A 72,089-nucleotide genomic window follows, 5' to 3' on the forward strand; every position below is an offset into this window, starting at 1 on the left:
TTACATCCCCACAGAGCATTTACTATAGGTTATCTATTACCAAGATGCTCGTAAATTCATTGATCTTGGTGCAGGGGCGCTATGGGGCTCATCAGTCGGAGGGGGTCTGTCGACGCTCGGCAGTGGGCAGCATCCCTCCACCTGTCATCACAATTTCAGCGTTATTTGCTTCTTCAAGGAGGTGGGGCTGGTGGGGGCAAAAATACTGAGTAGGTGGCTAGTAGGGACCAAAATACTGAAAGGGGGCCGTATGACTAGATATGGGGGGACTGTGAATGCTGAGTGGAGGTCATCATATTAAGTGGGGTGCTGTGGGGGTCCTCACTCTATATGGAGGCCCCCATTCTGTGTGGGGACATCATACTGAGTGGGGAGTTATGCGGACCATTATATCGTGTAAGGGACTGTGGGAACCATTATCCTGAGTGGGAGGGTTGCTGTGGGTGCCATCCCACCGAGTAGGGGGTTGTGGCTGGCCTCCTTCTAAGTGGTGGCCTCCTTAGGAGGATTCACTGTGGGGATACCATACTCATTGAGTGTGGGTGTGGGCATTTTTGGGAGCATCATACTCTAAAATGGCCATAAAAGTTGTATTGCTGGTGAGAACACCAAGCTGCTTCAACAGGGATATAAATATAGTTCTTTTTATTTTTTAGGGTGGGGGGCAATTACAACTTTTGATATGGGGTCTTGTGATTTCTATGTGCGCCACTATCTGTGTGATCTCCCCAGGATGTTTCCGCTCACTGCTCATTATTCATCATGGTTATCTGCTCGTGGTATATCATGGTTATCTTCTGTATAAACCCCTCACCGGTCATATTTCCTTTCTTCTATAGGTGGAGACTGTGGGACCCTTCTAAGCACCAGGGGTCCTTTCTCTGTCCCCATGGCCCGCTTGTACTTTGCAGAGGCGGTACTTGCCGTGGAATACCTGCATAGTTACGGTGTGGTGCACAGAGACCTGAAGCCGGAAAAGTAAGTGCCCCCGTAGTATAATAAAGTGGGGAAAGTTGTCATTTATTATCATTCAGTCTGTGAGGCTAAAACCATCTTCTCTTTTGCAGCCTCCTGATTACATCTACTGGACATATTAAAGTTACCGATTTTGGGATTTCAAAACTTGGTCTAATGATACCGAAAACCAACACCTACAAGGAATTAGCAGTGGACATCTCCAGAGAGTTCCAGGACCGTGAGGTCAGCATCACCTACAAGAACTTAGCTTGTTATTTGCAAATCTCATCACACTATTGTCTCTTCTCTACGTTCTTCCTTTCTAGAGAACTTTTCCACTAATATTTTATCTTCTGCATTGTGTTTTAACGATGATATCTTGTCATAATAATTGTTTCATCGATTCTCATCTCTATGTTCTGTTGGTTTCCAGTTCTGTGGCACCCCATGTTACATAGCCCCAGAGATCATCCTGAAAGAAGGCTATGGAAGACCTGTTGACTGGTGGTCATTGGGGATCATCCTGTATAAATTCCTGCTGGGATGTGTACCATTTGATGCTGATTCCCTCACTGAGCTTTATAAAAGGGTTGTCATTGGTGAGTAGAATAATCCGATCATTGCGTTGATTGGTTACATTTGTTTAGTTATTTCCTTTGCTTTATGTTACAGTCCAGTAAAAAGGTTTTATTTTCTGCAATTTTCTATGTAACAGGAGAACTAATTTGGAATTGTGATCGCGCTCCACCCCTGGATGCTCAGAATCTCATCACTGAGCTGCTCAGAAGAAATCCTGTGCGTAGACTTGGGACAGGTAACAGATATACTAGTATTAATATTCCCTTATTAGACCAAGGACATATCGCTCATGTCCATGAAGATCAGCATTTCTCTATCAGCTCATCTTCTGCATTTCTAGTTCTCCACACTAAGACTTTCAGTTTATTTCCTTCATGTCGGCTCACTTTTGTCATTAGTTCAGATTAAGATAAACTGTTCAGATATGGAGCCATCCCTGACTATGTCCGCATCACTTTTGCTTTTCTTTTTCTAGGAGGAGCATTTGAGATCAAGGTTCATCCATTCCTGAGTGACTTGGACTTTGACAACATTCTGAGCCAGGAGCTGGAGTATGTTCCTCAGCTTGTTTCAGATGCAGACACCAGCTTATTTATCAGTAAGTAGAAGGAGACGTCATCTAGACTAAGCGACTGTTTGTCTCATCTTCCCTAATATGTGATCATCTGTTCCCATTAATATTAGTGATAAATAGTGACTGTGTTATACTGACAACCTCTAATAATACTTCATTATCTATTTCTTGTAGATCATTCTGATATAAACAAACATCTGGTCTCAAAGGATGAGGAAGGCACAAGTGAGAACAATGAGAGCCTTGACTTCCAAAATTTTACATCATCTTCTGAAAAGCTTTGTAAAGTAAGTATGTGATTAATAAATCCAAAATATGTAAAAAAACAAAAAAAACCTCTAAAAGTACATAAAAAAAAATATTTTATATCTTATTTTTATCCGTATTTAGCTCTGTACCATCGCTACCAGGATGGTGAACAATGAGGATCCCAATGCCCCTCCAGAGTATACACCAGAATCCAACACAAACATCTCAGAAATGTGAGTAGATTATAAAGGGTCATTACTGGGAGTTCCAGGCTGATCTATTTACACAACACCAAATATAGGACATAAATATCAGAATATCAAATGCAGCATTCACCGCTTCATTTTGGCTTCAGAAAATGCAGAAGATAACAGCCCATAATTGTGGCAGGTCATGCATTTTTAGCACTGCCTACTCTGTAGGAGAGCTGTAGTATTACTTGCCAGACATTCTTGGTAGTTGTGTTCTGATCCATGGAAGGTAGTTTGGAGCAGAAAACCTTCCCCACTATGACAGTCATATGTCCTATTAGGCCTTATAGTCAGTGTTCTTATAGTGAGACAACCCATTTTATACTGTGTTTACTTACGATTTACATGTTTTTCTTCTTCAAACAGGCAGAAAGAATCTGTTCCTGTATGTAATACAGACTATGCTGTTACCATCTTGCCACCCTCGTCCCCATTGCCAGGTATGTACATGTCTACAGCACCAACAATGTGAATGTTGACTTCAAGGCTCAAATATTTCCACATGGGTTTTCTGGTCTACTATGTTATCCATGTTTCATGGATCTCAGCTATGTTGACCATGGGTTCGTACAGTATCCCTATTTCCCTAATTTTGTACAGGAGTTTTTTTTCATGTATTCTGTATATTACGTTGCATCATCTATTAACCTAGTGAGATATAGCGACTGTGTTATACTGACACCCTCTAACAATCCTTCCTTACCTATGTCTTGTAGATCACTCTGATGAAAACAACCATCTGGTCTCAGAGGATAAGGAGGGCACAAGTGAGGACGATGAGAACTTTATCTTCCGAATATTTGCATCAACATCTTCTGAGAGGCTTTCTAAAGTAAGTATGTGATCGATAAATCCAAAATATGTACAAAAAAGGATCTATAAAATTAAAAAGTATATATATTTAATAACTTATTGTTATCCACATTTAGCACTCTACCACCACTAACGGGATGGTGAACAACGAGGATCCCAAGGCCCCTCCAGAGTGTACACCAGAATCCAACACAAACATCTCAGAAATGTGAGTAGATTATGGGGTCATTACTGGGAGCTCCAGGCTGATATATGTGCACAACACAAAATATAGGACATAAATACCATAATATCAAATGCAGCATCCACCGCCCCATGGTTATGGGTCATTGTGCTTTCAGCTTTCGGAATTGTTGGAGATAACAGCCCATAATTGTGGCCGGTCATGCACTTTTTGTGCTGCCCTCACTGTAGGAGAGATGTAGTATGAAATGCCGGCCATTCTTGGTAGTTGTTTTCCTCTCAGCTCTCTATAAAAGGTAGTCTTGAGCAGAAGACCTTCCCCACTATGACAGTCATATGTCCTACTAGGCCTTATAGTCGGTGTTCTTCTAGTGAGACAACCCCTTTTATATGGAGTTTACTTGAGATTTACATGTTTTTCTTCTTCAAACAGGCAGAAAGTATCTGTTCCTGTATGTAATACAGACGATGCTGTTACCATCTTGCCACCCTCGTCCCCATTGCCAGGTATGTACATGTCTACAGCACCAGCAATGTGAATGTTGACTTCAAGGCTCAAATATTCCCACATGGTTTTATACAATACTATAGGTCTCTTATGTTATCCATATTATGACAAAGCAGATCCTATAAGAATATATTGTTACTGAGTTTTTTTTAAATTTTTCATCAGAATTTCCATCTCATGAAGAAAGAAAATCGGCAATAAATCTGAGTATGGAGCAACAAAACTCAGAAAATGGAAAAAATGGGAAAAAGAGACGAGGTAAGTGTGAGAATCAACTCCATGTTGTGTGATGTCAGTGAGAATAATTCATGTGGAGTAGATGTCATCTGTCAGTGATGGGATTGTCACATGTATGATTGCTGACAATGACCCCTGACCTCTGTATGATAATATTCCTCTGCCGTCCGGCCACAGTGACTGCACAGCATTATCATGTAATATGGAGTCCCATCACTTACATTATATTTTATTTCTCTTCTCATAGGTTCCATCTTCCGCCGGATCTTATCATCCTGCCGGCGTGGATTATCCAGGGCTGCTCGTGCATTTGCATGCTGTCACTGTTGCCCTAAAACCATCTAAAAGACGGGACACCTAAGCATCCAGCGCCCTGAAGTCCAGCAGATCCATCATCACTGCTGGAGCTGTATAGAAGGACCTTCACCATCTACCTGTGGCCTTCTGATTGGTCAACCTGGACAAGTTTCAGTAACGCCTCTGTCATCGGGCTCCGCGGTATTCATACTGCTCGTCTGACTTGTCATTTACTGATCACCTGGTATCTGACCTCGGCTATCTTCCTGACTTTGATTTAGTCTATTGATAATGTTCACGATTTTATTCATCCCATTATTAATTAAAAAAAAGTAAAATCTGTTACTGTTGCTCTGATTCCTTTTTGTCTTGAATTCAGAAATACTTGTAACTCACTAATTGCTCTTCTTCTCACTAAATGTATTTTTCATTATCCTTAATGCAGCAGTCAGTCTCATATTTCTGTCCAGCAGTTACACTGGTGCCTCCACCCTGTACCAGTCATTACACTCATCCACAAACCTCTCCACACTGCTGCACAGTCCTGCATCTCTACCATATCTACACTCAAATGAGCTAAGATTAACATCCTCCATAATCAGGACCTCCCACTCTCATGTCCAAGACATTTTCTCTGCTGCACCAGCTCTCAGGAGTGCACTACTGCAGGCAATCATGTTCATTCCCACTATCAGAGATTTTAAGTGTGCAGTAGAAACAGATTATTTGTGGCAGGACTATCAAATCACCTCACTATTCTAAGTTTTTCCTACAGCACTCAGTAGCACTTAATATTTGTACATATACAGATAATGGTTGGTGACTGGTTCATGCAGCCTTAATTCCACAAAGATAGAAATAAAAGGTCAACATGTTTCATACATCCAAACCATCCTTAATCATGGCAGAAAAACATAATTTTAAGTTCCCACTATGAATATTTGGTGAGATATCACAGCTGTGTATTTTCACAGCACAAAGAACGCATCTTTCAGATCAGCAAATCACAGTGTGCTGACGCTTAGTGTTGTAGTTTTGAACAACACCATTCATTTTATCATATAATGTGTTGAAAAATTAGAAAAAATGCCAGGTTTGGGTTCCTTCATTTTACAGTGTGTATTGTGTTGTAAAAACAAACTGACAAAATGATTCAGAGTCAGTAGTACGATTACTGTGATACCAAACTTATAAGGTTATATATATATATATATATATATATATATATATATATATATATATATATATACAGTGTTTAGCATAAATCAGTACACCCAAATAGATTTGTCAGCAAACCTGTAGTTTCCTTTCAGAATCATCATTTTATATGGGATACCATACTACAAAATACTCTCGCAAATTTGAGCCATTGAATGCAAACAAGATTTGGTATTTTGAAGACCCCAAAAAAGTAATTTTCTTAACAAACTCATTCAAGATCATGTTTCAAAAATGAGAACATCCCAGTAACAGTCTTAAGAGAAAAGCTAAGTTTAGACAACAAAATTCTAATTAACAAGAACTGAACCACAGGTAAGTGTAATTATTCATTAACCAGAAGTCCAGCAGACAGGTGTCTGTAAAAGGAAGTTACTTAATAAAGAAAACTCCTTCCCATTTCATGCTATCAGCAATGGCACCACATAGAAGGGAAATGTAACAAAACCTGAGAAAGAAAATAATTTCTTTGCAATAAATGTGAAGTCTACAAGAAGATCAGCAAAACTTTACTTATCAGTCAGAATACTGTAGCAAAAGTGATGCAAACCTATAACAAAGATGGAACTGCAACCATCTTACAGAGACGTCCAGGCCGACTATGGAAGTTAACACCTAAACAAAAGCGTCCTCTGATGAGAAGGGTAAGTGGCACCACATAGAAGAGAAATGTCACAAGACATTTCTGAGAAAGAAAATAATTTCTTTACAAAAAATGTGAAGTCTACAAGAAGATCAGCAAAGCTTTTCTTATCAGTCAGATGGAAGTTAACATCTAAACAAAAGCATCTTCTGATGAGAAGAAAATCGACAGGCAAATTCATTGCTATTAGCTGAAGAAGTAGAAAGCCAAACTAGGGTGAGTGTTTTCCATGACACGACACGGTGTACACTGCAAATGAATGGCATTCATGAGTGTCCTCCACAAAGGAAGCCTCTCTCCCTTAAAGCCCATGAACAATAAAAGTCCGTCTACAATTTGCCAGGGTCCATGCTTAAAACTATGAGGACTACCGGGACTCTATACTGTGTATGTGCATCTTATGTGTATGTCCGTATTTTATGTTTCTGTGCACTATGTATATGCATACGTTAAAATGTGTATAGAGTATTAGCATGTGCAAATTTTATATGTGTGCCTAATATAAATATACATGGAAATATATATGTAGGTGGTGCCTGATGGAGGGTGGGGGGCCCAGATCAGAAGTCCTGATTAAGGGCCCTTCACTGTCATTGTCTGCCCCTTATATAAACAGTAAAATCTCCTTTAATAACTGGACTTCCATTGGGGTGGACTTCTCATAGATGGCCAGTATGCATACTATATTGTGAATCTGGGCATCTCTCACAGAAAATCTGATCTGGATATGAGGGTGGTCTTCTATAAGCGGTGATGTTTTGGAGAGATTTAGGGAAAAGTCCCAATGCTTATCCATCGATCTGGTAATTTGAGTAAAATATTTGTGTTGATAACTGATCACAAAGTCACAAAATATGTAAGATTTGGCATAACCTGGTTCATTTTTCAAAAAGTTATGCTCAATTTTTTTAGCACCAAGTTTTGTTGCTTTTTTGTAGACTTACACTAACTTAGTATATTGTGTGAGAATTAAATGAATTATGAATTAGTTGGCGCATTTTACCACACTCTGGGGGTCCCTGACAGTCCTTCTTTACCGGCCCTGTAGTGATGCCAATGTAAACTTCCAAGTGACCGCGCAGTCAATCACTGTCACGAATGCAGGACAACCTATGATTAGCTAATTTTTGGGAAATCCTTATAACAAAAGGGGATTGAAAATATTTACAATTATTTTAAAAGCATTAAAAAAAAACAGACCCAATACTTATAATTAGTTTGTTGAAAGTAGTCTAATTAAAGGGAGCTGAAAGGATTAGAGATTATGAACCCGATTCACCAGTGTTTTTGCCAGAAAACTGGCATAAAGCTCTTGAAAAGTTGCAAAGTTTTGTGACTTTTCCCATTTTCACATAATTTTAACTTCTTTAAAGCCCAAGACGTACTGATACGTATCTGCGCCCTGGGACTTAAGAGCCTGATACGTATTAGTACATCTTTGCGATCGCGCACACAGGCTGTGCGGGCGTGATCGCCGCCGGGTGTCAACTGATTGTCACAGTTGACACCCGGTGCTATGTGCTGGGAGAGGTCCCGCACATTAACCCCCGCAATGCTGCGATCGAAGTCGTTCGCAGCATTGCGGGGGCAAGGGGAGGTGATCGGGATAGTCACCTCTCCTGCCGGCGTCCAGCAATGTGTGCCGCGGCTTCCCGGATGTTGCCATGAAGACCTGATTCACTGAGGGGTTCAGTTTTAAGAATGGTGTCACTTTTGGGTATTTTCAGTCATAAATACCCCTCAAAGTGACTTCAAATGTGATGCGGTCCCTAATAAAATGGTTTTGTAAATTTTGTTGGAAAAATGAGAAATCGCTGGTCAATTTTAACCCTTATAGCTCCCTAATAAAAATAAATTTGGGTTCCAAAATTGTGCTGATGTAAAGTAGACATATGGGAAATGTTATTTATTAACTTTTTTTGTGTGACATACAGTACAGACCAAAAGTTTGGACACACCTTCTCATTTAAAGATTTTTATGTATTTTCATGACTATGAAAATTGTACATTCACACTGAAGGCATCAAAACTATGAATTAACACATGTGGAATTATATACTTAACAAAAAAGTGTGAAACAACTGAAAATATGTCTTATATTCTAGGTTCTTCAAAGTAGCCACCTTTTGCTTTGATGACTGCTTTGAACACTCTTGGCATTCTCTTGATGAGCTTCAAAAGGTCGTCACCGGAAATGGTCTTCCAACAATCTTGAAGGAGTTCCCAGAGATGATTAGCACTTGTTGGCCCTTTTGCCTTCACTCTGCGGTCCAGCTCACCCCAAATCATCTCGATTGGGTTCAGGTCTGGTGACTGTGGAGGCCAGGTCATCTGGCGTAGCACCCCATCACTCTCCTTCTTGGTCAAATAGCCCTTACACAGCCTGGAGGTGTGTTTGGAGTTATTGTCCTGTTGAAAAATAAATGATGGTCCAACTAAACGCAAACCGGATGGAATAGCATGCCGCTGCAAGATGCTGTGGTAGCCATGCTGGTTCAGTATGCCTTCAATTTTGAATAAATCCCCAACAGTGTCACCAGCAAAGCACCCCACACCATCACACCTCCTCCTCCTTGCTTCACGGTGGGAACCAGACATGTAGAGTCCATTCGTTCACCTTTTCTGCGTCGCACAAAGACACGGTGGTTGGAACCAAAGATTTCAAATTTGGACTCATCAGACCAAAGCACAGATTTGCACTGGTCTAATGTCCATTCCTTGTGTTCTTTAGCCCAAACAAGTCTCTTCTGCTTGTTGCCTGTCCTTAGCAGTGGTTTCCTAGCAGCTATTTTACCATGAAGGCCTGCTGCACAAAGTCTCCTCTTAACAGTTGTTGTAGAGATGTGTCTGCTGCTAGAACTCTGTGTGGCATTGACCTGGTCTCTAATCTGAGCTGCTGTTAACCTGCGATTTCTGAGGCTGGTGACTCGGATAAACTTATCCTCAGAAGCAGAGGTGACTCTTGGTCTTCCTTTCCTGGGGCGGTCCTCATCTGAGCCAGTTTCTTTGTAGCGCTTAATGGTTTTTGCAACTGCACTTGGGGACACTTTCAAAGTTTTCCCAATTATAAGCAGTGACTGACCTTCATTTCTTAAAGTAATGATGGCCACTCATTTTTCTTTACTTAGAATTTGTATTATGGCGAGAAAAAAGCAGCTAACAGTCTATTCTGTGTATCCACCTGATTTCTGCACAACACAACTGATGGGCCCCACCCCATTTATAAGGCAAGAAATCCCACTTATTAAACCTGACAGGGCACACCTGTGAAGTGAAAACCATTTCCGGTGACTACCTCTTGAAGCTCATCAAGAGAATGCCAAGAGTGTGCAAAGTAGTCATCAAAGCAAAAGGTGGCTACTTTGAAGAACCTAGAATATAAGACATATTTTCAGTTGTTTCACACTTTTTTGTTAAGTATATAATTCCACATGTGATAATTCATAGTTTTGATGCTTTCAGTGTGAATGTACAATTTTCAAAGTAATGAAAATACATAACAATCTTTAAATGGGAAGGTGTGTCCAAACTTTTGGTCTGTACTGTATCTCTCTGATTTAGGGGCATAAAAATTCAAATTTTGAAAATTGCTAAATTTTCCAAATTTTCGCCAAATATCTGTTTTTTTCACAAATAAACACAAGTGATATCGAAGAAATTTTACCACAATCATAAAGTACAATATGTCATGAAAAAATATTCTCAGAACCAGGGGGATCCGTTGAAGCGTTCCAGAGTAATTACCTCATAAAGTGACAGTGGTCAGAATTGTAAAAATTGGCCTTCTCATTAACGTGCAAACCACTTTGGGTTGTAAAGGGGTTAAGGACTCTACCTGCATATACAGTCATGGCGGAAAGTGCTGGCACCCTTGAAATTGTTTCAGAAAATTACACATGTTTTATTACACGCATGTTTATTTCCTTTGTGTTTATTGGAACAACACAAAAAAACTGAGAAAAAAAAGGCAAATTGGACATAATTTCACACAAAACTCCAAAAATGGGCCGGAATACATATATATATTTTTGATGGGACAACACTGAAGATGCGACACTTTGATACAATGTACAGTAGTCAGTGTACAGCTTGTTTAACTGTAAATTTGGTGTGCCTGCAAAATTACTCAACACACAGCCATTAATGTCTAAACCGCTGGCAACAAAAGTGAGTACACCCCTAAGTGTGTTCTCAGCTGATGTTATTTGTTGGTTTTTCTTTGCATCCCGAACAATTTTCTTGGCAGTTGTGGCTGAAATTTTTGTTGGTCTACCTGACTGTGGTTTGGTTTTTACAGAGCATCTGATTTTCCATTTGTTAATCACTAGTGTTGAGCCACCCCCGTAGTGTTCGAGTTCGGTTCGGTTCGTCGAACACCTTCGAACACCGTTAAAACCAATGGCAGGCAAACAAAAACACATAGAAACACATAGAAAACACCTTCAAAGGTGTCCAAAAGCTGACAAACTGCTCAGAAGACATAACTAACACATGGAAAAGTGACAAGTACATATAGTCATGCGAAAATAAAAGAGGTGGAGGAGTAAAAGGAGGGGGAGACACAGATATAGGCATGTCATGCCCTTCTAAAATCCAAAAAGTGAGAAGCCGACACGGCCAGTCCGCTCCTGCCCGTGCCACCTCCGTGTCGCCGGGTTTGTGCCAGAGCCGCGGTGAACCCTGACGGCCAGCCCCCCTCTCCCAATACTGGTGCCTGTCCGCTGGTGGGTCGAGCGAGCCCCCCTGTGGTGGAGGCAGCTCTAAGCTTTTTAATTTAAATTGTCTCTCTAATTTGAATGAATACACTTTAAATCCATTTACAAGGATCTATTGGAGGGCAAGTCTCATGCCAGCAGCCGCGGTAATTCCAGCTCCAGTAGCGTCCACTAAAGCTGCTGCAGTTAAAAAGCTTTTATAAGGATCGAGCTCGGCTGTCCACCGCAAGGCATCCTACTGCCAGTCCCAGCCCCTATGCCTTGGGGTGCCTCCTGATGCTCTTCACTAAGTATCCCATGGTCCCGAAGCATTTCCTTTGAAAAAATTAAGTGTCTAAACTACAGGTGGTGCAGCTTGCTTAACAGCCGGGATAATCCGCTCACTAGCAGACACTGCTACTAGGCACAAAGTATTTCCTGGGCTAGATTCAGTTAAAAATTTGTAATTAGATACTCTCGTTGGATGCTGAGAAAGCATTCCATAGAGTCTCCTGGCACGCCATATATGATTCTCTTAAAAAGCTTGGGGTAGGGGTCTAGGGGACCCTTTTATAGCCAAAATCACGGCCCTGTATCGCAATACGTCACCTAGGCTGAAGATAAATGGAACTGTAGCACCCTGAGGGCTCGGTTGCTACAGACGTATTGCACCTCACCCAGAGGTGTGATATCTCACTCTCAGGTAAGGATGGAGTGTGGATCAGGAGGACCCGACACCTGCATGCATTACACCACATTGCCGTGGGGCAGGGCGACCAATATGCCCCTGAGATGGGCACGACAGTCCCTGTCCCTGGCTGGAGTGGGGGGAGGGAACACTGAGGAAGGGGAACCCTGTAGTGCAGGAGCAGGGAGGAAGCAGTTCCTGGGTGCATTGAGAAGGGAGTATAAAAGGTGGGCACCATCTTAGTTCAGTGCAGAGAAGTCTGAGCAGAAGTGGCAGGGAGCAGGGGCTCTGCATGAGCTCTGCTCCGGAGGCGGGCCTAGTAACAGAGGCCCAGGCCTGGAAGAGGGAGAAGGAAGGAAGAGGAGCGGAGAAGGCTCCAGGAACGAGGAATGAAGGGATCCCAGGGGTGCGGACGGGCGAGTCGCCACCGCACACCCGAATCCACCTGCGTGGAGGGGTCAGGCCAAAGGGGGAGACCGGTCCCCGAACTAGTGGAGGCAGGAAACGACCCTCAGCTAGAAACCGGAGGCTCTGACATTTTATGTGGCGCAGCCCCTCGCTACACCCGCTAGGAAGGCACCACATAGGGTCAGGGAAACTGGCGCCAAGTTTACCAAGAGGAGGCCCGAGGCAGCCGGACAGAAGTGTTGGTAAGAAAGGCCAGACAAAGGACACACAAAGGGGGTCCTGTGAAGTGCTCCAAAGTTATCTGGGAGTTGTCTGAGCCCCTCACCTGGTGAGCACAGTACGACGTGGGCAGCCGTTACCTGCAGACATGGTCTGGATAATAAGAACTGTGAGTAAAGGCCCTGAACTGCATCACTGACTCCGTGTCGTTACTGCTGCTGCCCTGCACCATCACCCCCATCCTCCGCATACACTGCCCTGAGGCTATACTCCTCCCGTGGGGAGTTATGCTACGCTCTGCTGCACCCACAACACCAGCCTCAGTGGTCTGCCCTGTAGCGGCGGTTCACTCTGACCGCAATCCACGGGTGGCGTAGTCGGACATTTAAACATGAAAACCACATAAATAGCTCCGCCACTGGTTTGACCGCCCTGAGCCACGGAACCGGGTCGCCGCCACGAAGACTACAACCACCAGCATCCACCAAAAAGGGTCCGGCTCCGGGTGTCCCAAGGCCCAGGGGGTGCGTCAGAACATTTTCATCACCTTTCACAATCACCAATGGGACAAGGCAGTGATGTCCTCTGTCCCCTCTCTTATACATCCTAGTGACGGAGCACCTGCTCTCATCAATTCGCCATAACCCCAATATTAGGTGGATTGAGGTGGGAGGCACCGAGTACAAGTGCTCTCTATTTGCTGATGATGTCCTAGTATATATCACTCAATCACATATATCCATCCATGCTGTTATGGCTGAAATAGATCACTTTGTTACATGGTAAAATTTTAAAATCAATGCAGCGAAGTCTGAGGCCCTCGATGTCTCCCTCCCCAAATCCATATAGGATTCCATCCAGTCCAACTTTCCCTTTGCCTGGCCCTCACAGGGTATCAAATACTTAGGAATTCCTATTCATAGAGACCTCTCCCATCTATGTTATCTTAATTTTGGGCCCTTTATTGAACAACTCCATACCGACCACGGTTGGCAAGTTAGAACTGTAAGATTCACTACGTGAACCGCTGGTGTTTTGTGGAAAAGCACATGTACACTGTGTTCCAAATTATTATGCAAAAAGTGTTTAGGAGTGATAAGGGAAGAATTTGTTTGTTTGTCAGTTAAACTCATTGATGGTGATGTGTGTCAGGGCTCTTTATATCACTGTAAGCAATTGCAGACACCTGTGCTAATTAGTTTGGCAGGTGTGTCCAATGAAAGGCAAGACTACTTAAGAAGGCTCTCTCACATTATTAAGCAGCCTACATTTTCTGCCAAAATGGGAAAGAAAAAGGATGTGTCGGCTGCTGAGAAGCAACAAATTGTGGAGTGTTTAGGTCAAGGCATGACTACAATCAACATTGTGCGATGATCAGGATGAAGTGTCTTGGCAATCAAGAAGTATGTAGCTGATTCACAGTACACACGTGTGCGTGCTGATAAGGGCAAATTGAGGACTCTTTCCTACAGGCAATTACGTCAGGTTGAAAGAGCAGCGGCAAAAAAGCCTTGTCATAGCAGCAGACAAGTTTTTGAAGCTGCTTGTGCCTCCAACGTCCCCCGAACAACAAGATGCAGGGTCCTTCAGAGGTTTGCAGCTGTGCATGCGCCATCCTGTCGACCTCCTCTATCCACTTCACACAAGCAGAAACGGCTCCAGTGGGCCAAACATTACATGAAGACTGATTTCAAAACTGTTTTGTTCACGGATGAGTGCCGTGCAGCGCTCGATGGTCCAGATGGATGGAGTGGAGGATGGCTGGTTGATGGACACCCCACGCAAACACGGCTACAGCGCCAACAAGGAGGAGGTGGAGTAATGTTTTGGGCTGGAATCATGGGGAGAGAGATTGTCGGCCCCTTTAGGATCCCTGAAGGCGCTAAAGATGAACTCCATAATGTATGTGGATTTTCTCTAACAGCACTTCCTGCCATGGTTCAAGAAGAAGAACCGTGTATTTCACAGCAAGATCATTTTTCTGCATGATAATGCACCATCTCATGCTGCACATAAAACATCTGCATCTCTGGCTGATATGGGCATAAAAGGGGACAAACTTATGGTGTGACCCCCATGCTCCCCTGACCTCTACCCCATTCAGAACCTTTGGAGCATCATTAAAAGGAGTGTCTATGATGGCGGGAGGCAGTTCACATCTAAGCAACAGCTCTGGGAGGGTATTCTGTCCTCATGCAAAACAATTGAAGCAGAAACCATCCAAAACCTGACAAATTCAATGGACGAGAGAGTTCAGAAGCTCCTTTCGAACAAGGGGTCCTATGTGAAAATGTAACATCACCTAGAATAAAGTTTTGAGTTGAAAACTGTTTGATTTCAGTTTCTAACAACCTGCTAATGCTTATAATTTCAAAAATGACCATTTTTTTGGTCTTTATTAAAATGAAAAGGTTGATCGAAAAGTTTGGGGGATCTAAGAGTGTGGCAACCCAGTAGTCATGATTACTTCGAATTCTGACAATATGAGGGTCATGCTGCAGGTAGTGCAGCAAGAAGGCACTTATGTGCCTTGCGCATCTCGGAGCCCCAAAATTATTTTCCGGGCTAGATGCAGCTAAAAATTATTTTTAATTTTAAATCTGGTGAAGCTTTAGTATAGATGGCCTAATAGGATCAGTGCTGCACACTGCTACAAAGCCCAAATTATTTTCCAGTCAAGATACAGATAAACATGATTAGTAATTTTAAATCTGGTGAAGCTTATTATAGATGGCCTAATAGGATCAGTGCTGCACACTGCTACAAAGCCCAAATTATTTTCCAGTCAAGATACAGATAAACATGATTAGTAATTTGAAAGCTTAAAACGGTTGGTAGGGTGATTTTAAACAATCATCAAGCTTTTACTCTCCCCAGGATGACACAGGGGTAGAAAAGTCGTTTCGGATCCATGATTTGTTCATCTTTATGAACGTGAGTCTGTCTACATTATCAGTGGAGAGCCGCGTGCGCTTATCTGTCAGCACACCACCAGCAGCGCTGAACACACGTTCAGACAGAACGCTGGCTGCGGGGCATGACAAGATCTCCAAGGCGTAAGTGGCTAGCTCCGGCCATTTATCCAGATTGGAAGCCCAAAAAGAGCAAGGGTCCAGTGACACAGTCGTGGCTTCAATGTTTACTTGGAGATACTCCTGTACCATCGTCTCTAGGCGTTGACTATGTGTCAGACTTCTTGTCTCCTGTGGCCTTGCAAAGGATGGGCTAAAAAAGTGGTGAAATGATTCCGCAAAATTGATGTTACCAGCAGATACTGTGGTTCTGTTACGGTTTGAGTGCTGAACACTTAACGGTCCCACGGTTGGCAAGTTGGAACTGTGAGATTCACTACGTGCACCACTGGTATTTTGTGGAAAAGCACATGTAAGATTCTGCAACAGTCTCTGCTGATACTCCTGCATGCGTGCATCCCTTTCTATGGCAGGAATAATTTCTGCAAATTTACTTTTGTACCGGGGATCTAACAGTGTGGCAACCCAGTAGTCAGGATTATTTCTAATTCTCACAATTCGAGGGTCATGTTGCAGGTAGTGCAGCAAGAAGGCACTCATGTGTGTTGCGCATCCAGGAGCACCAAGTCCCTGTTGTGTTGGTGGCGAGGTAACAATCATGCTTCCTTCCTCTGTCCTCTCCCCCCAACCTCGCACAACAGAAATGTGATCAAGGTCTCCCTCATCTGATGAGTCTTCCATCAGTTCGTCCTCCACTTCTTCCTGGGCTCCTGCACCTTCCTCACTAGTTTGGCTGCTACCATGCGCCCTGGTAAAACCATCTCCCCCACCCTCACATGCCTGCCGCCTTGGTGCTGCCGACCGTCTGGACCTTGCAGATGTTAGCCCTTCCGCATACAACTCCTCCTCCTCTACTTCCTCCACCTCCTCTTGTGCCACCACCTGACTCCGAATTCTGTTTAACATGTGCTCCAGCATGTAAATCACCGGAATAGTCATGCTGATAATGGCATCGTCAGCACTAAACATCTTCGTCGCCATTTCAAAACTGTGCAGAAGGGTGCATAGGTCCCTGATCTGAGACCACTCCTCCAGCGTGATTTGCCCCACCTCTGGATCTCGTTGGCCCAGGCTATACGTCAGAACGTATTGCACCAGGGCTTGTCGGTGCTGCCACAGTCGCTGCAACATGTGCAGAGTTGAATTCCACCGGGTAGGCACATCGCATTTTAGCCGGTGAAGTGGCAGGCCCAACGACTTCTGTAGAGATGTAAGTCGCTGAGCTGCGGGATGCGAACGGCGGAAGTGAGCACACAGCAACCGTGCCCTCTGCAGAAGGCCATCTAGTCTGGGATAGTGGGCTAAAAATTGCTGGACAACCAGGTTCAACACGTGAGCCATACAAGGCACGTGTGTGACATTGCCCCGGCGAAGGGCCGCAACCAGGTTTGCAGCATTGTCGCACACGGCCTTCCCTGGTTTCAGGTCCAGTGGAGACAACCATTCATGAAATTGGTTCTCCAGAGCTGACCACAACTCCTCAGCTGTGTGACTCACATTTCCCAGACATTTCAATGTAAAAACCGCCTGATGACGTTGAGCCCTACTGCCAGCATAGTAAGGAGGTGTGCAGGATCCCTTCTGCGCAGTTAGAAAGCTTGTGGCATGACCAGACAGGCTTTGGTTGCAGGTGGAAGACCGAGAGGAGGTTGAGGAGGCAGAAGCAGTGGAGGAACTTTGACATAAAGAGGATTGACGCACAACTCGTGGGGACGGCAAGACTTGGACAGCAGCCCCTTGTCCTGCTGTCACCATAGTTACCCAGTGCCCAGTCAGCAACATGCAATGCCCCTGTCCATGCCTACTCATCCAAGTGTCTGTGGTGAAATGCACCCTGTCACACACAGAGTTTCTCAAAGAAGCGGTGATGTTGTGTGCGACATGCTGGTGGAGCGCAGGCACACCTTTCTTTGAGAAGTAGTGCCGACTGGGCATCTGGTACTGGGGCACTGCGACGGACATAAGGTCTCGAAAATCCTCTGTGTCCACCAGGCGGAAAGGCAGCATTTCTGTAGCCAAGAGCTTGCAGCTGGTGAAATTCAACCTCTTAGCTTTCTCATGGCTAGGAGGAAATGGTCTTTTACTTGTCCACATCTGAGGGACCGAGGGCTGGCTATTGTGCTTAGACGGGGTTGATAAGGGTGTCCCCGGCAAACTGCCGGTCTGTGAGGAAGATGCAGGCGGACATGTTAGGTTGCCTTGATCCAAAGGTGGTGCTATCGATGTCGGACAGCGCTCAACACCAGCTGGTGTTACCACCTCCAAAGAAAATGATGACCTGCCAATCACGCTGGCTGTTGCGGGTAAAGAGGTGGCAGGTCTGCGCCCCAAAACAGGTGTGACTGCTGTCCCCCCAGTCACAGACGATGAAGAGGCCGCGGATGCACAAGATATGGCAGACGGTGATTGGCCCGGCCGGCTAGGCCGCATTGTAGCACACTGAGCTTCCCACTGCAACTTATGCTTCATGTCCATGTGCCGGTTCATGCATGAAGTACTCAAACTATGTATTTTTTGGCCTCTACTTAGCTTTTGCTGACAAATGTTACAGATAACATGAGTTGGGTCATCTTTATCGATCTGAAAAAATGCCCAGGCTATGCAAGGCTTAGCACCCATGCGACCTGAAGAGCCACCACGACTTGTGGTGAGAGGCAGAGTTGTGTTTGAGGATGCAGTTGTTGACGTGCTTCCAGTACTACGTCTCTGTCCAGTAAGGCGCAACCTGACCTCGTCGTCACTAGCATCTTCCTCCACCTCCTCTGCTGACCTCATCTCTTGGCTGACTGTGGGTTGACAGTAAGTGGGATCTCCGACCTCATCATCATCACCCTGTGCGTTATCACACCCGTCGTCCTCAGAGCCAACCTGTTCCTGCCCTGACAAAAAACTAAAGTTGTCGCTCCAATCAGGTATTTGAGTCTTATCATCGTCTTCCTCATTGTCTCCACCAACAGGAGTTACAGTTTGGGAATGAGGGTCTACATTATGGTCAGAACCTTCTGCGTCTGGTCCTGGATCCGACTCATAAAGATTCTGGGCATCAGTGCAGATCATTTCCTCGTCTGGATTCACAGAAGCGCTGGAGTCGACCTCTGATTCCCAGGCTATAGTATGAGTAAACAGCTCTGCAGACTCAACCATCTGTTCTACCTCATACTCAGACGGGCAGCTGGAGATTTGGGAGCTGTGAGGAAGCAAGTGCGATTTGGGTGACACCTTTGAGGACTGGAGTATTTGTGATGTTGAAGTTGATGTGGAGGAGAGCCCACTTAAAGGAGCACTTGATATCCGTTGAAGCACCTGCTGTTTTTGTGCCTCATCTGGAATTTGTAGCGATTGGCGTGGCCGTAAGAAAGGGATCTTATCACATTGTCCGCTAAAAGAAGTAGACATTTTAGTTTGACTGGAAGATGGTCTTTCTTCTGCAGATGTTACTGTTGCTTTAACACCTACCCCACGGACACAACCTTTTTTCCCCTTCCCAACACGCCTATTCCCCTTTCCACCAGCAGCAGGCCTTTTTCCACTCATTTTGGTGGTTAACTAATTCACAACTCTGGAGTTGTTTGCACAAAAAAACAATGGATGGTAACCGAGCAGAGCTGAGTGGCCAAACTGTGGTATTAGGCCAAAACTATTGGCTGGGTTAGATGCAGAAAAAAATTATTTTGAATTTGCAACCTGATGGAGGTCAGTATAGATGGACTAATAGACCAAGTCCCACACACAGCTAGAAGCCCAAATATTTTTTCAGAGGTACTGTAGATGCAGATAAAAATTAGTTTTAATTTGCAACCTGATGGAGGTCAGTATAGATGGACTAATAGAGAAAGTCCGACACACTACTAGAAGGCCAAATATTTTTTCAGAGGTAGATGCAGAAAAAAATATATTCAGTTTGCAACCTGATGGGGGTCAGTATAGATGGACTAATACAAATAGTCCCACACACAGCTAGAAGCCCAAATATTTTTTCAGAGGTACTGTAGATGCAGATAAAAATTATTTTTAATTTGCAACCTGATGGAGGTCAGTATAGATGGACTAATAGACCAAGTCCCACACACTGCTAGAAGCCCAAATATTTTTTCAGAGCTAGATGCAGAAAAAAATTATTTTTAATTTGCAACCTGATGGAGGTCAGTATAGATGGACTAATAGACCAAGTCCCACACACCGCTAGAAGCCCAAATATTTTTTCAGAGCTAGATGTAGAAAAAAATTATTTTTAATTTGCAACCTGATGGAGGTCAGTATAGATGGACTAATAGACCAAGTCCCACACACTGCTAGAAGCCCAAATATTTTTTCAGAGCTAGATGCAGAAAAAAATTATTTTTAATTTGCAACCTGATGGAGGTCAGTATAGATGGACTAATAGACCAAGTCCCACACACCGCTAGAAGCCCAAATATTTTTTCAGAGCTAGATGCAGAAAAAAATTATTTTTAATTTGCAACCTGATGGAGGTCAGTATAGATGGACTCATAGACCAAGTCCCACACACCGCTAGAAGCCCAACTATTTTTTCAGAGCTAGATGCAGAAAAAAATTATATTCAATTTGCAACCTGCTGGAGGTCAGTATAGAAGGACTAATAGAACAAGTCCCACACATTGCTAGAAGCCCAAATATTTTTTCAGAGCTAAATGAAGAAAAAAATTATTTTTAATTTGCAACCTGATGGAGGTCAGTATAGATGGACTAATAGACCAAGTCCCACACACTGCTAGAAGCCCAAATATTTTTTCAGAGCTAGATGCAGAAAAAAATTATTTTTAATTTGCAACCTGATGGAGGTCAGTATAGATGGACTAATAGACCAAGTCCCACACACCGCTAGAAGCCCAAATATTTTTTCAGAGCTAGATGCAGAAAAAAATTATTTTTAATTTGCAACCTGATGGAGGTCAGTATAGATTGACTAATAGACCAAGTCCCACACACTGCTAGAAGCCCAAATATTTTTTCAGAGCTAGATGCAGAAAAAAATTATTTTTAATTTGCAACCTGATGGAGGTCAGTATAGATGGACTAATAGACCAAGTCCCACACACCGCTAGAAGCCCAACTATTTTTTCAGAGCTAGATGCAGAAAAAAATTATATTCAATTTGCAACCTGATGGAGGTCAGTATAGATGGACTAATAGACCAAGTCCCACACACTGCTAGAAGCCCAAATATTTTTTCAGAGCTAAATGAAGAAAAAAATTATTTTTAATTTGCAACCTGATGGAGGTCAGTATAGATGGACTAATAGACCAAGTCCCACACACTGCTAGAAGCCCAAATATTTTTTCAGAGCTAGATGCAGAAAAAAATTATTTTTAATTTGCAACCTGATGGAGGTCAGTATAGATGGACTCATAGACCAAGTCCCACACACTGCTAGAAGCCCAAATATTTTTTCAGAGCTAGATGCAGAAAAAAATTATATTCAATTTGCAACCTGCTGGAGGTCAGTATAGAAGGACTAATAGAACAAGTCCCACACACTGCTAGAAGCCCAAATATTTTTTCAGAGCTAAATGAAGAAAAAAATTATTTTTAATTTGCAACCTGATGGAGGTCAGTATAGATGGACTAATAGACCAAGTCCCACACACTGCTAGAAGCCCAAATATTTTTTCAGAGCTAGATGCAGAAAAAAATTATTTTTAATTTGCAACCTGATGGAGGTCAGTATAGATGGACTAATAGACCAAGTCCCACACACCGCTAGAAGCCCAAATATTTTTTCAGAGCTAGATGCAGAAAAAAATTATTTTTAATTTGCAACCTGATGGAGGTCAGTATAGATTGACTAATAGACCAAGTCCCACACACTGCTAGAAGCCCAAATATTTTTTCAGAGCTAGATGCAGAAAAAAATTATATTCAGTTTGCAACCTGATGGAGGTCAGTATAGAAGGACTAATAGAACAAGTCCCACACACTGCTAGAAGCCCAAATATTTTTTCAGAGCTAGATGCAGAAAAAAATTATATTCAATTTGCAACCTGATGGAGGTCAGTATAGATGGACTAATAGAATGATGCTATGCCCAAAAGATTTTACTTCACTAGGTGCAGTAAAAAAATTGGTATTCTATACACAGGTGGTATATCTTGCAACACAGATAGGCTACTCCACTGACTAACACACTCTGCAATAGGCCAAAAAGGATTAGCTTTGCTAGATTCAGCCAAATGCTGTGAAAAAAACTTGCACAGCACTGGCACAGACCTGCCTGGCAAAAACTGATAGGAACTCATGTAACCTAGTCCTGAAAAGGACTCCAATTACAATTAGTCTTTACTCCCACAACCTATCTATTTAAGAGCACAGACCTGCCTGATAAAAGTCGTAGGAAATGCTGTAACCTAGTCCTTAAAATGACTGCAATCACAACTATTCCCTACTCCCAAGCTATCTGTATATTTGTGCGAAAATTGGCTTGAAATTAACAAGGTATAGCGCACACAGCAACAGCGGTGCCGTCTAACACGCAGCTGCAGCAGTGAGAAAATGGTGGCGACGGGGAAAATGGCTTGGTCTTATAGGGCAAGGACATGTGACATACACTGCCAATGACACATGCCCTTGCTTGTGTGAAAAAAAGCACTTCGCTCCGTGTGTGCGCTGCTGATAGGCTGACAGATTGCACCTCCCCACTGTAAATGCGGGAAAGAGAAAAAAAAATGGAGATCTTCATTGTTCCTGCAGAGATCCATCCCCTGCCCCTCCCCCCGCCCCGCTGTACACTCAAACTGCGTATTAACATTAATTTTCATCATTACTGAGAAAAAATCCAGTTATGATTTTGGTGCACGAACCGTTATCGAACATAACCTCGAACAGCCGAATTTTTCTCAAATTGTTCGTGTTCGCCGAACGGCTCGAACACCGCCCAAAACAGCTCGAATTTGAGATTGGCGAACAGTTCGAGTAGAACAACGCTCATCTCTATTAATCACAGTTTGAACACTGCAGACTGGCATTATCAATTCCTGGGATATCTTTTTGTATCCCTTTCCTGTGTTATACTCTTTTTGCCTCCCTTTCCTGTGTTATACAGTTCAACTACCTTTTCCCGTAGATCCGTTGATAATTCTTTTGCTTTCCCCATCTCAAAATCCAGAAACGTCAGTGGCTGGATCCCAGAAACTCACTCAGCTTTATGCACACACACTGATTACAAGCAAACAGGTCATAGGTGAGGATGTTACCTTTAGTAGCCATTCAAACCCATTTGTGTCAAATTCTGTGCATGTTATCAGGCCAAAATCACCAGGGTACGTGAACTTTTTGGTCAGGATTATTTGGATGTTTTTGGTTGTCATTAGTGATGAGCGAGCACTAAAATGCTCGAGTACTCGTTGCTCGGGTCGAACAAATTGAAATACTCGGGTGCTCAACCCGAGCAATGAGCCCAATATAAGTCTAGGGGAAACTTGGGCATTTTTCAGGTGGCTCCCCACGGCGGTCTGCAGAGGGCCTAAAAATTGCCCAAATCGATGGGAACTGTGCTCAAATGACATGGGAACAGCATGGGGAAGACTCCTGGAAGCATCTCTGACTCCCAGATCCCTGCTGTCAACATTGTCGTCAGAGTATTACGCCACTTTTACGGCGTAAGGAACATCCTTTCCAGGGTGATGACTTGTATATAAGGCAAAATAAATAAACAAAAACAAAAATACTCCTACACACGTAGCATTTTTCACACATTTTTGCACTTTTGCATTGCTTTCAACCAAGACAAATGCATTCACCAGGAAATGTCATTTTAACATTTTACAACCTTATCTGGCCATGTGGTGTGTGACACATCATCAGACACATGCATACAGTGCTGAAAAGACATGGGAACAGCAAGGGGAAGACCTCTGGAAACATCTCTGACTCCCAGGTCACTGCCTAAATGTGTGCCCATCATAAGTGATCCTTGGCACATGCGAAGATGCCTCCCGCCATGCACCTGTCGTTGCAGACTTGCAACAATCACCGTCCATGTCCTGGTCCCACTGCAGTGTTCAGTTGTCCCTACCCCATTCCTTGGAATGCAAGCACAAGAATGCCGGCAGCCACACAACCACAGGCTGCAATACTATACTGCCAAATTTTTGACAGCTGCTTGCACTTGAAATGTGGCCTTTTAGGCTCGTGGAGGCGGAAGCTTTTCATAACCTCATGCCGGCGACGGCCGGGTGTCCATACTCGGTCCCCAGCCGCCACTATATTTCCCGGTATTGCCTCCTCAAGCACGGGTCCCATAACATAACCCGTGCCCTCCCCAGTGCTTTTACTGGGAAGGACCGCCTAACCACAAACACGTGGACAGGTGAATGTGGCCAGGGACGGTACGGAGCCAGTCCACAACTTTTTTTGCTAAGAGTTGTATTTAGCTCGGTGAAAGGACTGGCATAGAGGGAAACCGTATCTACCCTGCGTGTCATTTCTCCCAGAAAATCCTGTAATTGAGCTTGTTGCAGAAGCAATGGCAGCCCATCCAACATCAACTCGCACTTGTCAATGGTGCTTTGACACACACACATCTTTCTTTGCGCATTTAATTTCTTGAATACAGAGTTGTAAAATGGCCTGATCCGTAATGCGTTTTGAGAAATAACATGCATAAGCATGGCCGATCCGCATTAAAAAAGTAGCCATAGAGTGTCCAGGAACCTTCCCCCACACTTTTCTTAGCCAGGGCTGCTTTTCGGCAGGGTTGGATGGGCCCACCAGAGAACCGGAGACTCCTCCGGTGGGCCCTGGCTTCTCCTTCAGGAGAGTTCATAGTGCCGAGGTGAGGCCATGATGATGATAGAGGCCATCATCTGCTTAGTTTTCTGTTACATGGAATGCAATTGCAAGTATGCAGCCAGCCACCCACCCACCCACAGGCTGCAACACTAAACTGACAGATTTCTGGGCAGCTCTTTGCACTTGAAATATGGCCTTTTAAGCTTGTGGAGGTGGAAGCTTTTCACAACCTCATGCAGGCGGCGGCCGGGTGTCCATACTCGGTCCCCAGCCGCCAGCATTTTTCCCGGTGTCGCCTTCGCCTTCCACAAGCACGGGTCCCACAACATTACCCATGCCCTACCCAGTGCACTTACTAAGAAGGACTGCCTAACCACAAACACGTGGACAGGTGAATGTGGCCAGGGACGGTACGGAGCCAGTCCACAACTTTTTTTGATAAGAGTTGTATTTAGCTCAGTGAAAGGACTGGCATAGAGGGAAACCGTATCTACCCTGCGTGTCATTTCTCCCAGGAAGTCCTCTAAAGCTGCTTGCACTTGAAATGTGGCCTGAACATTACTGCTGGTACTTTTCTGTGGGAATTTTCTTGCCTCCTACCAGCCTGGAATATTTCCAGCAAACTATGGTACAACACCATGGTATTAGCACTGCCCCCAGTACCAGTAGCGAAGCCATCCTCAATTTCCTTCTCTGAAATTTTATTTGGTAGACTGAGTGGCTGCCCAAATACATTTTCTCACAAAGGAGCTGATGATAGAGTGGCAGTAGGTTCAAGTTTCTCCAGCCTGTTAGATATTAGAGGATGAACGGCAGCACATTGGATCAGTGGTTAGCACTGAAGTCTTGCAGCACTGGGATCCTGGGTTCAAATCCCAGCAAGGACAACATCTGCAAGAAATTTGTATGTTCTCCCCATGTTTGCATGTGTTTCCTCCTCAGTAAAAATAGAGTGTCCTGGAATCTTCCCACACACTTTTCTTAGCCGGGACTGCTTCTCGGCTGGGTTGGAAAATCCCACCAGAGAATTCTCTGGTGTGCCTTGGCTTCTACCTCAGGAGAGTTCATGATAGCGCTAACTTTGCAGCTGCTATGGGGCTCTTGAGCGGGTGAGAAAGGTTAGCCCTCAGAAACAAATCCTCTGGTGGGCACAATGTTTTTCAATCTGAAACAGCTTCTCAGTGGGAGTTGTATTTCACCACAGCCATATTCTTTAGCTCTGTGAAAGGACTGGCATAGAGGGAAACCGTATCTACCCCGGTTGTCATTTCTCCGTCACCAGGTTCCGCCCATTGTTACACACGACCATGCCTGGCTGTATGTTCAGCGGTGAGAGCCACAGATCAAGCTGCTGTGTTACAGCTTTCAACAACTATGCAGCGCTGGGCGGTTTGTCAATTAAGCATTAAGCGTGTTATCTTCAGCACAGCCTGTTGCTGTTTGGCCAAGGCAGTGCTGCAGTGCTGTCAGCTTGTGACTGATGTGGTCATTTCGGAGATGGAGGAGGAGGTGCATGAGCTGAACAATGTGATTACATTGAGGTTAAATTGGTGATGCTGTTTTTTATACTAAAGAAAGATCCTATTGTTATGTTTTTTTATGTTATTTTTTATGACAAATGCATTCACCGGGAAATGTCATTTTAACATTTTACAACCTCATCTGGCAATGTGGTGTCATCAGACACATCCTGTTTTATTTATGATGGAGGGACTCTGAAAGTCATAAAGCCTATTTTTATAGGGACATCAGACGGCCCTTACTATTCTTAAAAGGCCAGCAGTCGGCCCTAGCTATTGTTAGAGAGCCATCAGAGGGCTATGCTTTGTTGTTCCCATTATTAACAAGTGGGTCTCCTATACTGTTATTGCGCATCCAGTGACTGCAAGGGTTGTCAAAAATTTGGACGCAACCTAATACCCCTTTGAAGAGACATAGAGGAGGGTCTCAGTAAAAAAAATGTTCCCATTATAAAGGAGCGGGTCTTCTATAGTGGTAATGCCCATGCTGTGACTGCAAGGGTCGCCAAAATTTTTAAAAAAAAACACTAACAATTTAAAGACACAAAGAGCATGGCCACAGTAACAAGGTACGACATGTTCCCGTTAGAAAGGAGAGGGTCTGCTATACAGTTATAGGGTATGCAGAGAATCCAACGGCTGACAAATTTTAGGAAAAACCCCACTAAGAATTTAAGGACACACAGAGCAGGGCCACAGTAACAAGGTATGACATGTTCCCATTAGAAAGTAGAGGGTCTGCTATACAGTTATAGGGTATGCAGTGAATCCAACGGCTGACAAATTTTAATGAAAAACCCCAATAAGAATTTAAAGACACACAGAGCAGGGCCACAGTAACAAGGTACGACATGCTCCCATTAGAAAGGACAGGGTCTGCTATACAGTTATAGGGTATGCAGTGAGTCCAACGGCTGACCAATTTTAGGAAAAAACCCACTAAGAATTTAAAGACACATAGAGCAGCGCCACAGTAACGACAAATTCCCATTAGAAATGATAGGGTCGGCTATACTGTTATAGGGTATGCAGTGAGTCCAACGGCTGACAGATTTTAGTAAAATCCCCACTAAGAATTTAAAGACACACAGAGCAGGGCCACAGTAACAAGATATGACATGTTCCCATTAGAAAGGAGAGGGTCTGCTATACAGTTATAGGGTATGCAGTGAGTCCAACGGCTGACCAAGTTTAGGAAAAAACCCACTAAGAATTTAAAGACACATAGACCAGGCCACAGTAATGACAAATTCCCATTAGAAAGGAGGGAGTCTCCCATAGTGTTGGACTATGCAGTGACTGCAAGGGCTGCCAAAAATTTGGAGGCACTTCAATGGCCCTTGGAAGAGACGTGGAGGAGCGCATCATAAAAATTTTTTACCATTAGAAAGGAGCGGGCCTCCTATACTTGTAATGCCATGCACTAAGTGTATGGGCTGACAAACATTTACTCCTGGGCGGTATACATGAACATACTGTATAAACATTTTTTTTTACAGGCATCATAAAAATGTAGCGCCCCAAGGGCTCGGCCGCTACAGGGGTATTGCACCTCTGCCAGAGGTGTGATATTCCACTCCCGGGTAAGGATGGAGTTTGGACCAGGGTTCAGTTAGCTGCATACAGCACACTCACCCCATTTCCGAGGGACAGCTCAACGGTGCTCCCATTAGACAGAAATGCAGGCACGACAGACCATGTCCCTGGCTGGAGTGGGGAGCGGGTAGGAATACCCAGTGATGTAGGAGCAGATAGGGGTTGGTTCCTGAGCGTAGATAGGAGCCCATTGTTTGCTGGTCACCTGGGCTCATGTTCTAGAGGGAGGTATAAAAGGTGGGCACCATCTTAGAACAGTATTCAGTCAGAGAGAAGAAGTGACAGAGTGGGGGCCTTGGTTGTCGAACGAAGTGTGCCCTCTGCCTCCAGCGTTTTCAGATGGGAATTTTTTTAATAGTTCCGCAACAAGGGCCTTCTGGTACTGCCTCATTTTTGTAGACCTGTCCGCCTCAGGAATAAGAGATATAAAGTTCTCCTTGTAGAGTGGGTCTAGAAATGTCACCAACCAGTAATGACCTAAAATTTTGAGAATGCGAGGGTCATGGGAAAGGCAGCATAACATAAACTCAGCCATGCGTGCCAGACTACTAACAGGCAAGACTTCCGTGTCCTCACCAAGAGGATGACTGACCATGCTCTCCTCCTCTTCCTCTCTGTCCTCTGGCCATCCACGCTGAACAGACTGTATGACAGCTGTGCAGATAGCACCGTCTATAGTGCATGAAACTAGTTCCTGTCCTTCCTCCTCCTCCTCTTCCTCATTGTCACCCAATCCACGTTGGGATGAGATGAAGCTTGGCTGTGTGTAATCACCCTGTATGGTTAATTGCTCCATCTTATCGTGCTCCGCCTGCAATGCATCATCTTTGATTGTGAACAGAGAGCGTTTCAGAAGACAGAGAAGCGGGATGGTGAAGCTAATTATGGCGTCATCGCCGCTCACCATCTTGGTGGAGTCCTCAAAGTTTTGGAGGATGGTACATATGTCTGACATCCACGTCCACTACTGAGGTCTTATGTGTGGAGTCTGAACTGAATACCGATAGCCTTTTTGATGCTGGTACTCAACAACTGCCCTCTTCTGCTCACAAATCCTTCCCAACATCTGCAATGTAGAGTTCCAACGTGTGGGAACATCACACACCAGTCTGTGAGCCAGAAGCTACAAACGCTGCTGAAACACTGCAAGGGCGGCGGAAGCTGTAGCTGACTTTATAAAATGGGCACACAGGCGGCATACTTTAACAAGCAGATCCGGTAGCTCCGGGTAGGATTTGAGTAACCGCTGAACCACGAGGTTAAGCACATGGGCCAGGCATGGTACGTGTGTGAGCTCGCCTCGCCTCAGAGCCGCCACCAGGTTCCGGCCATTGTCACACACGACCATGCCTGGCTGTAGGTTCAGCGGTTTGAGCCACAGATCTGCCTGCTCTTTCAGAGCTGTCCATAACTCTTCAGCATTGTGTGTTTTTTCACCTAAACATATTAGCTTCAGCACTGCCTGTTGCCGCTTGGCCGAGGCAGTGCTGCAGTGCTTCCAGCTTGTGACTGATGTGGTCATTTCGGAGATGGAGGCTGAGGAGGAGGAGGAGGCTGAGGAGCATGAGGTTCAGGAGCTGTAGACCGTGGGGGCAACCCTGATTGACCTAGGGCCTGCAATCCTAGGCGTCGGGAGGACGTGTTCCGTCCCAAGGTCCGACTGGGTCCCGGCTTCCACTATGTTAACCCAGTGTGCCATCAGCGAGATGTACCATCCCTGCCCACAAGCACTTGTCCACGTGTCCGTGGTTAGGTGGACTTTACCGGTAACTGCGTTGTTGAGGGCACGGCTAATGTTTTGGGACACGTGCTTGTGTAATGTGGGGACGGCACACTGGGAGAAATAGTGGCGGCTGGGGACAGAGTACCGAGGGACGGCCGCCGCCATCAGGTTGCGGAATGCTTCTGTCTCCAGAAGCCTAAAAGGCAACATTTGTGAGAATTTAGTAGTGTGGCCTGTGGGACGTTGGCTGCATATTTGCGCTTGCATTCCAAGGACTGGAGTATGAACAACTGAACGCTGCGCTGGGACAAGGACATGGACGTGCTTCCTGATGCTGCTACTTGAGAGTGTGCAATGACAGGTGCAGGGCAGGAGGCATCTTTGCATGCACTATGGACAGGGGATTGACTTGCATGCACAACAGCAGAAGAAGCAATGGTGCCACCTGTAGACACTGTTCCTGGACCCTGGTGTTCGGCCCACAAAGTCGAGTGCTTTGCTGCCATGTGCCTGATCATGCTGGTGGTGGTCAGGCTGGTCGTTTTGCCACCCCTGCTGATGCTGGTTTGGCTTGTGATGCAAATGGCCTTTTTGGAGTTATCGGCAGAGTCTTTAAAAAACAACCAGACTCGGGAAGACCTAACAGTTGTAGTGGCAACTTCCTTCGTGTTGGTGTTACGGGAAACGGTAGCCTGCCTTCTGTCTGCGGCCACCACACTGCTTCTTCCTGCCTGTTGGGGTGCTCTGCCTCCCTCCCCCTGTGTGCTGCTGTCCTTGCTCTGCATGTCCTCCTGCCAGGTTGGGTCAGTTACTATATCATCCACCACCTTGTCTCCCACTTCTGCACCCTGGTATTATTCCTGACTTTCTGCCAATTGTGTCTCATCATCGTCCACCTCTTGTCACAGTTTCCCACCACCGCCTTCGTGTGACCGTGGCTGCTCAAATAATTGGGCATCGCTACACGTGATCTCCTCTTGCCCCGCTTCAAGTGGACCGGGCGAGAGGCCCGAATCTATAAATGGAAAAGTGAACAGCTCTTCAGATTGTCCAAGTGTGGGATCAGTTGTCTCTGGGTACTCGGCATGGTGGGAGGAAGGAGGATCAGGGTGAGGAATATGAGGTCCAGACTCATGGCTACTGAGACTTGACCGTGTGGAAGACAGGGTGGTGGTGGTGGTGGCTAAGTGACTGGAAGCATTATCCGCTATCCAACCAACAACCTTTTGACACTGATCTGGGTTCAATAGTGGTGTGCTGCGGTCCCCTAGAAATTGGGACAGGAAGGTCAGGCGAGAAGATGTGGGTGTTTGTTGTGGCACAATTTCGGCTTGCCCACGGCCTTGTCCTCGGCCTCTGCATGCACCATTACCATCACGTCCAGTTCCCCGTCCCTTGCCACGTGCCTTTCCCATTTTAAATGGAGGATAGTATCTTCCACGCTCACTACAAATGACTGAGTTTGAAGCAAAGTTATATGTGATCGGTGTGATGGAGAAAACAGAGTTTTAAATACCTGGCCTGTAGGTAAGTAGTGTGAACAGCAAACTGCTGTGAATTGCTTCACTGACACACTGAAAAAATGGAGGCCAGAAATGGCAGTATTTTCTGACAACGTATATGTGATCCGTGTGACGGAGAAAACACAGTTTTAAATAGCTGGATTTCTAGCGCTCTAATATGAAAAGGACCTGGCTGTATTCTGCAGTGCCAACAAGCAAATGGCGCAGAAAAACGGTGTTCTCTGGATTGCTTTATAAGCAAATAATGAGGATTAAGATCCAAAGAAAAGTATTCCTCGCCCCTGAGACCTGGGCCTTTGTATAGAAATATCTAACAGCAGCAGAAGGCAGAATTGGAATGGAGCCTCTTGTGCTATATGCACTGCAGTCTGCTATATACACTGCCTGCCGGCCTATATACACTGCCTGCCTGATATCTCTGCAGATGGATTAGTCCTCAGAAGGACTGTTTGTTGAGATGGATATGTGTAATGTGCGGTTTTTCTCACTACACTACCTAATGCACGATCAAATCTCTCCCTAACGCAGCAGCAGCTCTCCCTACACTGTCTGATCCAGAGTGACTGTGACGAGCATGGGGGCGCCAGGTCAGATATAGACCTGATGACGCTGTGCGGCCAGCCAATCACTGTAATGCCCACAACCAACATGGCTATGGCATTACAGTGCATGGCAGGCAATCCCTGCATGTTCATTGGCTCTGTAAAGAGCGCCAAACATGCAGGGAGTGGACCCGACTTCCCGCCCGACCAACCCGGAAATACTCGGTGAGCGCAGAACATCTCGAGCAGTTAGATACTTGGGCAAGCACCGAGCAGTAGCGAGCATGCTCGCTCATCACTAGTTGTCATTAAGATTTAAAAAGAGAAAACACAGAAATGTGACAGTAAATGGCTTCACCCAACCAACAACCATGAGTGGAGAAAAAGTGTTTTTATTATCATTAATTTTCTCTGAAACAAGGCCAAGAAAGCAAAAATTCTGCCGGGGTATGTAAACTTTTGAGCAGAACTGTATATGCGCCAGCCCCAGTGTCTCCTATTCTATATACTCCAGCCCCAGTGTCTCCTATTCTATATACTCCAGCTTCTTCTGTGATGTATATGCTCTAGCCCCAATGTATCCTGTGATGAATATACGCCAGCCCCAGTGTCTCCTATTCTATATACTCCAGTCCCAGTGTCTCCTATTCTATATACTCCAGCTTCTTCTGTGATGTATATGCTCTAGCTCCAATGTATCCTGTGATGAATATACGCCAGCCCCAGTGTCTCCTATTCTATATACTCCAGCTCCAGTGTCTCCTATTCTATATAATCCAGTTTCTTCTGTGATGTATATGCTCTAGCCCCAATGTATCCCGTGATGAATATACGCCAGCCCCAGTGTCTCCTATTCTATATACTCCAGCTCCAGTGTCTTCTGTGACGTAGCTAATATATCCCTAATGTCTCTTATGCTGAGGCGTCACATGATAAAGCAGTGAGACACAAGCTCCCTGCCCTATCACTATCTCTTTCATATGCCACAGATCGCCATAGGCCTGCGGTTAACGAGATGTCAGCATACTCACGCAGGTGGCTCGATGACATCATTGCATCGCTCTGCTCTGCAGTCCCGCCATGGAAGAGGAGACAGAGGCCATGATGTAGGGAATCAGAATTAAGTGAGAATAAACTTTATTTTTTTAAATGATCGGGCAGTGGAGCCATCCTACTATATATCTGGAGTAGTGGATCCATCATACTACATATGGAGTAGTGGGGACATTATACTATATGTATGTGGGGCAGTGGGACCATCATAGTATATACAGGTGCATCTCACTAAATTAGAATATCTTCAAAAAGTTAATTTATTCCAGTTCTTCAATACTGTTTCAGTATGCTCCACAATCATGAGGAAGACTGCTGACTTGACAGATGTCCAGAAGGCAGTCATTGACACACTCCACAAGGTCCTAGAGTTCCAATTTTCATTTGGAAATCAAGGTCCCAGAGTCTGGAGGAAGAGTGGAGAGTCCACAATCCAAGCTGCTTGAGGTCTAGTGTGAAGGCTCCACAATCAGTGATGGTTTGGGGGGCCATGTCATCTGCTGGTGTAGGTCCACTGTGTTTTATCAAGACCAAAGTCAGCACAGCCGGCTACCAGGACATTTTACAGCACTTCATGCTTCCCTCTGCCGACAAGCTTTTTGGAGATGGAAATGTCATTCTCCAGCAGGACTTGGCCCCTGTCCACACGGCCAAAAGTACTAATACCTGGTTTACACACAACAGTATCACTGTGCTTGATTGGCAGCAAACTCGCCTGACCTTAACCCCATAGAGAATCTATTATAGAGAATCTATGGGGTATTGTCAAGAGGAAGATGAGAGACACCAGACCCAACAATGCAGATGAGCTGAAAGCAGCTTTTTGTATTGAAGAACTGAAATAAATTAACTTTTTGATGATATTCTAATTTAGTGAGATGCACCTGTATATGGAGCAGTGGGACCATCATGCTATATATATGGAGGAGTGGGAGCATCATACTAAATATAGAGCAGTGTGTGTGTGTCACCCCAGGCCTGGATGCCACAAACAATAATCTGTTTCTGAAAGCAGGAGGGAGGTCCCCTGGTTAGGGACAATTAGCATACAGCACCTCCTGTCCCAGGCCAGCAGGGGGAGCTGGCTGCCCCTATAAAAGCTGGAACTAGGGGCAGGGTTAGAGAAAACTGGAGGACCTAGCTCAGGAGTGAGACTAGTCCCAGAGAAGGAGGGACAGTTCAGCTGTAGCTGAGGAGTCCGTGAGGCAGAGGAGAAACTGCAAGCCAGGGACAGAGGCGACGAGAGCCGGTCCTGGCAGAGAACCAATCTACCGGACATTGGGGTCCGAGGCTGTCAGGGTTACAAGCCCAGCAGCAGAGAACCAACCTGCGAGGGATTTCAGGTCCCTTGGCCTAAGAAGCCTGGAGGCTCCGCCACACAGAGGGACCAGTACATCGAGGAGCAAGCAACAGGTACCCAAGGCCTGAGTTGCAAGCCATACAGGAGAGAAGTACACGGCCAGCTCAGGGACGTGGGCTATTACACCACGAAAAGGGGGATAGTCAGAAAGAGCATAGAGAGAACGGTAGGCCTACACACTCACCCTGACCAGTGGGGCTCGCCCGAATGCTCTCAGACACCCAGGCCCATTCCTAACCGGTATTGTTGGGTCATTAATAATATCTACAATAAAGACCCTGAACTGTTTGAAGCGGACTCTGAACTCTTACTATTGCGGCCTGCACTATCACCCCCAACATCCACCTACACTGCCCTGAGGCTACACTCTTCCCGTGGGGAGTTATCCTACCCCTGTGCTGCACACCAACACCAGCCTCAGTGGTCTGCCTTGCAGCGGCGGTTATCTCCAACCGCAATCCACGGGTGGCGTAGTCGGACATTCAAAACACTGATAAATAGACTGCCACCATTTGGTCTGACCACCCTGAGCCACGGGATCGGGTTGCCACTACTACCCCCATCAGCACCGTACACTAGAAGGCCCGGTTCCGGGTACCCCACGGCCCAGTGGGCGAGTCAGCTTTGGCGTAGTTGGCAGAATTGTGACCAACCCGCCACAAACGGGTATTGCCTGCCTGGAAAAGACTCTATACATATCTGAGTGAAGTTTCCCGCCATTCGGGGCCATTTCCCGCCAATCGGAGCCGTTTCCCGCCATCGGGCGCCATCTTCGTGAGGCCGCGCGGGAAGAAGAGGGGCGTGGACGTCCAAAAACGCGCGAGACCTGAAGCCCCGCCCTACACTGAGACGCTGCTCAAGGTCCTGGAAGGAGATCCAGCGGATGCCGACGTCATCACCGAGCAACGCGAGATCCAGCGGATGCCGACGTCATCACCGAGCAGCGCAAGGTCCTCGCCCAGAGCATCGCGAGCGGAGCCGCGGCCTAAAGAAGAGGATCGCCAGAAGGTAGGCCACGGTTAACTAGGGGGGAGGAAGATGTCGAACGCGGAGGGACCCTCTACCACCAGCGTAGCCGCTGCAGCTGTGATGCCGTTTTCCATGCCCTATATCCATAGGCGGATTATAATGAGGGCAATCCGGGCGACCGCCCAGGGCCCCGAACCTGCAGGGGGCCCGCGGCTCCAGGCGGGGTGTCTAATGCCGGATTGCCCTCATTATATGTGCGGGCCGCCGCGGCACATAGCGGTAGCAGTGGCGGGAGTGGGGGGCCCGGACCGCTCCCCCAGCAGCGGCCGCCGCTACTTCTTCATCGGCCGGGCCAGCACTGCAGCAGTTAACTTCCCTGTGCTGGCCCGGCCGCGTCACTGCTAGGAGACATGGCCCTGTGCGCGGCTGTGTCTCCTAGCTGTGACGTCACGCAGTGCGCCCCGGCCTGCAGTGCTGCACCGGAAAAGAGAGAGAGCAGGCAGGAGGAATTGAGCCGGGGGATGGTGAGTGTGTGTGTGTGTGTGGGCAGGTGTGTGTGTGTTTGTGGGCAGATGTCTGTGAGGGCAGGTGTCTGTGTGGGCAGGTGTGTGTGTGTGTGTATATGTGTGTGTGTGTATATGTGTGTGTGTCTGTGTGGGCAGGTGTGTGTGTGTGTGTATATGTGTGTGTGTGTATATGTGTGTGTGTGTGTGTGGGCAGGTGTCTGTGTGGGCAGGTGTCTGTGTGGGCAGGTGTGGGTGTGTGTGTGGGCAGGTGTGTGTGTGTGTGGGGGCAGGTGTGTGTTTGGGCAGGTGTGCGTATATGGGTGTGTGTGTTTGTGGGCAGGTGTCTGTGTGGGCAGATGTGTGTGTGGGCAGGTGTGTGTGTGTGTGTGTGTGCAGGTGTGTGTGTGTGGGGGCAGGTGTGTGTGTGTGTGGGCAGGTGTGTGTGTGTGTGGGCAGGTGTGTGTGTGTGAGTGGGCAGATGTGTATGTGTGTGGGCAGGTGTGTGTGTGTGTGTGTGTGTGGGCAGGTGTGTTTGTGTGTGGGCAGGTGTGCGTGTGTGTGGGCAGGTGTGTGTGTGTGGGCAGGTGTGTATGTGTGTGGGCAGGTGTGTGTGTGTGTGTGTGTGTGTGTGTGTGTGGGCAGGTGTGTGTGTGTGGGCAGGTGTGTATGTGTGTGGGCAGGTGTGTGTGTGTGTGTGGGCAGGTGTGTGTGTGTCTGTGTGGGCAGGTGTGTATGTGTGTCTGTGTGGGCAGGTGTGTGTGTGTGTATATGTGTGTGTGTGTGTGTGTGTGTGTGTGTGTGGGCAGGTTAGAAAGTCTTGCCCTGTTGAACACTACACCTGACTTGAGGCCACCACCTCTTGGTTGTCCAATGTTCTTGCTTCTCTAGGGCTCTTTTCAGATATTCATTATACCAGCTCCCCAGAATACCAAAGTTAGGGTGGGTGACCGCGAGCCCTGGTGGTGGTCATAACTGCGGCCACCCAGGGGCAATACTCCATAACAACAATCCCCTGAAGTGGTGTAGGATGTAAGGACCTATTCACACTACATTCAGCTCTGCATTCAGGTCTTTACACAAGGCTTACAACTGAATCCCTGAAATTCAGGATTGTGCTGTCTGAAATGAGACATCTGAAAGCAGAGAAAATGGAGCCTAAAGATTCAGACTTTAGCCTCGGTTTGCCTTTGTTCAAATCAATGGCTATGTCAAGGCACATCTGAATGCCATTTTTCAGGGATTTAGATAGAAGCCTGGAAAGAGGAGATGAATGCATTGCAAAATTCAGTGTGAATAGGCCCTTATATCTGGAGTCTTGATATTGATGCCACAAGCATTTTACTTGTTTTTAACTTAAAAAAAAAATACACACACACAAATTATACACACACACACACGCTATACATACACACACACTATACATACACACACTATACATACACACACACACACTATACATACACACACACTATACATACACACACATTATACACACACACTATACATACACACACACAGATGTGTATGTGGGCAGGTGTGTGTGTGTGGGCAGGTGTGTGTGTGTGTGGGCAGGTGTGTGTGTGTGTGATGTCTGTCTGTTTGTGTGTGTGTGTGTGTGTGGGCAGATGTCATTGTGTGATGTCTGTTTGTATGTATTTTTGTGTTTCAAATGTATTTATGCGTGTCTGTATATGTTTGTGTGTGTGTATGACCGCATGCGGCCTCCTGCTGAGTATAGTTGGCGCCGTGCGGCCTCCTGATGTCTCTGGGGGGGCTCCGTGCACCCTCCCGCTGTGTATAGATGGCTACGTGCGCCCCCCGCTGAATATAGATGTCGCCGTGCGGCCTCCTGCTGTGTATAGATGGCTACGTGCGGTCTCCCGCTGAGTATAGATGGCGCTGTGCGGCCTCCTGCTGTCTCTGGGGGAGTGCCGTGCGGCATCTATACTCAGCAGGAGGCCGCACGTAGCCATCTATACACGTATACTCAGCAGGAGGCCGCACGTAGCCATCTATACGGTGCCATCTATACACAGCGGGAGGCCGCACGGCGCCATCTATACACAGCGGGAGGCCGCACGGCGCCATCTATACACAGCGGCAGTCTCAGTGCTTTGCAAGAGCAGTCAATAAATTCTGCTTGACTAATTCTGAGCACCATAAAGTCTGGTTCGCTTCTAACCTGCTGTCTTCATTTTCAGCTTGCTGAATTCTAACTCATTTACTGTCATTCGAGACGATGCCTTTGCTGGTCTCTTTCACCTTGAATACCTGTAAGTGCTCCACTTAATGTCATATTTTTGATTCTGTTCTTCTTCATCTTTTGGCATGTGCAATTGTATGAGCAAGTATTCATATGAATTTATGACCTACTTAAACCTTCGAGGACCTTAAATTTTATTCAATCAATTTTTTTTCCAGTTTAAAACTATGGGACATATATGTGCCTTGGTCCTTAAAGGGTTTTTAAAGGGGCTGCAAACAAAAATATGAAAAAAATAATTCAATTAGTGATTTTTGTGTTCATTTAATTTTTATTTGAAGTCCATTTTTTTTATATACCTTGAAATTAAGCCCTACCCCATGGAATGAAGCCCTACCTACATGACATCTGAGAGCTACATGGATCCCGCTTGTGAGGTGCCTATCCGTCACTACTATTCAGTTTTAGGGTCCACTCACTAAGCCATATATTCTCTCATGCAAGAGAATAGGGCCAATTATGCTAATGACACTGGGCTCAAACTCTGTCAGAGCTTCAACTGAGTGTGATCCGATTCTCTCGCAGCACAGATATGGAGAAGATGGAGAACTTAATTTATCCATCTTCTCCATAGTCTCTGTGAGTGTTCATCGGACTGCACTTGGATGACATCCGAGTGCAGTCCAATGTTTTATGTGCACCCATAGACTTGTATGGGTGCACATGGTCCGAATATCGAATGAGATTATTTTCTCATGCCAATAATCGCACTGTCCCATAGTATAACATAGGGCCGAGTCCTAGCTGATAAAACATCACATAGCATTCGGCCGTGTTATACGACAGTGTGAGCGAGCCCTTAGAGTCAAGGAATATTTACATGCAGATGATGATATTACTCTCCAAGTGTATATTTTTTTAGGCGAGTTCATAGTAAATGCTTTGCATTTTTGACATGTGATCAACTAAAGAACAAGAAAGATTTAGGACCTCCCCTATAGAGAAACGGAAAATAGTTTGGAGGACTTGCATGTCCTTTTTTATTTATTATGAGAAAATGATAAAAGATCCCGTTTTTTAACCATGCTGTGACTTTCTGCTGAGGGAGAGGGAGAGAGCTGCCCTATTCAGAGTCTGTAATAAGACCTGCTGACAAAAGTGTTGAAGATACAGTCTAATGTGAATTAACAATGAAAAAAAGTTAATTTAACAAATGGCTTGTATTTTTTTTAATACAAACTTTTTTGTCTTTACAGCTCTTTTAAAGGGAATCTGTCATCAGGTTTTTGCCACCTAATCTGAGAGCAGCATAATGTAGGGTTAGAGGCACTGATTCCAGTAATGTGTCACTTACTGGGCTGCTTAGTGTTGTTTTGATAAAATCATTGATTTGTCAGAAGGTAATTATCACTAGATGACTAGTAAGTTCTGTAGGACCCCACCCCCATCACTGATCAGTAGATTTCTGTGTACACTGAGCATGGGCAGAAAGCTGCCAATCAGTGGTGTGGGTGGGGCTATACAGAGCGCAGCATTCAGAGAGCTGCTAGATCTGCAGCAGATAAAACGGTGATTTTCTCAAAATGACAACAAGCAGCTGAAAAAGTGACACATCGCTGGAATCAGGGTATCTGCCCCAATATTGTGCTGCTCTCAGATGAGGCAGCACAATTAATATTATGCCAAATAAATTTCCCGTGAACTATCACATGATCTATCACAGGGGATCATGTGACATGTCACGTGATAAATCAGGTGTGTGGAGGGGGCCCGCGCCTTCTAAACTGCCCGGGGCCCTTGCTACTCTTAATCCACCCCTGCCTATATCCCCGGAGCGGCCTGGCTGCCCCAGTATGCCGGCGAGTCGCATACCTTGGGCGACTTTAAAGAAAGGCTGTATAGACTGTTCAAAGTTTATCCCCTCACAGAAGAACAGAAAGTAAGCATACTGATAGGGCAGTTACCTGGTGCGGCCCAGCGGGAGGTAAAGTCTTGGACAGCTGAGGAGAAAAGGACTGTAAGGGGGGTTCTGACCCGTCTACGGGACACCTTTGATACCCGTACCTCAGCAGAAATCAAAATGCGGTTCTATGGATGTAAGCAGCGAGCTCAAGATAGCATCCGAGATTATGCCCTAAATTTACAGGAAGCCTTGGGGGCAATTAAGCAAGCTGACCCTGGCAGCGTGCAGGATACAGATAAACTATTGACTGACCAGTTCATAGAAGGTCTGCTGTCCAGCGCCCACAGAACCCAGCTGCGCCTCATGGCCCTACAGAACCCCGATTTGACTTTTGCACAGTTCAAAGATAGGGCCATCCGGGTGCTCCGAGAACCTGCAACGGGTGGCGCTGTAGCTTCCCGGCGCCCTGCCATCCCTTACCACCAGGGGGCGGCGCCCTATCCTGCAGACCTTGTGGGGGCTGATGCGCAGGCCCTAAATCGATCCCCGCCTGCAAACCTGCACCATCAGGTCCAAGAACTAACAAAGAGTGTTGCTGCATTGACCAGGACCGTACAGTCGTTACAGATGGACCCGTCAGGACCAATCAAGCTGGCTTCCAGTCCGGAGGATGTCCCGTGGCGTCGACGGAGGAGGATCCCGTCATTCAGAGGGAGGCCCGCCGATCATTACACTGAGGATGGACAGCCGATTTGCCGCCGTTGCAGCCAGCCGGGACACGTAGCCAGGTACTGTACTTTAAATGGGTCCGACCTGGGGCAAAGGGCCAACCCCCAGGCATAAGGTCATCAGGCCCATCTAATTGGCGTGATAAGTACGTAGGGGGACGCCCGGTTTTACCCGTAGTGCTGGACGGTATCCCCATGAGTGCACTGCTGGACACCGGGTCCCAAGTGACTACCATCCCCTATGTACTTTTCAAGCAGTACTGGAGTGACACTGATATAACTCGTTATCCAGACGATGACTTGAGCATCATCGCCAGCAATGGTCAACCCGTGCCGCAGGTGGGGTTCAGAGAGATGACCATTAAGATTGGTAAACTTGAACTGCCGGCACAGGGAGTGATCATTGTGGACATTGACCGTCGAGAAAGTCACCCTAAAATAACCTTGGGTACTAATGTGATTGAAAATTGTCTTTCAGAAGCAATTGTTATTTTGCAGCAGGTGGCGATGAATGCGAGCTCCAGCCAACAGAGGGTCCTCCAGAAGGAGATAAGAGCCCTGATGAGATGGCAACAGGTAGAACTGTCTGGTGGTGAGATCGGTAGCGTGAGGATGAGCGACCCGTTCCCCATTGCCATGCCCCCCAAAAGTGAAATGATCTGGTGTCGGACTGCAATCGGGTTAAGAGGGAGAGACTACCAAGCCATGGTAGAACCCGTGTACTCAGACAGCAGGCCCACCATTTTGACAGCCCGGGGGGTGGTCGATGTCCGCCATGGAAGGGTGCCCGTCCGGATCTTAAACATTGGGGAAAGGGAAGTACACTTGCCCCGGTACGCTACACTAGCCAAATTGTATACTGTTGAACACAATGCTGTCAGGGCCATGGAACCCTTGCCTCCATCTCCCCAGGCAGAGGGTAATGGTTCCCAGAAACCCAAGGAGGACTGGTGCCAGAAACTCCACGTGGGTGCTGACTCCACTCCCTTGCACCAAAAACAAGGAGTCTACCGGGTGGTTCAAGAGTACGAGAGAATCTTTAGTAAGCACCCGCTAGACTTCGGCAGAGTGAAAGGGGTAGAACACCACATCCCCACGGGGAGCCACCCACCAATAAAAGAAAGATACAGACCTGTACCACCCCGCACACTATCAGAACGCAAAGGGCATGCTGAGAGAAATGAAGGAAGCCGGGGTCATTAGAGACAGTTGTAGCCCCTGGGCAGCCCCCTTGGTTCTGGTAAAAAAGAAAGACTGTACTATGAGAATGTGCGTGGACTATAAAGAAGTCAATCGTATCACCCATAAAGACGCATACCCGTTGCCTAGAATAGAGGAGTCTTTGGTCGCACTAAAATCAGCTAATTTCTTCTCTACTTTGGCCCTTACTAGTGGGTACTGGCAGGTTCCTGTGGCAGAGGCTGATAAGGAGAAGACCGCCTTCACCACCCCGATGGGATTAAGTGAATTCAACTATATGCCGTTCGGGCTCTGCAATGCACCCGGGACCTTCCAGAGGCTGATGGAATGCTGTCTAGGGCACCGAAACTTTGAGACGGTCCTACTTTACCTGGACGACGTGATTGTCTATTCGAAGACTTACGAGGACCATCTAAAGCACCTGGCCGAGGTGTTCGAGGCCCTGGCAGGCTTTGGCATGAAGGTGAAACCCTCCAAGTGCCATCTGTTAAAGCCGAAGGTACAGTACCTGGGACACGTGGTGAGTGCAGAAGGAGTAGCCCCCGACCCTGACAAAATCACGGCAATAAAGAACTGGCCAAGCCCCTCTAACATAAAAGAAGTGAGGCAGTTCCTCGGGTTGGTAGGCTACTACCGAAGGTTCATCCCCAGGTTCACCAAGATGGCAGCCCCTATGCAGGACCTCCTTATAGGACAATCTAAGACCAGAAGCCAAAAGCCACCCTTCAAGTGAGACAAGCCGGAAGAGGAGTCCTTCCGCCAGCTGAAGATGGCCCTCACGGGGGATGAGATCCTGGCCTACCCTGATTATGGCCAGCCTTTTATCCTCCACACAGACGCCAGTAATGTGGGGCTGGGAGCCGTACTGTCACAGAACCAACAGGGCAGAGAAAGGGTGATCGCGTACGCCAGCCGGAAGCTGAGGCCCACCGAGAGAAACCCGGAGAATTACAGCTCCTTTAAGCTGGAGTCCTTGGCAGTGGTGTGGGCCGTAACAGAATGTTTCAAGCATTACCTGGCCTCTGTGAAGTTCACTGTGTACACGGACAACAATCCGTAGACACATCTGGACAATGCGAGACTTGGTGCCCTAGAGCAGCGGTGGATGGTCCGGCTAGCAAACTATGACTTCACCATCAAGTACCGGGCAGGCCGAGCCAATGCCAATGCAGATGCCCTATCGAGAATGCCCCACTTTCCTGATGAGGGAGAAGATTCAGACGAGTTGGTGGAAATAGAGCTCCCTGCATTCCACCGGTACGGGGCCACTCAGTACTCCCACCGTGTAAGAGACAAAGACTTGACCACTGTCATGTTCAATCCCTTACCTCACCACGGCTGGGCTGAAACGCAAGATAGTGACCCTGCAATTCGCCTGGTGAAAGACCTGTTGACCCAGGCAGACGCTAGCCCTGGCTCGGACGCTCCAGACGAAGCCAAGCAGTTATGGAATCATAGAATCATAGAATCATAGAATGGTAGAGTTGGAAGGGACCTCCTGGGTCATCTGGTCCAACCCCCTGCTCAAAGCAGGATTCACTAGATCATCTCAGACAGATGTCTGTCCAGCCTCTGTTTGAAGACGTCCATTGAAGGGGAACTCACCACCTCTCGTGGCAGCCTGTTCGACTCATTAATCACCCTAACTGTCAAAAAGTTTTTTCTAATATCTAATCTGTGTCTCCTCCCATTTAGTTTCATCCCATTGGTTCTAGTCTTTCCTTGTGCAAATGAGAATAAAGATGATCCTTCTACAATGTGACAGCCCTTGACATATTTGTAGACAGCTATTAAGTCTCCTCTCAGTCTTCTTTTTTGCAAGCTAAACATTCCCAAATCCTGCAGCCGTTCCTCATAGGACATGGTTTGCAGACCAGTCACCATTCTGGTCGCTCTTCTCTGAACTTGCTCCAGTTTGTCTATGTCTTTTTTAAAATGTGGTGCCCAAAACTGTACACAGTATTCCAGATGAGGTCTGACCAAAGAGGAGTAAAGACCGATAATGACTTCACGTGATCTAGACTGTATACTTCTGTTAATACATCCCAGAATTGTATTTGCCTTTTTTGCTGCTGCATCACACTGTTGACTCATGTTCAGTCTATGATCTATTAGTATACCTAAGTCTTTTTCACATGTACTGTTGCTTAGCTCTATTCCTCCCATTCTGTATATGCTTTTTTCATTTTTATTGCCCAGATGTAGTACTTTGAAGGAGAAAGGAGAAGGAGAAGGAGAAAAGCAGGCTATTCCTCTACGAAGGTAAGCTGTGCAGAAGGCTTGTCAACCACCGGACGCACGAGCTGACCTGGCAGGTAGTGGTCCCGAGACGAGATGCAGCAATGGTCCTGGAGGCCTACCATGACAGAGCAGGACACTTCAGGTGGAAGAAACTGGAGTTCCTACTGAGAGAGCGGTTCTACTGGGTCGGAATGAGAGGGGCCATAGAGAAGTGGTGCAGGGACTGCGGCCTATGTAACCTCAGAAGGAAGGACGGTACCAGCCAGAAGACGCCCTTGATGCCCATCATCACCAGGCAGCCTCTTGAGCTGGTAGCTCTGGACAATGTGAAACTGGCTCCAAGCCGGTCGGGCTACGTCTATGCCCTGACAATATTGGACCACTATTCCCGGTTCCTGGTGGTGGTTCCTGTTGAAGACTTGACAGCCCAAACAGCGGCCAGAGCCTTCCAACAACACTTCTGCCGTCCACATGGGTATCCGGAACAGGTCTTGACAGATCAAGGTCCAGGGTTTGAGGCTGAAATCTTCCAGGAGTTCTGCAACCTCTACGGCTGTAAGAAGATTCGGACAACGTCTTACAACCCACAAACCAACGGGCTATGTGAGAAAATGAATAATATCGTCATTGATCTCCTCAAAACGTTGCCCCTGGAAGAACGCAGACTGTGGCCGGAGAAGCTGCCAGACCTGATAGACTTATACAACCATATCCCGGTGAATGCTACAAATTGCACCCCGGCTTACCTGATGAGGGCAAGACCAGGTAAGCTGCCGATAGACCTGGAGATGGGAGTCCTGACCCCCGAGGACACCTCCCCAGACGCGGACTGGGATACGGAACGGCGGCTACAGTACAAGAAGGTACAGGAGAGTGTGGAGAGGAGTCTGGCTCAAGCGAGAGAAAAGCAAGAGAGGCTCTTCAACCAACACGCCCCTGCTGGTCCCCTGGAACCTGGTGAGCAGGTCCTGAAGCGGAAGAGAAGGCTTCACAAGCTAGATGACCAGTGGGAGAGCAACCCATACACAGTACTGCAGTCCAACCACAACAACCCGAAGGTATGTGTAATTACCAAGGATGGAGGAGAAACCACTAGCACCGTCTCCAGAGACCACCTAAAAAGGTGCCCCAAGCAACTACAGAATGCAGGAGAAGATCAAGATGACCTTGAACCCGCAGAAGACAAGAAAGAAAAGATCAGCACAGGTCTTGGAGAGTTCCCCCGGTCCTGGACTCGGATAAATGATGCAATAGTGGTACCCGTCCTACACTTCCTTCAACCAACCCAGCAGGAACCTACAGGAGAGCAGGAGGAATTAGAAGACCAAGCAGCCCTAGAGGCAGAAGAACCCATGCCAGCAGCCCAGGAGAGTCAACCCTCTGCTGACAGTGAGCCTGCCATACCTGCGGTAAGCCAAAGGACCCGCAGATAGCTGCCTGCACTGCCTGTAAACCCAGCTAGTAGCTGTACCCTGAATGCTAGTGGGGAAAGTCAGGTTAGACCACCACCAAACAGTGGGTTACGCAGGTCAACCCGGAGCACTAGGGGGCAAATACCAGCTCGCTGGAAGATCTAAATGCTGTATATTGTAAATGTTTTATGTTTGTTGCCTGGTTGCTAATTATGTTTTTCCAGTCTTTCTAGTTCATGGACTAACAGGTTATGGACGCTGAATAACCGGAACTGTCTTGTAGATAGTTGCACTTGGTGCCCTCTTTCGAAGATGGCCACGGAAGAAAAATCTGTCCGGTGTGGCCTCCTTGTGGCCCAAAGTAGAGAGCTCAGCCTTGTCGCCACGCCCAAGGCCAGGAACTTGGGGTTTATGGAAACAGGTCCCCACACCGTGGAAAACTTCAACTTGTTGGGTGACATGGACACCCGGTCACGGAAGCGCCGTGACCTCAAGGACAAAATATACTTGTATATATGTTATGTTGTCATTTATACCCTGTATTTGTGTTTCCTGTTTAGTCCGAAGTACTAAATTTTACTAGGGGAGAATGTGTCACCCCAGGCCTGGATGCCACAAACAATAATCTGTGTCTGAGAGCAGGAGGGAGGTCCCCTGGTTAGGGACAATTAGCATACAGCACCTCCTGTCCCAGGCCAGCAGGGGGAGCTGGCTGCCCCTATAAAAGCTGGAACTGGGGGCAGGGTTAGAGAGAACTGGAAGACCTAGCTCAGGAGTGAGACTAGTCCCAGAGAAGGAGGGACAGTTCAGCTGTAGCTGAGGAGTCCGTGAGGCAGAGGAGAAACTGCAAGCCAGGGACAGAGGCGACGAGAGCCGGTCCTGGCAGAGAACCAATCTACCGGGCATTGGGGTCCGGGGCTGTCAGGGTTACAAGCCCAGCAGCAGAGAACCAAAGTGCGAGGGATTTCAGGTCCCTTGGCCTAAGAATCCTGGAGGCTCCGCCACACAGAGGGACCAGTACAGCGAGGAGCAAGCAACAGGTACCCAAGGCCCTAGTCGCATGCCATACAGGCGAGAAGTACACGGCCAGCTCAGGGACGTGGGCTATTACACCACGAAAAGGGGGATAGTCAGAAAGAGCATAGAGAGAACGGTAGGCCTACACACTCACCCTGACCAGTGGGGCTCGCACGAATGCTCTCAGACACCCAGGCCCATTCCTAACCGGTACTGTTGGGTCATTAATAATATCTACAATAAAGACCCTGAACTGTTTGAAGCGGACTCTGAACTCTTACTATTGCGGCCTGCACTATCACCCCCAACATCCACCTACACTGCCCTGAGGCTACACTCTTCCCGTGGGGAGTTATCCTACACCTGTGCTGCACACCAACACCAGCCTCAGCAGTCTGCCTCGCAGCTGCGGTTATCTCTGACCGCAATCCACGGGTGGCGTAGTCGGACATTGAAAACACTGATAAATAGACTGCCACCATTTGGTCTGACCACCCTGAGCCACGGGATCGGGTTGCCACTACTACCCCCATCAGCACCGTACACTAGAAGGCCCGGTTCCGTGTACCCCACGGCCCAGGGGGCGAGTCATGTGCATCAAATTATACATACACATATGGGGCAGTGGGGCTTCATACTATATACAGGTGCTTCTCACAAAATTAGAATATCATCAAAAGTTAGTTTATTTCATTTCTTCAATGCAAAAAGTGAAACTCCTATATTATATAGAGTCATTACACACAGAGTGATCTATTATATAGAGTCATTACACAGAGGGATCTATTATATAGAGTAATTACACACAGAGGGATCTATTATAGAGTCATTACACACAGAGTGATCTATTATATAGAGTCATTACACACAGAGTGATCTATTATATAGAGTCATTACACAGAGGGATCTATTATATAGAGTCATTACACACAGAGGGATCTATTATATAGAGTCATTACACACAGAGTGATCTATTATATAGAGTTATTACACACAGAGTGATCTATTATATAGAGTCATTACACAGAGGGATCTATTATATAGAGTAATTACACACAGAGGGATCTATTATATAGAGTCATTACACACAGAGGGATCTATTATATAGAGTCATTACACACAGAGTGATCTATTATATAGAGTCATTACACAGAGGGATCTATTATATAGTCATTACACACAGAGGGATCTATTATATAGAGTCATTACACACAGAGTGATCTATTATATAGAGTCATTACACACAGAGTGATCTATTATATAGAGTCATTACACAGAGGGATCTATTATATAGAGTAATTACACACAGAGGGATCTATTATATAGAGTCATTACACACAGAGGGATCTATTATATAGAGTCATTACACACAGAGTGATCTATTATATAGAGTCATTACACAGAGGGATCTATTATATAGAGTCATTACACACAGAGGGATCTATTATATAGAGTCATTACACACAGAGGGATCTATTATATAGAGTCATTACACACAGAGGGATCTATTATATAGAGTCATTACACACAGAGGGATCTATTTTAAGTGTTTATTTCTGTTAATGTTGATGATTATGGTTTACAGCCAATGAAAACACAAACGTCATTATCTCAGTAAATTAGAATACTTCATAACAACAGCTTGAAAAATGTTTTTAAAATCCGAAAAGTTGGCCTACTGAAATGTATGTTTAGTAAATGCCCTCAATACTTTTTCGGGCTCCTTGTGCATCAATTACTGCATCAATGCGGCAATGTGGCATGGAGGGATCAGCCTGTGGCACTGCTGAGGTGTTATGGAAGCCCAGGTGGCTTTGATAGCAGCCTTCAGCTCATCTGTATTGTGGGGTCTGGGGTCTCATCTTCCTCTTGACAATACCCCATAGATTCTCTATAATAGATTCTCTATGGGGTTAAGGTCAGGCGAGTTTGCTGCCAATCAAGCACAGTGATACTGTTGTGTGTAAACCAGGTATTGGTACTTTTGGCAGTGTGGACACGGGCCAAGTCCTGCTGGAGAATGACATTTCCATCTCCAAAAGCTTGTGGGCAGAGGGAAGCATGAAGTGCTGTAAAATGTCCTGGTAGACGGCTGCGCTGACTTTGGTCTTGATAAAACACAGTGGACCTCCACCAGCAGATGACATGGCCCCCCAAACCATCACTAATTGTGGAGACTTCACACTAGACCTCCAGCAGCTTGGATTGTGGCCTCTCCACTCTTCCTCCAGACTCTGGGACCTTGATTTCCAAATGAAATGCAAAATGTACTTTTCATCTGAAAACAACACCTTGGGCCATGAGCATCAGTCCAGGTCTTTTTCTCTTTGGCCCAGGTAAGACGCTTCTGGCGTTGTCTATTGGTCATGAGGGGCTTGACACAAGCAATGCGACACTTGTAGCCCATGCCCTGTATATGTCTGTGTGTGGTGGCTCTTGAAGCAATGACTCCAGCAGCAGTCCACTCCTTGTGAATCTCCCCCAAATTTTTGAATGGCCTTTTCTTAGCAATCCTTTCAAGGCTGCGGTTATCCCAGTTGCTTGTGCACCTTTTTCTACCACACTTTTTCCTTCCACGTCCATTAATATGCTCGGATACAGCACTCTGTGAACAGCTGCTTCTTTAGCAATGACCTTTTGTGGCTCACCCTCCTTGAGGAGTGTGTCAATGACTGCCTTCTGGACATCTGTCAAGTCAGCAGTCTTGCCCATGATTGTGGAGCCTACTGAAACTGACTAAGGGACCTTTTTAAATGCTTAGGAAGCCTTTGCAGGTGTTTCTTGTTAATTCTAATTTACTGAGATAATGACTTTTGTGTTTTCATTGGCTGTAAGCCATAATCATCAACATTAGCAGAAATAAACACTTAAAACAGATCACTCTGTTTGTAATGACTCTGTATAATATATGAGTTTCACTTTTTGGATTGAAGAACTGAAATAAATTCACTTTTTGATGATATTCTAATTTTCTGAGAAGCACCTGTATGTAGCAGTGCGGCAATTATACTATATACAGTCAGGAGTATAAGTACTTGATACACTGACAATTTCGAAAGTTTTTCCACCTACAAAGAATGAAGAGGTCTGTTTTGTTCTACTTAACTGCTGCAACTTGGACCTTTAACAGGATTTATATTTCACCTATGAGAAAGCATACTATGTGTATTTGGCAGATTAACTCAGGCATGTTTATGATAAACTGAATACTTGGATTGGAGTCCTATTTGTATATAGAATATTGACTATTAATGCTGGCAGAGCAAGTCTTAGGCTATATTCACACTAGGTGTTTTTTTTCTGCAGCAAAACATAATCTCTTGGCAGGAAAGAAGTAGCGTCAAAAACGCAGGTTTTGGTGTGTTGTTTTGCAGTGGTTCTTGGTGCATTTTTGGTGCGTTTTTCAGGATCCCAAAGTTCAGCTTTGCTTGCACCATAGACACATGAAAACAGGTCACCATTGCAAGACATATGTTCATGAAAAAGTACACATTACAAATGTAACAGGGGGGGGGTGAATTGGTCTGGAATGGTTTATCTAAGACCCTGGCAGTGCATTGAATTTGTAGGACACTATTTACTTTCACATTATGGTTTGCTATTGAGTTGCTCAGGCATTGTTCATTTTCACACCTCCCTGGGCCACACGTGTTGTTCAATCTCACACCTAGCTCAACCAATGTTTACTTTGTAGGCATCACTAATTTAATTAAACTGTAATAATCCAAGCTGCTATCTCAGGTGACCAAGACAAGATGGTTTAAACTTGGGAAAATCACAAAAGTAAATGTGTGTCACATACTTGCTTTTTTCACTAAAAACGCAGCAAAATGTTCACACTAGGCTTTTTTTCAGCATTTTTTTCCACCACCCTTTTTTTTAATGGGTGAAAAACGCTGAAACAAGTGACATAGCTCTATTGCAAAAAGCCATGGAAAGCACAAAATACTGAGGACAAATAAGCAAGCTTTGTGTATGAGATTTCGGAAATCTCATAGACTTTGTTGGTACTGTAAAACGCAGCTGAAAATTTGCATAAAAAAGCCCGCTAAAAAAACGTCTAGTGTGAATATAGCCTTGTATAACAGTTTGCCAATGAGTTAGGATATATGACCACGATGCAGAAATGCTGCGGATTTTTCCTAAGCGTTTCTGCATCTCCCTGGGTTGTCAAGCGCTTTGCCAAGTGATTTTAGCATCACTTGGAAAAGTGCTTGACAACTTGGTCACACTATATAATTCCATGCAACCGGCATGGATTTATATAGTGTGACCAAGTTACAATGCTGCAAATGCAGCATCAATAATAAAAAAAAAGAATAATAATGGTGAAAAATAAAAAAAACCCATTATACTCATCTTCCGATGGTCCTCGATCTCCTTCTCCTGTGCGTCCGGTGTCTTCGGCGGATCACGGTGCTGTAAAAGGACCTTCCATGACGTCATTTAGTCATGTGACAGGTCACGCGACCGCCGATGTCAGCGGTCGCGTGACCTGTCACATGACTAAATGGCGTCATGGAAGGTCCTTTTACCACCGCGAGCAGCCGAAGAGCCAGCAGCACCGCCGGGAGCAGACAGGGGCCATCAGAAGGTAAGTATATGTTTATTTTTTATTTGAATTCTATTTTAACTACAGGTACTATGGTACCCGGGTCTGGAGGAGAGTCTCTTCATCTCCAGACCCGGGTACCATCCACACATTGAGTCGCATAATATCCACATGTGTATGTGTAGTCATGCGGATGTTATGCGTTCCAATGCAAGTCAATGGCGGCTAAATCGCAGCAATTCTGCAGAATTAAAGGACGTGCTGCGGATTTTTCCGCAATGATAATCCGCAGAGGAAATCTCCGCGGCATGTGCACAGCACATGCGGATTATCATTGGGAACCATTGCAGACCTATCACCAAGCGTTTTTTAAGTGTTTCTGCGGCGGAAGTTACGCTGCAGAAACGCCTAAAAAACGCATAGTGGGCACACAGCCTTAAAAGTTCTATGGTGAAGAAAAACACGTGAGATAATAGATGCGAAATATACAATATTTCCCATAATATGACTGAGGATATCTTTAGGGTGTATTAAAAAATGCTGTGTTTTACAGTACCATCTTAGTGAATGACATTTCTGAAATCTCATTCACATGCTGTTTTTTTTGCATTTTTTTAAATCTGCAGCTTGTCAAGTCTTTCAGAGGTTTTGCAGCATTTTTCACCCATTCAAATGAATGGAAAAAAAAAAACAAGTAAAAACAACTGTAATTTTAAGCAGCGTTTTTCCTGCCTCCTTTGATTTTTGAGGTAGAAAAAAAATGCTGCCAAAATCCAACTTGTGAACACACCTTTATCCTGGTTGTGTTCTAATTGGATATAAAATAGAATGGTCATGATAACATGGGTAGTTAATTGTATGGTGTTTTCACTTTATATATTACCAGGCCGCATTCTATTTGCGCAGAGCTGCTCCGTGAAGATTCATGGTGACATCACTGCTCACAGGCGCTATATATACAATGCATATAGGCTCACCCATGCCTTTCTTGGCTCTATAGTGACTGATAGCACTTGCAGTTTTTCACTATGGCTGGAATTGTTTTGGACATTCCTCAGGTAAAAGCACTATTGTTGATCCTTATGATCAATCGTCCTAACAGTGTGCTTCTACCACCCGATGGCGTCCTCAGCTTCACTCACCGGCTGGTGATGGAGCTAGTAAAGGATTGCCTGACCAAACACCGACAACGTCGTCTAACGTCAGACTATCTGACGGATTTACTTCAGAACATCAGGACATTACTACACCAGGTAAGTGGCGGACACTCTGCACAGAACATCTCAATATTAATAGAAAATAATGGAGGGATAGAAGCTTTTTCTTCTAATATATCGTATTTCGCAGACCATAAGACGCACCAAAAATTTTTGGGAGGTAAATAGGAAAAACATTTATTATAATAAAATGGGGGTCTATCTTATAGTCCTGTCTTATAGTCCGAATTTTCGGTTTCTTACTGAGGGGGGTGGTGGCAGTGGAGCGAGGTCACAGGAGGCAGAGTCGCTGCTGCAGGAAGTCGGCAGTAGGAGTGGGGCGCTGCTGCGGGCCCCAAGCTGGGAGGAGCGGGGTGTCCAGAAGGTGCGAGGCGGCGGGCCCTGGGCTTCAAGGAAATGTTAGCGGTAATTCAGGAGGGGAGGCCCTGCTCTGCTTATTGATTTCTCTGCAGTGGGCTTCAAGAAGTAGGCTGCTGGAGATGGCCAATACGCAAATTGAGATCTCAGCTCGTCATTGAGCCGAGATCTAAATCTGCACATGCACTGCCTCCAGCGGCCATTTGCCTGAAGCCCACCGCCAGAAAATCAATGGGCAGAGCGGGGACTCCCCTCCTAAATCACCGCTAACATTTCCTTGAAGCCCAGGGCCCGCAGCCTCGCAGCTCCTGGATACCCCGCTCCTCCCAGCTCGGGGCCCGCAGCAGCGCCCCACTTCTACTGCCGGCTTCCTACAGCAGTGACCCTACCTCCTGTGACCTCACTTCACCACAGCCACCCCCCTGGTAAGCTACATTCAGACAATTATTATTATTAATAATCTGTCTGATATGCTGGGGTGGAGAGTTCCAGAGTAGGGGGGATGCATGGGAGAAATCTTGTATGCGATTGTGGGAAGAGGAGATAAGAGGGGAGTAGAGAAGAAGATCTTGTTAGGATCGGAGGTTGCGTGCAGGTAAGTACCGGGAGACTAGGTCACAGATATATGGAGGAGACAGGTTGTGGGTGGCTTTGCATGCCAAGGTTAGGGTCTTGAACTGGAGTCTCTGGGTAATGTGGAGCCAGTGAAGGGATTGGCGAAGCGAGGGGAAAAGCCAGGGAATAGCGGGGGGACAGGTGGATTAGTCAGACAGCAGAGTTTAGGATAGATTGGAGGGGTGCGAGAGTGTTAGAAGGGAGGTCAAAAATTTTGGAAAAAAAGGCATCTTATAGTCCAAAAAATACGGTAAAACACAACGAGTCCCCAAATACAGTATGTAGTCATTGTATCTGCAGAGAGAGAACCGATGTCACATACAATTTCCGCCTCCATTCTGACCGCTCTCATCTCAAAATTCTCCTTTCCATTTTTCCTTCTTTATAGGCTGAAGAAAGATCTCAGACTGAAGATTTGGCTGTCTTTAAAGAACTGGCCGAAAAAGTCCTGTCTATACTAGAACGCTCATTGGAACGCCCGGTAAGGATCAATATTAATAGACGTATCTTAATCCACCGTATCTGAGGAGACTTTCTGAGAAAAGGTCTGAAGATGGCGCGGGATTTGTATCGTTACAATTGGTGCATCTGTAAATGTTGGTTTAGTCCTTCATGATTTATGTATTTGGTGATTTAGTGAAATCTTCCACATATTAATTATATATATTATATCTATCAGGAAACAACAGGAGGCGACGCCAAATATGGGCAAAATGTGACCCCGAAAATCCCTGACCCTAATAGGAGTCAGCCGGAGCTGAACAGCGATCTGATTACAGGTGAGCGATCACCCGACCTTCTACAAGGAATGTCCAGATATTACAGAGGACGGAGGATAATGTTAGATTTACTCTCTACTCTGTGTAATGGGAACCTGGCAGCACATTGTTACATATAGAAGTAGTGGTGTGACGGTATAGGCCATTGTCCCCTAATAATAATTGTTTGTAGAAATCCAATGTGCCAGTCAGGAGAAATGTAAAGTAGACACCATATACAAATCAGAATGGAAGTGCGCTGGGGGCGTGAAAGAAGAAATCCAAGTGCAGTGACACGCCCCCAGTGCACTTCCAGGCTAATTTGCAAATCTCTCCTATGTTTCAGCTCTCTTACCATCACTCATATGTGCAGCGTGGGTGGGGGCTTCCTCATTCATGTGATGGAGGGTCCATTCTGCAGTGCTATAGCAAGTAACATGAAATAAATTAAATTTAAATTGCATTACTGCTCTAAAAAATGGGAAAAAAATAAGATACTGAGCACATAATTTGGCCAATTCATGAATGCCCAGCAGCAAATGACAAGGCGATCTTTTTGTTGGAATCCTCTCCTAATGTGAATCCTCTCCTAGGCTGAAGCTTACATTTATATGGGTAGGTAGGATCCTGTTGTAATTAAAACCACCCCGGGCTGATGTGTGGAGATAGGTTCCCAGCAAAAAAGGTCGCCTTGCCGTGACTGCTGGGCATGCACCGAGCAAAAGAAGGTCGCCTTGCCGTGGCTGCTAGGCATGCACCCAGCAAAAGAAGGTCGCCTTGTCGTGACTGCTGGGCATGCACCCAGCAAAAGAAGGTCGTCTTGCCGTGACTGCTGGGCATGCGCCCAGCAAAAAAAAAGGTCGCCTTGCCGTGGCTGCTGGCCATGCATGAATTGGCCAAATTATGCGCTAAGTATCTTCCTTTTATCCTATTTTCTACAGCAGTAATGCAATTCAAATTTCATTTATTTCATGTTTACATGCTATAGCGTTACAGAGTGCAACTTTGTTAGTTATATATCTGGATGGCTACTCTTAGTATGCACCTGTTCACACCCATTTTCTTTTCGGAAGTGATGGTCAGTCTTTTGTTATTTATGAAGGGGTTCCTCCATCATTTACATTACATTTATCTATGGATTCCCCGTATATTCTCATATTTAGAATCCCCATATAACGAGTATTAATCCCATTTACAGACATCTTGTCATTTCTCCGTTATATTGCTGTATTATCTATGTAGGAATAATATCCTCTAATACATTTCATTTCTTCATCATTATTTTAGAAACAACTGAGCTGTCGAATCCTAACAATGGAATTAGTGAGATCCCGGAGATCCAAGAATCCGTAAGTATCATAGAGGGGGTTGCGTGTGTGTCATCAGATCATGGGGTGTGAATGACTCGTCCAGTATTATCCCCCATACAACCATGGGACGTCTCTATTCTAAGTGTAGATGACCCTATGGTGTTAATTACATTTGAATTACAGGGAATCTGTCACCAGGTTTATGCTATTTGGTCTGAGAGAAGCATGATGCAGGGACAGAGACCCTGATTCCATGTGTTGATTACTTTACTCGGTGGAGCAGTTGTGATAAAATCACTATTTTTTTCTGCTGCAGAGCTCTGAATGCTGAGTCTTGTATAACCCCGCCCACACCATTGATTGGCAGCTTTCTGTGTACACTGTGCATAGGCAGAAAGCTGCTAATCAGTGGTGGAGGCAGGGGTACAGAGCAATAGGACTACCTGGCTAGACAGATAGTCTTCTAGTGATAATCTACTGATTTTATTGAAACAGCCACACACAGCCTAGTAAGTAACACATCACTGGAATCAGGGTCTCTGCCCCTACATCATGGTGCTTTCAGAATACATAGCAAACACCTGGTGGCAGATTACCTGTAAGTCCTCCTCTGTGTGATCTCCCACATTATCCAGAATGTTATAGTAATGTATGATGACCGTTGCAGGGCGGCTCCAGGATTTCGTGGGCCCTGGGCGAAAGAGTATCAGTGGCCCCTTTAACACATACCACGATTCATGATGCACAGATACCGCAGATAAATATACATATATATATATATATATATATATATATATATATATATATATATATAGTACAAGCCCGAAGATTTCACTTCTTACATTACATGAGCGATATCTATTGTAAATTCCACAATAACTCAGAAAGCGGCGAATCCTCACAGCTCACAGTGCAGACCGGACAGTAATGTCCTCCACACAGTATAATGGCACCACATAGTCCTCTATACCGTATTATGAGCTCCATATATTGCTCCATATAGAATAATGGACCCCATAAAATGCTCCACGCAGGCTGTGCCCCCATATAATACCCCATGCAGGCTGTGACCCCCCACATAATGCCCCATGCAGGCTGTGCCCCCCACATAATGCCCCATGCAGGCTGTGCCCCCCCATATAATTCCCCATGCAGGATGTCCCCTCCACATAATGCCCCATGCAGGATGTCCCACCCCACATAATGCCCCATGCAGGATGTCCCCCACACATAATGCCCCATGCAGGATATCCCCCCCACATAATGCCCCATGCAGGATGTCACCCCCCATATAATTCCCCATGCAGGATGTCCCCTCCACATAATGCCCCATGCAGGATGTCCCACCCCACATAATGCCCCATGCAGGATGTCCCCCACACATAATGCCCCATGCAGGATATCCCCCCACATAATGCCCCATGCAGGATGTCACCCCCCATATAATTCCCCATGCAGGATGTCCCCCCCACATAATGCTCCATGCAGGATGTCCCATCCCACATAATGGCCCATACAGGATGTCACCCCCAATATAATGCCCATGAAGAATATCACCCCCCCATATAATGCCCCATGCAGGATGTCCCCCCAACACATACTGCCCCATGTAGGATGTCACCTCTCACCCCATATAATGCCCCATGCAGGATGTCACTTCTCCCCCCATATAATACCCCATGCAGGATGTCACTCCCCCCATATAATGCCCCATGCAGGATGTCACCCCCCATATAATGCCCCATGCAGAATGTCACCTCTCACCCCATATAAAGCCCTATGCTGGATGTCACTCCCCCCCCCATATAATGACCCATGCAGGATGTCACTTCTCCCCCTCATATAATACCCCATGCAGGATGTCACCCCCCTATATAATGCCCCATGCAGGATGTCCCCCCCATATAATGCCTCATGTAGGATGTCACTCCCCCCATATAATACCCCAAGCAGGATGTCCCTACCTCCCCCCATATAATGCCCCATGCAGGATGTCACTTCTCCCCCCATATAATGCCCCATACCTCCATACATAAAAAAAAAAAATCAAATGCTCACCTCACTGCTCACCAGCTGTGGAGAGGTAAGTATTGTGCCGGCCGTGGTCCTGGGCAAGCATTAAGGGGGGGGGAGCAAGGCCCACTAGCTGGCGCTGGCACCACTCTCCTCTGCTCACCGGTCCCATAGCGCGCCAGGGTGCCCGACAGCAAGTGGGCCCCTCGCCTACTCAGCGCCCCGGCACTTGCCTGGGTGCGCTGGGTGCTAGCGCCAGGTCTGCCCAGCGTCCGGTTTGTATCCTCCCAACATCATATCAGTGTAAATTATCTGGGACATAATATGGGGGGAGAAGTTTTTGCATCTGTAACTTTTTCCCTGCATCTTCAATAAATCAGTATTATTTCTTATTCTTTTATAGAGCGTGATGGATTCATTGGTTCCGGCGAGAAAGCCGCACATGAGCGACTATGAAACTTCCAAACTCATCAGCAGTGGAAATTTTGGGTGAGATTTCTATTGCCATAATCCACATTTCTCAGGGTTCCCTATGACAATGCTTCTGCCCCTGCACTCTGCCATTCAGTGTTATCATAGGGAAATTATATGATCTGTAGCAAATCAAACTGTAAGGAAAGCGATTTAAATAATATAATTACATATAATATAATATATAATAATATAATATTATTACATTCGCCTGTGCTAGACCCTCATCTGTTCTTATGCTGCCTCCTCCACCTGAGCTTTTCTGCTCTCCACTCTGATCTTTGTTTTGATGGGGGGGGGCTCCATTATGAAGCTGATCAGAGAAGTTGGCTACACATGGTCACATGAAGGGTGACACCATATTGACGTCAATGACATCTACACCCTGCACCATGACCATGTGGGCCCAATCACTGGCCTCAGCAGCAGAAGAGAGCCCTGGAGCACATTCATTTTGGACCAATTTTATTTGCACTAAATTGTATTTGGTCAGTTATAGCGAATCTGCCCAAAGAGAATTTCGATAGATTCTCGTATCTATAATGTGACCTGGGTGATGGCTCCGGCAGAAGTGGCATTGTGGAGACCTCCCATAGGTGATCTATGTAGTGCTATTTTATGTATTTCTAGATGTGGATTTATAGTGGCGGCCAGACTTCTAGTATTAAACATATGCAAATTGTCTCTTCAGAGAGGAAGCAAACTAGAACTCCACCTATAGGAAGTAGCAATCCTAAAAGTCAATATCGACCCTTTAACAAGCCTTGTCGCATGACTTAGGATAATAGCCAAAACCAAAATCTCAATTTGCAGGAACTGTGTTCTGGGGTACTGCCCCTCTTCAGTGCAAAGTGTGAGATATGGTTTGACTGGGTGAGAGGTGTCTGACCGGTATCCAAGGGGTTGACGTTTCTCCTTGCGGACATGAGGAGACTTTTAAGCCGCAATGCTCCTCTAGGAAATAGGATTGCTACTTCCTATAGGTGGCACTAGGGTGCTAGTTCTCTTCCTCTCTGAAAAGAGACAATTTGCATATTTCCCAGAAGAGCATTGCAGCTTAAAAGTCTCCTCACCTTGACATGCTTAACATGGCTTTTTCCGCAAGGAGAAACGTTACCGCTTGGATCCCGGTCAGATGCCTCTCACCCAGCCAAACCATATCACACACTTTGCACTGATGAGTGCTTGTAACCCAAAACATAGTGTCCGAAAATTGAGATTTTGGTTATGGCTATTATTCCATGTCATGTGATAAGGCTCGTTAAAGGGTCGATATTGACTTTTAGGATTACTACTTCCTATAGGTGGCCCTAGAGTTCTAGTTCTCTTCCTCTCTGAAGAGACAATTTGCACATTTCCCAGAGGATCATTGAGGCTTAAAAGTCTCCTCACCTTGACAAGCTTAACATGTCACTCTCCGCAAGGAGAAATGTTACCCCTTGGATACCAGTATTAAACATATAATGATTTCTATAGATGGATTATTAATAAGGATTTATTATAACCGATGGATTCTCCTTCTCTTCAGGGCCGTCTACTTAGTGCATCATAAAGACTCACACCAGACCTTTGCTATGAAGAAAATGGCTAAGCGGAACCTAAATACTGCACAGAGATTGGAATGGGCCTTTCTGGAGAGGGACATCTTAACATTTGCTGATTGTCCCTTTGTGGTCTCCATGCTCTGCTCCTTTCCAACTAGATCTCACCTGTGTATGGTCATGGAGTATGTAGGAGGTAAGACACATCTATTGTATTATATTCAGCCCATGTCTGCTTTCATCTTATCACTGCTCATATCATTAGGACATTGTTGGTTACATCCCCACAGAGCATTTACTATAGGTTATCTATTACCAAGATGCTCATAAATTCATTGATCTTGGTGCAGGGGCGCTATGGGGCTCATCAGTCGGAGGGGGTCTGTCGACGCTCAGCAGTGGGCAGCATCCCTCCACCTGTCATCACAATTTCAGCGTTATTTGCTTCTTCAAGGAGGTGGGGCTGGTGGGGGTAAAAATACTGAGTAGGTGGCTAGTAGGGGCCAAAATACTGAAAGGGGGCCGTATGACTAGATATGGGGGGACTGTGAATGCTGAGTGGAGGTCATCATGTTAAGTGGGGTGCTGTGGGGGTCCTCACTCTATATGGAGGCCCCCATTCTGTGTGGGGACATCATACTGAGTGGGGAGTTATGCGGACCATTATATCGTGTGAGGGACTGTGGGAACCATTATCCTGAATGGGAGGGTTGCTGTGGGTGCCATCACACCGAGTAGGGGGTTGTGGCTGGCCTCCTTCTAAGTGGTGGCCTCCTTAGGAGGATTCACTGTAGGGATACCATACTCATTGAGTGTGGGTGTGGGCATTTTTGGGAGCATCATACTCTAAAATGGCCATAATTGCTGGTGAGAACACCAAGCTGCTTCAACAGGGATATAAATATATTTCTTTTTTATTTTTTAGGGTGGGGGGCAATTACAACTTTTGATATGGGGTCTTGTGATTTCTATGTGCGCCACTATCTGTGTGATCTCCCCAGGATGTTTCCGCTCACTGCTCATTATACATCATGGTTATCTGCTCGTGGTATATCATGGTTATCTTCTGTATAAACCCCTCACCGGTCATATTTCCTTTCTTCTATAGGTGGAGACTGTGGGACCCTTCTAAGCACCAGGAGTCCTTTCTCTGTCCCCATGGCCCGCTTGTACTTTGCAGAGGCGGTACTTGCCGTGGAATACCTGCATAGTTACGGTGTGGTGCACAGAGACCTGAAGCCGGAAAAGTAAGTGCCCCCGTAGTATAATAAAGTGGGGAAAGTTGTCATTTATTATCATTCAGTCTGTGAGGCTAAAACCATCTTCTCTTTTGCAGCCTCCTGATTACATCTACTGGACATATTAAAGTTACCGATTTTGGGATTTCAAAACTTGGTCTAATGATACCGAAAACCAACACCTACAAGGAATTAGCAGTGGACATCTCCAGAGAGTTCCAGGACCGTGAGGTCAGCATCACCTACAAGAACTTAGCTTGTTACTTGCAAATCTCATCACACTATTGTCTCTTCTCTACGTTCTTCCTTTCTAGAGAACTTGTCCACTAATATTTTATCTTCTGCATTGTGTTTTAACGATGATAACTTGTCATAATAATTGTTTCATCGATTCTCATCTCTATCTTCTGTTGGTTTCCAGTTCTGTGGCACCCCATGTTACATAGCCCCAGAGATCATCCTGAAAGAAGGCTATGGAAGACCTGTTGACTGGTGGTCATTGGGGATCATCCTGTATAAATTCCTGCTGGGATGTGTACCATTTGATGCTGATTCCCTCACTGAGCTTTATAAAAGAGTTGTCATTGGTGAGTAGAATAAACCGATCATTGCGTTGATTGGTTACATTTGTTTAGTTATTTCCTTTGCTTTATGTTACAGTCCAGTAAAGAGGTTTTATTTTCTGTAATTTTCTATGTAACAGGAGAACTAATTTGGAATTGTGATCGCGCTCCACCCCTGGATGCTCAGAATCTCATCACTGAGCTGCTCAGAAGAAATCCTGTGCGTAGACTTGGGACAGGTAACAGATATACTAGTATTAATATTCCCTTATTAGACCAAGGACATATCGCTCATGTCCATGAAGATCAGCATTTCTCTATCAGCTCATCTACTGTATTTCTAGTTCTCCACACTAAGACTTTCAGTTTATTTCCTTCATGTCGGCTCAGTTTTGTCATTAGTTCAGATTACGATAAACTGTTCAGATATGGAGCCATCCCTGACTATGTCCGCATCACTTTTGTTTTTCTTTTTCTAGGAGGAGCATTTGAGATCAAGGTTCATCCATTCCTGAGTGACTTGGACTTTGACAACATTCTGAGCCAGGAGCTGGAGTATGTTCCTCAGCTTGTTTCAGACGCAGACACCAGCTTATTTATCAGTAAGTAGAAGGAGACGTCATCTAGACTAAGCGACTGTTTGTCTCATCTTCCCTAATATGTGATCATCTGTTCCCATTAATATTAGTGATAAATAGTGACTGTGTTATACTGACAACCTCTAATAATACTTCATTACCTATTTCTTGTAGATCATTCTGATATAAACAAACATCTGGTCTCAAAGGATGAGGAAGGCACAAGTGAGAACAATGAGAGCCTTGACTTCCAAAATTTTACGTCATCTTCTGAAAAGCTTTGTAAAGTAAGTATGTGATTAATAAATCCAAAATATGTAAAAAAAAATTTAAAAATCTCTAAAAGCACGTAAAAAAAATATTTTATATCTTATTTTTATCCGTATTTAGCTCTGTATCATCGCTACCAGGATGGTGAACAATGAGGATTCCAATGCCCCTCCAGAGTATACACCAGAAACCAACACAAACATCCCAGAAATGTGAGTAGATTATAAAGGGTCATTACTTCATTACTGGGAGTTCCAGGCTGATCTATGTACACAACACCAAATATAGGACATAAATATCAGAATATCAAATGCAGCATTCACCGCTTCATGGTTAACGGTCATTGTACTTTTGGCTTCAGAAAATGCAGAAGATAACAGCCCATAATTGTGGCAGGTGATGCATTTTTAGCACTGCCTACTCTGTAGGAGAGCTGTAGTATTACTTGCCAGCCATTCTTGGTAGTTGTGTTCTGATCCATGGAAGGTAGTTTTGAGCAGAAAACTTTCCCCACTATGACAGTCATATGTCCTATTAGGCCTTATAGTCAGTGTTCTTATAGTGAGACAACCCATTTTATACTGTGTTTACTTACGATTTACATGTTTTTCTTCTTCAAACAGGCAGAAAGAATCTGTTCCTGTATGTAATACAGACTATGCTGTTACCATTTTGCCACCCTCGTCCCCATTGCCAGGTATGTACATGTCTACAGCACCAACAATGTGAATGTTGACTTCAAGGCTCAAATATTTCCACATGGTTTTTCTGGTCTACTATGTTATCCATGTTTCATGGATCTCAGCTATGTTGACCATGGGTTTGTACTGTATCCCTATTTCCCTAATTTTGTACAGGAGTTTTTTTTTCATGTATTCTGTATATTACGTTGCATCATCTATTAACCTAGTGAGATATAGCGACTGTGTTATACTGACACCCTCTAACAATCCTTCCTTACCTATGTCTTGTAGATCACTCTGATGAAAACAACCATCTGGTCTCAGAGGATAAGGAGGGCACAAGTGAGGACCATGAGAACTTTATCTTCCGAATATTTGCATCATCATCTTCTGAGAGGCTTTCTAAAGTAAGTATGTGATCGATAAATCCAAAATATGTACAAAAAAGGATCTATAAAATTAAAAAGTATGTATATTTAATAACTTATTGTTATCCACATTTAGCACTCTACCACCACTAACGGGATGGTGAACAACGAGGATCCCAAGGCCCCTCCAGAGTGTACACCAGAATCCAACACAAACATCTCAGAAATGTGAGTAGATTATGGGGTCATTACTGGGAGCTCCAGGCTGATATATGTGCACAACACCAAATATAGGACATAAATACCATAATATCAAATGCAGCATCCACCGCCCCATGGTTATGGGTCATTGTGCTTTCAGCTTTCGGAATTGTTGGAGATAACAGCCCATAATTGTGGCCGGTCATGCACTTTTAGTGCTGCCCTCACTGTAGGAGAGATGTAGTATGAAATGCCGGCCATTCTTGGTAGTTGTTTTCCTCTCAGCTCTCTATAAAAGGTAGTCTTGAGCAGAAGACCTTCCACACTATGACAGTCATATGTCCTACTGGCCTTATAGTCGGTGTTCTTCTAGTGAGACAATCCCTTTTATACGGAGTTTACTTGAGATTTACATGTTTTTCTTCTTCAAACAGGCAGAAAGTATCTGTTCCTGTATGTAATACAGACGATGCTGTTACCATCTTGCCACCCTCGTCCCCATTGCCAGGTATGTACATGTCTACAGCACCAGCAATGTGAATGTTGACTTCAAGGCTCAAATATTCCCACATGGTTTTATACAATACTATAGGTCTCTTATGTTATCCATATTATGACAAAGCAGATCCTATAAGAATATATTGTTACTGATTTTTTTTTTTAATTTTTCATCAGAATTTCCATCTCATGAAGAAAGAAAATCGGCAATAAATCTGAGTATGGAGCAACAAAACTCAGAAAATGGAAAAAATGGGAAAAAGAGACGAGGTAAGTGTGAGAATCAACTCCATGTTGTGTGATGTCAGTGAGAATAATTCATGTGGAGTAGATGCCATCTGTCAGTGATGGGATTGTCACATGTATGATTGCTGACAATGACCCCTGACCTCTGTATGATAATATTCCTCTGCCGTCCGGCCACAGTGACTGCACAGCATTATCATGTAATATGGAGTCCCATCACTTACATTATATTTATTTCTCTTCTCATAGGTTCCATCTTCCGCCGGATCTTATCATCCTGCCGGCGTGGATTATCCAGGGCTGCTCGAGCATTTGCATGCTGTCACTGTTGCCCTAAAACCATCTAAAAGACGGGACACCTAAGCATCCAGCGCCCTGAAGTCCAGCAGATCCATCATCACTGCTGGAGCTGTATAGAAGGACCTTCACCATCTACCTGTGGCCTTCTGACTGGTCAACCTGGACAAGTTTCAGTAACGCCTCTGTCATCGGGCTCCGCGGTATTCATACTGCTCGTCTGACTTGTCATTTACTGATCACCTGGTATCTGACCTCGGCTATCTTCCTGACTTTGATTTAGTCTTTTGATAATGTTCACGATTTTATTCATCCCATTATTAATTAAAAAAAAGTAAAATCTGTTACTGTTGCTCTGATTCCTTTTTGTGTTGAATTCACAAATACTTGTAACTCACTAATTGCTCTTCTTCTCACTAAATGTATTTCTCATTATCCTTAATGCAGCAGTCAGTCTCATATTTCTGTCCAGCAGTTACAGTGATGCCTCCACCCTGTACCAGTCATTACACTCATCCACAAACCTCTCCACACTGCTGCACAGTCCTGCATCTCTACCATATCTACACTCCAATGAGCTAAGATTAACATCCTCCATAATCAGGACCTTCCACTCTCATGTCCAAGACATTTTCTCTGCTGCACCAGCTCTCAGGAGTGCACTACTGCAGGCAATCAGGTTTATTCCCACTATCAGAAATTTTAAGTGTGCAGTAGAAACAGATTATTTGTGGCAGGACTATCAAATCACCTCACTATTCTAAGTTTTTCCTACAGCACTCAGTAGCACTTAATATTTGTACATATACAGATAATGGTTGGTGACTGGTTCATGCAGCCTTAATTCCACAAAGATAGAAATAAAAGGTCAACATGTTTCATACATCCAAACCATCCTTAATCATGGCAGAAAAACATAATTTTAAGTTCCCACTATGAATATTTGGTGAGATATCACAGCTGTGTATTTTCACAGCACAAAGAACGCATCTTACAGATCAGCAAATCACAGTGTGCTGACGCTTAGTGTTGTAGTTTTGAACAACACCATTCATTTTATCATATAATGTGTTGAAAAATGAGAAAAAATGCCAGGTTTGGGTTCCTTCATTTTACAGTGTGTATTGTGTTGTAAAAACAAACTGACAAAATGATTCAGAGTCAGTAGTACGATTACTGTGATACCAAACTTATAAGGTTTATATATATATATATATATATATATATATACAGTGTTTAGCATAAATCAGTACACCCAAATAGATTTGTCAGCAAACCTGTAGTTTCCTTTCAGAATCATCATTTTATATGGGATACCATACTACAAAATACTCTCGCAAATTTGAGCCATTGAATGCAAACAAGATTTGGTATTTTGCAGACCCCAAAAAAGTAATTTTCTTAACAAACTCATTCAAGATCATGTTTAAAAAATGAGAACATCCCAGTAACAGTCTTAAGAGAAAAGCTAAGTTTAGACAACAAAATTCTAATTAACAAGAACTGAACCACAGGTAAGTGTAATTATTCATTAACCCCTTAAGCCCCGCGGGTGGTTTGCACGTTAATGACCGGGCCAATTTTTACAATTCTGACCACTGTCACTTTATGAGGTAATTACTCTGGAACGCTTCAACGGATCCCCCTGATTCTGAGATTGTTTTTTCGTGACATATTGTACTTCATGATTGTGGAAAAATTTCTTCGATATCACTTGCGTTTATTTGTGAAAAAAATGGAAATTTGGCGAAAATTTTGAAAATTTTGCGATTTTCAAAATTTGAATTTTTAAGCCCTGAAATCAGAGCGATATGTCACACAAAAGAGTTAATAAATAACATTTCCCACATGTCTACTTTACATCAGCACAATTTTGGAACCAAAATTTTTTTTTGTTAGGGAGCTATAAGGGTTAAAAGTTGACCAGCGATTTCTCATTTTTCCAACAAAATTTATAAAACCATTTTTTTAGGGACCACATCACATTTGAAGTCACTTTGAGAGGTCTTTATGACAGAAAATACCCAAAAGTGACATCATTCTAAAAACTGCACCCCTCAAGGTGCTCAAAACCACATTCAAGAACTTTATTAACCCTTCAGGTGCTTCACAGGAATTTTTGGAATGTGGAAGAAAAAAATGAACATTTAACTTTTTTCACAAAAATGTTACTTTAGACCCAATTTTTTTTATTTTCACAGGGGTAACAAGAAAAAATGGACCCCAAAATTTGTTGTGCAATTTCCCCTGGGCACGCAGATACCCAATATTTGGGGAAGAAACACTGTTTGGGCACACGGCAGGGCTCGGAAGGGAAGGAGCGCCATTTGACTTTTTGATTGTAAAATTTCTTGAATAATTAGCGGACACCATGTTCTGTTTGGAGAGCCCCTGTGTGCCCAAACTTTGGAGCTCCCCCACAAGTGACCCCATTTTGGAAACTAGACCCCCCAAGGCACCTTTCTAGATGCATAGTGAGCACTTGGAACCCCAGGTGCTTCACAAATTGATTCATAAAAATGAAAAAGTGTTTTTTTTTTCACTTTTTCATTTTTACGAATCAATTTGTGAAGCACCTGGGGGTTCCAAGTGCTTACTATGCATCTAGATAGGTGCCTTGGGGGGTCTAGTTTCCAAAATGGGGTCACTTGTGGGGGAGCTCCAATGTTTGGGCACACAGGGGCTCTGCAAACGCAACATGGCGTCCGCTAACAATTTGAGCCGATTTTCCATTCAATTTGTTAGCGGACACCATGTCGCGTTTGGAGAGCCCGTGATGTGCCTAAACAGTGGAGCTCCCCCACAAGTGTCCCCATTTTGGAAACTATACCCCTCAAGGATTTTATTAAGGTGTATAGTGAACATTTTGAACCCAGAGGTACGACACAGAATTTGTTTACATTAGGTCATCATATTGAATAAGTTGTCATTATTCTTGAGCGCAAGTGCTCGCTACTTGAGTTTGCATCGGGTACTCAGGTATGCACCATGTACAGCGTGTGCTTGAGTGACATGCTCGAGTCCCTGCTCCGCATGTTTCACGGTTATTAGGCACCCAAAAAAAACCATGCGGGGATCGCTCGTGCATGGCAGGCAATCCCCGTAAAGTTTTTTGGCCGCGAAGCATATGGGGCAGAGACTCGAGCATGTCACGCAAATACCCACGATACTCAATGCATACCAGAGCACCCGATGCAAACTCAAGTAGCGAGCACTTGCTCTCAACACTAGTCACCATATCGTCATCTTTTTTTCTTACTTTTGAAAAAAATCCCAACCCCAGCCCTAGCCCTAGCACAACCCTAGCCCCAGCACAACCCTAGCCCCAGCACAACCCTAGCCCCAGCACAACCCTAGCCCCAAACCCAGCCCTAACCCTAGCCCAATCCTAACCCAAGAGTTTATTTTTGACGCCGTTCCTTGTGCGGTATAAGTGATTAGACGACTTTATTCTTCGGGTCGGTGTGATTACAGCAATGCCAGAATCATATGGGGTTTTTATGATTGACAGCTGTCACACACTAAAAGACGCATTTTTTGTAAAATCTAGTTTTTGCATCGCCATATTTTGAGAGCTATAATTTTTCCAGATTTTAGCAGACAGTCATGTGACGGCTCGTTTTTTGCGGGATGACTTGACGTTGTTATTGGTGCCATTTTCAGGCACGTGACATTTTTTGATCGCTTTCTATTCCGATTTTTGGGAGGCAGAATAAACAAAAACCAACAATTCAGGAATTGTTTTTTTTTTTTTTATTCTGTTCCGCGTGTGGTAAAATTGATGAGGTAGCTTTATTCTTCGGGTCAGTACGTTTACAGCGGTACCACATTTGTATAATTTTTCTATGTTTTGGCGCTTATACACAATAAAAGCTATTTTATAGAAAAAAATATTTTTTAGCATCGCTTTATTCTGAGAGCTGAAACTTTTTTATTTTTCGGCTGATGGAGCTGTATGGCAGCTTGTTTTTTGTGGGACGAGATGACGTTTTCAGCGGTATCATTTTTATTTATATGCGTCTTTTTGATCGCGTGTTATTCCACTTTTTGTTTGGCGGTATGGTGATAAAGCATTGTTTTTTGCTGCGTTTTTTTTTTTTTTTTTTTTTTACCGTGTTCACTGAAGGGGTTAACTAGTGGGACAGTTTTATAGGTCAGGCTGTTCCGGACGCGGCGATACCAAATATGTGTACTTTTATTGTTTTTTTTTATTTTTTTTATAATAATATTTATTGATGGGTACATTATATTTTTATTTTTGGTGTATTATTTTTTTTATTTTTTTATAATATTTTTGCACATTTTTTTTTTTTTTTTCCACTTTCAGACAGTTTGTACACCTTATTACTTTGTCCCACTCTGGGACTTTCACTTTTTTTTTTCTGATCGCCTGCATGGCATAGGAATGGAGCACCATCCCTATGCCATGCAGGCTGTCAGAAGTGCACAGTGTTAAGATTGCTTGGAGATGCACTGCGCATGTCCAAGCAATCTTCCTGCTCTCTGGTGACCCGGATATTGTCATGACGACATCGGGTCGTCATGGCAACACCCGGGAAGCCGCTACAGTCTGCGCTGGAAGCCGGAAGAGGAGGTGAGTATCGCCGATCACCTCCCCTTGCCCCCGCAATGCCGCGATCGATTTCGATCGACTTCGATCGCAGCATAGCGGGGGTTAATGTGCTGGGAGCGGTGCAGGACCGCTCCCTGCACATAGTACCGGGTGTCAGCTGTGACAATCAGCTGACACCCGGCGGCGATCGCGCCCGCACAGCCTGTGTGCGCGCGCGATCGCCATGACGTACTAATACGGGTCTGGCTCTTAAGTCCCAGGGCACAGACGCGTATTAGTACGTCAAATGTTCTTAAGGGGTTAAACAGATGTCCAGCAGACATTTGTCTGTAAAAGGAAGTTACTTAATAAAGAAAACTCCTTCCCATTTCATGCTATCAGCAATGGCACCACATAGAAGGGAAATGTCACAAAACCTGAGAAAGAAAATAATTTCTTTGCAATAAATGTGAAGTCTACAAGAATATCAGCAAAACTTTACTTATCAGTCAGAATACTGTAGCAAAAGTGATGCAAAACTATAACAAAGATGGAACTGCAACCATCTTACAGAGACGTCCAGGCCGACTATGGAAGTTAACACCTAAACAAAAGCGTCCTCTGATGAGAAGGGTAAGTGGCACCACATAGAAGAGAAATGTCACAAGACATTTCTGAGAAAGAAAATAATTTCTTTACAAAAAATGTGAAGTCTACAAGAAGATCAGCAAAGCTTTTCTTATCAGTCAGATGGAAGTTAACATCTAAACAAAAGCATCTTCTGATGAGAAGAAAATCGACAGGCAAATTCATTGCTATTAGCTGAAGAAGTAGAAAGCCAAACTAGGGTGAGTGTTTTCCATGACACGACACGGTGTACACTGCAAATGAATGGCATTCATGAGTGTCCTCCACAAAGGAAGCCTCTCTCCCTTAAAGCCCATGAACAATAAAAGTCCGTCTACAATTTGCCAGGGTCCATGCTTAAAACTATGAGGACTACCGGGACTCTATACTGTGTATGTGCATCTTATGTGTATGTCCGTATTTTATGTTTCTGTGCACTATGTATATGCATACGTTAAAATGTGTATAGAGTATTAGCATGTGCAAATTTTATATGTGTGCCTAATATAAATATACATGGAAATGTATATGTAGGTGGTGCCTGATGGAGGGTGGGGGGCCCAGATCAGAAGTCCTGATTAAGGGCCCTTCACTGTCATTGTCTGCCCCTTATATAAACAGTAAAATCCTCTTTAATAACTGGACTTCCATTGGGGTGGACTTCTCATAGATGGCCAGTATGCATACTATATTGTGAATCTGGGCATCTCTCACAGAAAATCTGATCTGGATATGAGGGTGGTCTTCTATAAGCGGTGATGTTTTGGAGAGATTTAGGGAAAAGTCCCAATGCTTATCCATCGATCTGGTAATTTGAGTAAAATATTTGTGTTGATAACTGATCACAAAGTCACAAAATATGTAAGATTTGGCATAACCTGGTTCATTTTTCAAAAAGTTATGCTCAATTTTTTTAGCACCAAGTTTTGTTGCTTTTTTGTAGACTTACACTAACTTAGTATATTGTGTGAGAATTAAATGAATTATGAATTAGTTGGCGCATTTTACCACACTCTGGGGGTCCCTGACAGTCCTTCTTTACCGGCCCTGTAGTGATGCCAATGTAAACTTCCAAGTGACCGCGCAGTCAATCACTGTCACGAATGCAGGACAACCTATGATTAGCTAATTTTTGGGAGATCCTTATAACAAAAGGGGATTGAAAATATTTACAATTATTTTAAAAGCATTAAAAAAAACAGACCCAATACTTATAATTAGTTTGTTGAAAGTAGTCTAATTAAAGGGAGCTGAAAGGATTAGAGATTATGAACCCGATTCACCAGTGTTTTTGCCAGAAAACTGGCATAAAGCTCTTGAAAAGTTGCAAAGTTTTGTGACTTTTCCCATTTTCACATAATTTTAACTTCTTTAAAGCCCAAGACGTACTGATACGTATCTGCGCCCTGGGACTTAAGAGCCTGATACGTATTAGTACATCTTTGCGATCGCGCACACAGGCTGTGCGGGCGTGATCGCCGCCGGGTGTCAACTGATTGTCACAGCTGACACCCGGTGCTATGTGCTGGGAGAGGTCCCGCACATTAACCCCCGCAATGCTGCGATCGAAGTCGTTCGCAGCATTGCGGGGGCAAGGGGAGGTGATCGGGATAGTCACCTCTCCTGCCGGCGTCCAGCAATGTGTGCCGCGGCTTCCCGGATGTTGCCATGATGACCCGATTCACTAAGGGGTGCAGTTTTAAGAATGGTGTCACTTTTGGGTATTTTCAGTCATAAAGACCCCTCAAAGTGACTTCAAATGTGATGTGGTCCCTAATAAAATGGTTTTGTAAATTTTGTTGGAAAAATGAGAAATCGCTGGTCAATTTTAACCCTTATAGCTCCCTAATAAAAATAAATTTGGGTTCCAAAATTGTGCTGATGTAAAGTAGACATATGGGAAATGTTATTTATTAACTTTTTTTGTGTGACATATCTCTCCGATTTAGGGGCATAAAAATTCAAATTTTGAAAATTGCAAAATTTGCAAAATTTTCGCCAAATATCTGTTTTTTTCACAAATAAACACAAGTGATATCGAAGAAATTTTACCACAATCATAAAGTTCAATATGTCATGAAAAAATATTCTCAGAACCAGGGGGATCCGTTGAAGCGTTCCAGAGTAATTACCTCATAAAGTGACAGTGGTCAGAATTGTAAAAATTGGCCTTCTCATTAACGTGCAAACCACTTTGGGTTGTAAAGGGGTTAAGGACTCTACCTGCATATACAGTCATGGCGGAAAGTGCTGGCACCCTTGAAATTGTTTCAGAAAATTACACATGTTTTATTACACGCATGTTTATTTCCTTTGTGTTTATTGGAACAACACAAAAAAACTGAGAAAAAAAAGGCAAATTGGACATAATTTCACACAAAACTCCAAAAATGGGCCGGAATACATATATATATTTTTGATGGGACAACACTGAAGATGCGACACTTTGATACAATGTACAGTAGTCAGTGTACAGCTTGTTTAACTGTAAATTTGGTGTGCCTGCAAAATAACTCAACACACAGCCATTAATGTCTAAACCGCTGGCAACAAAAGTGAGTACACCCCTAAGTGTGTTCTCAGCTGATGTTATTTGTTGGTTTTTCTTTGCATCCCGAACAATTTTCTTGGCAGTTGTGGCTGAAATTTTTGTTGGTCTACCTGACTGTGGTTTGGTTTTTACAGAGCATCTGATTTTCCATTTGTTAATCACAGTTTGAACACTGCAGACTGGCATTATCAATTCCTGGGATATCTTTTTGTATCCCTTTCCTGTGTTATACTCTTTTTGCCTCCCTTTCCTGTGTTATACAGTTCAACTACCTTTTCCCGTAGATCCGTTGATAATTCTTTTGCTTTCTCCATCTCAAAATCCAGAAACGTCAGTGGCTGGATCCCAGAAACTCACTCAGCTTTATGCACACACACTGATTACAAGCAAACAGGTCATAGGTGAGGATGTTACCTTTAGCAGCCATTCAAACCCATTTGTGTCAAATTCTGTGCATGTTATCAGGCCAAAATCACCAGGGTATGTGAACTTTTTGATCAGGATTATTTGGATGTTTTTGGTTGTCATTAGTGATGAGCGAGCACTAAAATGCTCGAGTACTCGTTGCTCGGGTCGAGCAAATTGAAATACTCGGGTGCTCAACCCGAGCAGTGAGCCCAATATAAGTCTAGGGGAAACTTGAGCATTTTTCAGGTGGCTCCCCACGGCGGTCTGCAGAGGGCCTAAAAATTGCCCAAATCGATGGGAACTGTGCTCAAATGACATGGGAACAGCATGGGGAAGACCCCTGGAAGCATCTCTGACTCCCAGATCACTGCTGTCAACAA

Source organism: Phyllobates terribilis, unplaced genomic scaffold (genome assembly GCF_046119375.1).
Source record: "Phyllobates terribilis strain yellow unplaced genomic scaffold, ASM4611937v1 Scaffold_36__1_contigs__length_13169755, whole genome shotgun sequence".
Classification (NCBI taxonomy): domain Eukaryota; kingdom Metazoa; phylum Chordata; class Amphibia; order Anura; family Dendrobatidae; genus Phyllobates; species Phyllobates terribilis.